At 40.4% G+C, this 72,089-nt stretch overlaps 1 protein-coding gene and 1 non-coding gene across 2 annotated transcripts; both read left to right on the plus strand.

Annotated features, from left to right (window-relative positions):
• The first annotated feature begins 14,149 nt into the window (after nucleotides 1-14,149).
• Nucleotides 14,150-27,788, plus strand: TMX1 (thioredoxin related transmembrane protein 1). Its single transcript, XM_024734742.1, has 8 exons — nucleotides 14,150-14,386; nucleotides 17,424-17,539; nucleotides 18,877-18,922; nucleotides 20,732-20,860; nucleotides 23,059-23,104; nucleotides 23,203-23,304; nucleotides 23,420-23,486; nucleotides 26,139-27,788. The coding sequence occupies exons 1-8, from the start codon at nucleotides 14,235-14,237 to the stop codon at nucleotides 26,318-26,320; spliced, it is 840 nt and encodes a 279-aa protein (XP_024590510.1). The 5' UTR covers nucleotides 14,150-14,234; the 3' UTR covers nucleotides 26,321-27,788.
• On the plus strand, nucleotides 17,657-17,791 carry LOC112392912 (small nucleolar RNA SNORA70). The gene has a single exon (XR_003001782.1). It is a non-coding gene; the product is annotated as a small nucleolar RNA SNORA70 (small nucleolar RNA).
• Nucleotides 27,789-72,089: the final 44,301 nt, after the last annotated feature.

The raw sequence follows: 72,089 nt of genomic DNA on the forward strand, positions 1-72,089 counted from the left end.
TACACTCCCACCTTCACATCCAGGAACATGAACATTTGGAGACACTCTCTTATTCAATTAACATCTATGCAAGTTTAGGTTATCACCTCACTCCCTCCACCCCTCTGCCTTTTTTTTTCCCCCAAAGTAAAAAAATAGAAACACAAGTAAAAAGACACTAAGGAAAACTTTATCAATTAGAAGAAGGACCAGCCCTACGAATCACGTAGCCCTGTGATATTTCTAAGTGATCGCTGCCCCATTTCAGATTTATAAAACAGTCACACACTGCCACAAAGCTTAACATTAACCAGTATTGTCTCCATAATCTCTCACTTTTCCCATTATACCTTTGAGACTGTTATTCAGTGCTTTTAGGAAATAAAGAAAAATGCTTCTTTGCTATAATGGATGTCTTCTGTTACTTTGAGGCTTTAGAACATGGTATCATTTTCTGAAGATGAGCACACTGGATTGCAAAACCTAATTTTTTAATGATGTTTGATTTCATTTTACTATCTACATGTGTATATTGACACCATTATAATATTATTCTTGTCAATTACACTGTTGCAAGGAACTTAAAATTTTTTGACTAGAGAAAGATCTTCAAAATACTGGGGAAATTTTGGCTTTCATTCATAAATTGCCTTTTTTTGACATACAGGCACAATGGAAAGAAGATTTTGAGGGAACGGATTAAACATGATGATTAGGAATTGGGTTCAAATGGTCACTAAATGGGGAAAGAGATAAGAGGTTGGGCCCACATACCTGATAAGGCCTTAATAAACTCTTTATCTGATAAGGCCTTTAAGGACTAAGCTCACAGATATTAAAATGACTTCCAAAACATGATATCATACAGTGGTTAATCCTTCCAAAAACAATTAAATGTTCTCCTGGTTCTGAGAGTCTGTGAAGTTGTTAATCCCCCAGGTTCTAAAATCTGACAGACCTGCTTTGAATCTGGCTTCTGCTGCTTATCAATGTCCTGAGCATATTGTTTCTTCTCTTTTCAAGACTGATTTCTCATCTGCAAAAAGGTGATTAACAGCTTTTGCTTCCTCCGGATGCTGTGAAAATTAAACAGCATCATATCTGGACACCTCTTCATCTGGTGCCTCATACACAGTTATTGTACAATAAATACTGTGGTCTTGATATTATTATTGCTGTTATTGTTACTACGATATAGGCAATAGGCCAAAATTGCTAACTGCAGGGCCATGGGATACTAGTGCAACACGTTAACCTATGAAGTGATGCTTTTTTAAAAAAATAAATTTATTTATTTTTATTTATTTATTATTTTTGGCTGTGTTGGGTCTTCGTTGCTGTGCACGGGCTTTCTCTAGTTGTGGCGAGCAGGCGCTATTCTGCTGCGGTGCGCAGGTGTTGCGGTGCGCGGGCTTCTCATTGCAGTGGCTTCTCTTGTTGTGGAGCACAGGCTCTAGGCGCGCAGGCTCAGTAGTTGTGGCGCACGGGCTTAGGTGCTCTGCAGCACGTGGGATCTTCCCCGATCAGGGCTCTAACCCATGTCCCCTGCATTGGCAGATGGATTCTTAACCACTGCGCCACCAGGGGAGCCCTGAAGTGATGGTTTTTATGTTTTCCAAAACCTGTTTCCAGCTGAAAATATTTTCATGTTTTCTCACTGTAATCTAAAGACACGTCCTCTGCCACCTAGTGGCTCCTTATGACCAGTCAAGGAAAACATAAAAAGACACCCTCAAATCCCCCCCAAAAGCCACCATATTTAACAAAGGAATCATGCTGTAGATTTTCAAAAGAAGTTATACATGGTAGCAAAAAACTGCTTAAATTTAACATATTATTTTTTCTTCATAATATTCTATTAATCAAATTGTATTTCAATATTTAATTGCTAACAGCATCTCTGCAGAGTGACTGTGAGGGAGCCTTTATGGCTTTTAGGCCACAAGTGAGTTCCCTGGTGTCTTCATGGTAGAGGTGGTACATAAACATAAGGATTTCATCTTCTCTGCTTTTAAAATACAAATATCACACGTGCTGATTTTTTTTAGAAGTGTGGAGTGCTCAGGTGCCTTCTACTTCTATTTCTTAAACTGGAGGTAAGAACAGGTTTATTTTTTATTATTTAAACTAAATGTATCTGTTTTACACAAGAATGAAAGTTCGCTGGCAAAAGAAGCAAGAAGGGTCATCTAGACAGAGGGGACCTTGGAATAAAGGCAGGGTATGTGTGACGGCCGGCTCTGTAACCTGTAAGTAGTTCCATGTGTTTGGGTTGTAAGGTTCACGGTGAAAGTAGTGTGTAGAAAGGTAGGTGTGGCCAGATGCCCAAAGGCCTGGAATGGGATGTATCTGGACTTTCACCTGTGGGATATTAGAAGCCATCACAGATCTTTACAATGGAAATTAGATGATTGATAAGGACAAAAGCTACCAGTGAATAATTATCTCCTGTGTACCAGACCCCTTTCGTTCTAAATATTATCTCAATCCTTACAGTAACCCTTGAAACTTTCCCCCCTTCATTTTACTTAGTGGAAAACTGAGGCTCGTGGAAGTTAAGTAACTTACTTGAGGTCACACAACCAATAAGTGAGGGAGCTTGAATTGAAAGATGATCTATCTCTAAAGCATGAGTCCATGCCGGTAAACCAGAATATGCCATGCTTCCTGATAAGGTCACATTTGTTTTAGGACAGTAGTGTTCTCTTAGTTTGATTCACTTTTTGAGAATTAGGGAACACACTTTGAAGGTGGGGGCTATCTCTTTAAATGTGTTTGTCCACCACTGTGCACAGGAAGTGTTCAAATGCTTGCTGAATGACTCAACGCAATGCCAGTCTCTGACTCCAGAAAGGGTGGGTGGAAGGCATCAAAATGAAGCATTCTTAGATGTTACTACATTTTCATCCAGCTGCTCAAAAATGCACAAGGATGCACTATTTGAACAATGCTCCTAGGTTTTCTGGGCCGCTCTTTATCAATAAATAACGTGTATTGAGCATGCATTACATATATTAACTCACATGAGCCTCACAATAGCCCGAGACTGAGGCACAGAGAGCTTGTATAACTTGCCTAAGTTCTCAGATCACTAATTGGTAGAGGCAGGATTCAAGGCCAGGAATCTGACTTTAGAACCCTGACTCTTAAGCACCTTGCTATACAGTCCCCACTGGACTAGACTCAGCCAAGACTTGTTCTACTCAGTAGGATTCAGCAGGATAGTCATCTCCTAGGATGACAGTGGAGATGGACGGCCTGTGGGCAGCACAAAGGAAGCAGAGACTTCCACTGCCCGCCACTGTGCTCTGAGGCCTCCAGCCAAGGGGTAAGTGAGGCTCAAATTCATCTTGTATTCTGTAGACAGCGCCCTGTGCCCCAGCCGCTATCTCTGCCAAGTCAAGTCCCCTGCAGGAGGAAAGGTTTCCTTTTCCTAATTTATGTGAAGGCACCAGACTGCAAGCAGGCCGGCATGGGGAAGAAATGACTAACCTTCCAGGAGAATTCCAAAAGATGAAAAGTCATAAGACATGGTCCTCTGCTTCAGAGTTTGGCCTAGAAAGACCCAGGGCACTGCTCAACCATTGAAGACTCTTTTAAGAGTCAAGTCTTAAATGAACTTAAAATGACCAGTTTATAATACATTGACCTGTCCTCAGGAAAGCCTGCTCATTTGGTGGGAAAAGACCAATTTTCAGGCAGGGCCATTTGAAAAAAAAAAGCTGTTTATAGGAGACAAATCCTCCCCCTGCACTTTCCAGTTTCATTACTTGTCAGAGCATTTCAATTATAGCTACACAATTACAGCTTTGCTTTAAAGTATTATTACCTATTCTCTATAAACGACAAAAGAATTTGAGAACTGTAAAGCACCATATACTTTTGAGATATTAGGGTGTTTGGGGAAGATGGGAAGGATGTAGATGACGATGAGGTGGAAGTCAGCTAAGATTTACTGCACGCCTCATGACGCTGTGGGTCAAGCAATGTGCTGAGTAATTTGCACGCATTCTTTAATTTTCAAACAAATATTTATGAAACGTGTACTATAAGCCAGGCATACTTCTAAGCACTAAGGATAAGGTGGTGAATGAGACATAGTATTCATGGAACTCACACACTAATGAAGGAGAGCCATAAAAATCAAAATAGGCAAACCAATATATAATAAAATGTCAAGTAGTGATAAGAGCTATAAACAGAAAAACAAAGAGGGATAAAGGGATGAAAGGAATGGCCAGGGAAGGTCTCTGAGGAGGTAACGTTCAGGCAGAGACCTGAATGAAGTGGGCAAATGATCCATGAAAATATACAGGGAAAGGATGTTCCAGGTACAGGGAACAGCAAGTGTAAAGGCTCTGAGGTAGGAGGGAAATTAGTATGGTTGAACAGAAAAGAGGCCAGTGGATAGAGTGGAGTGAGGAAGGGAGACAGTGAGAAGAAACCATATCAGAGCTGGTTAGGTAGTGGTGCTGGTTGTGGTGGTGGTAGTAGTAGTAGTCGTAGTAGTAGTAGTGATAGTGGTAGCAGTAGTAGTAGTGTCTAAGTCAGTTAGTCGCTAGGTCTGGATCTGTTAGACCAGTTGAATTCTAAGTCTGATGGGAAGCAACTGGAGGGCTTTAAGTTACGAAATGACATGATCTGACAGAAAGGATTATTCTGTGTCCATTAACTCATTTAATGCTTACAGCAAACCTGTGAGATGATCTACCATTTCCATACAACAGATGAGGAAACAGAGGATTAGAAAGAGTAAGTAGGTAGTGCAATTAAAACTGGAATACTTGTCTACCTAACACCAGAACCAGGTTCTTGGCCACCAGACCTAAGCCATCATGACCACTAAAATGGAGATATTAGGTATGGTAACCAGACTCCACAATGGCCCCCAGTGATCCTTGTCTATGTGTATCACACTCTTGTATGATCCTCTACCACAATGAACAGGTCTGACCTTTAAGACCAGTAGGATATTGCAGAAGTGACTCATGGCGAGTGGCCTCTGAGACTAGGTCATAAAAGGCATCACTGCTTCTGGCTTGCTTTCTTGGAGTCATGAAGACCTCAAGCAGTCTATGGAGAGGCCTACGTGGAAAGGTGCTGGAGCATCCCACCAGTCAGCACCAACTTGCCAGCACATGACAGACAGCCACTTGAGAAGTGGATCCTCCAGTACCAGTTAAACCTTCAGATGACTGCACCATGATCAATGGTGCACCATTGATCAATAACCATTATCAATGGTTATTGAATGTTACCTCCTGCACCATTATCAATAACCTCATGAAAGACTGAGCCAGAATCACCAGGAATTTAGCCACTTCTGAATTCCTGATACACAGAAACTGTGAGAGATCATGTTTATTGTTTTTAAGTTACTGAACTTGAAGTAATTTGAGGAAGCAATAGATAACTAATATATTAGACTTTTGTAAAAACAGATACTCCTATGCTATTGGGTCCAAATATTATTTAGAATGGAAATATTAAAAAACAAAAGCAGGGACTTCCCTGGTGGTACAGTGGTTAAGAATCCGCCTGACAATGCAGGGGACACAGGTTTGAGCCCTGGTCTGGGAAGATCCCACATGCCGCGGAGCAACTAAGGCCGTGCGCCACAACTACTGAGCCTGTGCTTTAGAGGCCGCGAGCCACAACTACTGAAGCCTGTGTGCCTAGAGCTCGTGCTCCGCAACAAGAAAAGCCACTGCAATGAGAACTGCAACGAAGAGTAGCCCCTGCTCACCGCAACTAGAGAAAGTCCACGCTCAGCAACAAAGACTCAACGCAGCCAAAAATAAATAAATAAATTAATTAAAACAAACAAACAAAAAAACAAAAGCATACTGACTTGCTGCCTTTAATTTTTTTTAAATGACAGTCCTTGTCTGTTCAGGCTGCTGTAACAAAACACCACAGACTTAGTGGTTTAAATAATAGACATTTATTTCTCACAGTTCCAGAGGTTGGGAAGTCTAAGATCAAGGTGCCAGCAGTTTGGGTTCTTGGTGACGGTCCTCTTCCTGGTTTGCAGATGACTGCCTTCTTGCTGTTATCCTCACATGGCAGAGAAAAGAAGCTCTGGTCTCTCTTCCTCTTCTTATAAGGGTACTAATTCCATCAAGGGGGTTCCATCCGCATGACCTCATTTAAACCAAATTATTTCACAAAGGCCCCACCTCTTAATACCACTGCATGGAACAGGGAGGGGGTAGTGGTGCTTAGTGCTTTAACACGTGAACTTTGGGGAGACACACTCAGTCCATAACAACAATTAAGGGGTCATTTTCCCTAATTATTGAATTTCAGAGACATATTTACATATAAGTATGGTATATCTGTTCATATATAAAATTTGATATTTAACCTACTATAATTAATATAATAGGTAAAAATAAGTTAAGATGCAATGTTGCTCTGTATTAACTGCCAACTCTCATGGGCAGGGAAACTGTGAGACCCATGGTGTGCTCAGATAACCGTCTCTGTCCTGGTTCAGTTCAAGCATTTCTTGTTGTCCTGACTCTGCATCATTTATGATCTCTATGCCTTGAGCCATCTGTGTGGGAAGAGCTGCTACTTGTGTCAGAGATTTTAATGCTAAGTGAACACACTTCTCTTTCTCCTCCTAAAATTGGCCAGACTTCCGAATTTAACTCTGGTGTCTATAGCTTTAGCTTTGCTTGTGCCTTTGGGACAACTGCAATAACATATATTAAGCTAACCTTGAGCTACAAATACTTTGCAACTTGCCAAGTAATTATGTCAGTGATTAGTAACCCTTCAGATGGCCAAATCTTCATTTATTAACTCTAATTTAGGGTTTCACATGATAGTATCCCTTTGAAAAGCTACATTTTTCTCTAGCTGGGTTTAAATATTTTATGCATGAACATTATAAAATATTTAATAAGCGTCTTTAAAGTTAAATTTTAAAGCCAACCTCATACATTTAGAATGATCCTTACTTTTGCCTTGCTGTATCCAAATGGGAGAGGAGAATAATTAATCTTCCTAGTCTTGGCTTAAAGAGCTGTGAGACCATCTGAGGATGTTATCTTACTGTTAGTGTAGTTCTCGGAGAGTTTAGCTAAGTTACTCTATAATATTGCTGCCTCGGCATACGTTTTGTGTGACCCAGCAGCCTGCAGGGGCGTTGAACTAACTCTAGCCCGTCCTGTGAGTGTATGCCCTAGGTAACAGCCCCGAGGGTCACAAGTAAATGTAGGTTACTGATATGACTCCCCCAGTGGCCCTTGTGATAAACTGTCCCCCTCATCCTCTCAGGGGCTTCGCTCTGTGCACCCCTTAGATAAGACCCCTGAGAAGCTTACTAAAACCCTGCTCTTTTTGGTTTGAATTGCCCAGGAACCCCAAAGCACTCCACCCACTGACCCTAAGAGAGGCATGTGTCCCAAGTCCTGCTTCTCTCTGCCTGCACCCTGCCTCACCCTCCCTGCGTGGGCCCTCAAGGCATGCTGTATACTTCTTTCAGGACTTGTGAGTAATAAACTTCTCTATTCAATTTCCCTGGTGGTCTTTTGCCAGAAGGCAGCTATCTATCTGACACCCCAGGGCTCTAATAACAAGTGTTAATTTAACAAAATCATAGCAAGTGGCTCTACTAATATCTGACAAAATAGACTGTAAAACAAAGAATGTTGCTAGATATAAAGAGGGAAGTTTTGTAAGAGTCCATCCATCAGAAATATACAACAATTATTAAGATATATAAAACAGAGCCCCAAAATACATGAAATACAAACTATCAGAATTGAAGAGACAATAGTTGGAGACTTCTATACCCCACTTTCAATAATAGAACACTTAGGCAGAAGGTCAGCAAGGAATTAAAAGACTTGAACAACATTATACACCACCTAGACCTAATAGACATCTATAGAGCACTCTGCCCAACAACAGAAAAATGCAAATTCTTCTCAAGGGTTGGAACATTCTCTGGAATAGACCATACGCTAGGCCATAAACCAAGTGTCAATAAATTAGAAAGAACTGAAATCACAGAAAGTGTGCTCTTTGATCACAATAGAGTGAAATTAGAAATTAATAACAAAGAAATTTGGGAAATTCACAAATATATGGAAAGAAACAACACACATTATTTCTAAATAACTGACAAGGAGGATATCAAAAGAGAAGTTAGTAAATACTATGACATGAATGAAATGAGGGCCGCAACATAACAAACATAACAAAAGTTATGGGATGCAGCTGAAGAAGTGTTTAGAGGAAACTCAGCAGTTCAAAACCTACATTAAGAAAATCAATAACCTAGTCTTCTACTTTAAAATACTTTAGGGGGAGAGGGAAAGCACACTAAATCCAAATCATGCAAAAAGAAAAAAATAATGAAAGAGAATAAAAAAACAATAGAGAAACCCAACAAAACTAAAAGTCTGTTCTTTGAAAAGATCAACAAAATTGACAAGCCTTTAGCTAAACTGACCAAGAAAAAAGAGAGAAGACTCACATTGCTAAAATTAAGAATGAAAGAAGAGACATTAGGGCTTTCCTGGTGGCTCAGTGGTTGAGAGTCCACCTGCCGATGCAGTGGGCATGGGTTCGTGCCCCGGTCTGGGAAGATCCCACATGCCGTGGAGTGGCTGGGCCTGTGAGCCATGGCCGCTGAGCCTGAGCGTCCAGAGCCCGTGCTCCGCAACGGGAGAGGCCACAACAGTGAGAGGCCCGCGTACTGCAAAAAAAAAAAAAAAAAAAAAGAAACATTAATATTGACCTTACAAATATAAAAAGGATTATAAGGGAATACTATGACCACTTGTAGGCCAACAAATTAGATAACTTAGATAAAATAGACACATTCCTAGAAAGACACAAACTACCAAAACGGATTCAAGAAGAAATAGGAAATCTGAATAAATTTACAAGAGATTGGATATCCACAAAGAAAAGCCCAGCTCCAGATGACTGTACTGCAGAATTCTACCAAACATTTAAAGAAGACGACAAAAGAAATTCTTCACGAATACTTCCAATAATAGAAAAGGAGGGAACACTGCTCAACTCATTCTATGAAACTAGTATTATCCTGATTACAAAATGAGATAAAGACATCACAAGAAAACTATAGACCGGTATCTCTTATGAATACAGATATAAAAATCCTCAACAAAATACTAGCAAACTGAATCTAGCAATATACAAAAAAAACTAAACACCATAACTGTAACAGGGAATAACAGATCTGACTCCATATTGGATCTGTTTCTTTTACTTTAACCTTTGAATTGTATTGCTTTTGCTATAATACAAGTTAATCCCTAAAGGGATGTTGCCTATAGCTTAAAGTATACATAATGGCCCATTTCCAGGTACCCTGCCGCCCATGCCTGAACGTCAAGCAAAAATACCTTTGTTTAAGCTCACAGGAAACATCCTGACCAGGCTCACCTGTGAATCGCTGCAGGGAAGAAGAAATTACCGCATCTCCTCCAGAGTCTAGCTGGAACCAGGAAATATTGCAACAACTTATTGTGTATTACCTTTTTTACTTTACCTCCTCATCTCCCCCTCTTTGTTTATAAAAGAAACTAGCATCCAAACCCAGGCAAGATGGTTCTTTGGGGCACTAGTCCACCGTCTTCTTGGTCTGCTGGCTTTCCAAATAAAGTCACTATTCTGTGCCCCAACAATTCATCTATAGGTTTACTGGCCTGTCATATGGTGAGCAGTATGTAAGGTTGGTTTAACATTCAAAAGTCAATTAATAAATGATATCAATAGAATAAATGACAGAGACTACTTGATCATCTTAATAAATGCAGAAAAAGCATGTGATAAAATTAAACATTCTTTCAGGATACACAACCACCTAGGAACAGAAGGAAACTTCCTCAACCTTATAAAGGACATCTATGAAAAACCCACACTCACATCATACTAATAATAAAAGACTAAATGCTTCCCCCCTAAGAACAGCAACAAGACAAGGATATCTACTCTTGCCACTTCTATTCAACATTGGACTGGAGGTCTAGCCAGGGAAATTAGGTGAGAGAATTAAATAGAAGGCATCCAAATTGGAAACAAAGAAGTAAAACTATCTCTACTTGTAGATCACATAATCTCGTACACAAAAAATCCTCAGGAATCCACTAAAAATTATCTAGTAATTTTTAGAACTAATAAACACATTCAGCAAAGCTGCAGGATACAGATAAATACCAAATTCTACTGTAATTTTATACAGCAGAAATGAACAAAACAAAAATGATATTAAGAAAACAATTCCATTCACATTAGCATCAAAAAGAATAAATACTTAAGAATAAATTTAATAAAAGAGGTGCAAAACTTAGACTTTGAAAACTATAAAACATTGCTGAAAAAAATTAAGAAGACCCAAATAAATGACAAGACTTCCCATGTTCATGGGCTGGAAGGCTTAATTGTTAAAAGGGCAATACTCCCCAATTTGTTCTACAGATTTAACGAATTCTCTTGCAAAATCCCCACATACTTTTTAATAGAAATTGACAAGCTGATTTTAAAATTTATATGAAAAATCAAGGGTCCCGGAATAGGTAAAATAATCTTGAAAAAGAACATAGTTGGAAGACTCATACTTCCCAATTTCAAAACTAAAGTAACAAAGAGAGTGTGCTATTGGTATCAAGAGAGACACACAGATCAATGGAATAGAACTGAAAAGTCAGGGGAAAAATAACCCCTCTCGAACATCTATGGCCAACTGATTTTTGACAAGGGTGCCAAGACCATTCAATGGTGAAAGAATAGTCTTTTCAACAAATGGTGTTGGGACAACTGGCTATCCACATGCTATGGAATGAAGTTGGACCCCCTATCCCACACCATACATAAAAATTAACTCAAAATGGATCAAAGACACAAATGTATGAGATTAAACTATAAAACTCTTAGATAAAAAACATCGGTTACCCTGGATTGGGCAATAGTCAGTTTCTTAGATACTACACCACAAGCATTTCCATTTCAAGGTGTGTACCCAGGGGAAATGAGAACATTATGTTCCTGCAAAAACTTGTGAATGTTGATAGTAGCATTACTCATAAACAGCCAAAGAGCAGAACAAATGTCCATCAACTGATGAATGGATAAACAGATATATTCATAAAATGGAATGTGACTCAGCAATAAACAGAAATGAAGTACTGATACAACATGCTACAACATGTACAAACTTTGAATACATTATGCTAAATAAAAGAAGTTAGTCACAAAGGACCATGTATTAAAATATTCCATTTAAAATGGTCATGAAGAACCTAGGGGCAAGATGGGAATAAAGACACAGACCTACTAGAGAATGGTCTTGAGGATATGGGGAGGGGGAAGGGTAAGCTGTGATAAAGCGAGAGAGTAGCATGGACATATATACACTACCAAACGTAAAATAGATAGCTAGTGGGAAGCAGCCGCATAGCACAGGGAGATCAGCTCGGTGCTTTGTGACTACCTAGAGGGGTGGGATAGGGAGGGTAGGAGGGAGGGAGGGGCAAGAGGGAAGAGATATGGGAACATATGTATATGTATAACTGATTCACTTTGTTATAAAGCAGAAACTAACACACCATTGTAAAGCAATTATACTCCAATAAAGATGTTAAAAAAATAATAATAAAGTACTGATGGTCTAGTGATATTAGAAAAAAAAATAAAGGAGTGATGTGAAGACTGGTGGGGAAGTAGTGTAGGCAGAGGGAACAGCTAATGCAAATTCTCTAGTGTGAGAATGAATTTGATTTATTCAGGGACCCCCTGGAGTGTAGCAGGGTAGGGAGGAGGAGAGCCAGTACTACACGAGGTAGCAGTTAGGCAGATGTCAGATCATGTAGGACTTTTTAAGCCATCGTAATGAGTTTAAGGAGTTTGGTTTTAATGTTTAGTGCAGTGGGAACTTCTTGGAGGGTTTTAAGGAGAAATTGCTAGATCTTATTTAGAGAAGCAAGAGAGAGGACACAGGGTGATCAGTTAGGAATCTACTATTGTCGAGGCAAGAGATGATAGAAACTTGGACTAGGGTATTGGCTGTGGAGATGGAAATTAGAGAAGGTAGAGTTCATGGGACTTGCTGATGGAGTACATGAAGAGGGGATGAAAAGAGAGAACAATAATGAAGAATTAAAATGTAAATTTTTGTCTTGAGCAACCAGATGGACCTTGGGGCTCTTAACTGAGATGGAAAACCAGGAGAGGGAGAATCAAGGATTTTATTTTTTGATTCTGTTATGTTTAAGCTACCTATTAGATATCCAAGAGGTGTCCAGCCACGGGTTGAATATTGTTAAAAAAGAAATAACAGTCTTAAAATGGAGTCATTTGCCCCCCATGAGAGCAAATCCAGACTTAAAGAAGAGGCAATCTCATGATAAAACCCTTGCCAGTTCTCCTCTCCTAAAAAGGCCTAAAAAATAATTTTCTTTTCTTTTGCTAATAACTCCCTTACCTCACCCTTCTTCCTATAAAAGCCTTCCATTCTGTATAACCTCTAGGAGAGCCCTTCTAGTTGCTAGATGGGATGCTGCCTGATTCATGAATCACCAAATAAAGACAATGAGATCTTTTTTTTAAGATTTTTTTTGATGTTGCCCATTTTTAAAGTTTTTATTGAATTTGTTACAATATTGCTTCTGTTTTTTGTTTTGATATTTTGGCCACAAGCATGTGGGATCTTAGCTCCCCAACCAGGGATCGAACTTGCACCCCCTGCATTGGAAGGCGAAGTCTTAACCACTGGACCGCCATGGAAGTCCCAAGACAATCAGATCTTTAAATTTACTTGGTTGACTTTTGTTTTTTAACCACATACATGTCTGAAGTTCCCAGAAAGGTCAGGGCTGGAACGACAGTTATATTGATAGCTTTTAAAGCCAGAATTGAGGTTATCTGGAGGAGCATGTGGATATGAAGAGGAGGGGGGCCAGTACAGCATCCTGGGGAAAGCCGATGTCTGGAAGTCAAGTACGGGAGGACGGCCAAGAATTTCAGAAGGAGCAGCTAGTGAGGAGAAAAAAAAGCAAGTGAGGCACCCCACTGTGCCTTTCAAGAAGGGTGTGGTGACAGAATGCTGCTGGCAGTCAAGTAAAAATAATGTTAACACGCAGATTACTAGTGTCCTAGAAAGGGCATTTCAGCGAAGGGGTGGGGAAATCAGCCAACTGGATTGAGTTTAGGAGAGAATGTGAAGTGAGGAGGTGTAATGGCAACTATTTTCATTTGACTGATTAATACTTTCTAAAGACTGCACATTTTGATTTGTATTTACAAATGCTTGAGGGAAAAACCCCTTAAATATTCGTTACAAGCCTGCGTCTTGTTCCATTTTGAATTTCTGATTTAGCATCTCTGTAACTACTGCATTACATAAAACTGAGGCATCGCATACATCCTAAGTGCACTAAACATGTACAGCTCAATGGCTTTTTGTGTTTTTTGATTAAATTAATTTTTATTGGAGTATAGTTGCTTTACAATGTTGTGTTAGTTTCTGCTATACAGCAAAGTGAATCAGCTATAAGTATACATATATCCCCTCTTTTTTTGGATTTCCTTCCCATTTAAGTCACCACAGAGCACTGAGTAGAGTTCCCTGAGCTATACAGTGTCAATGGTTTTTTAGGTATGACCTGTGTAAGCATTGTTCAGACCAAGATACAGAATACAAAGTGAACCCATAAGGTTCTCTTGTACCCCTTTACAGTCTATAATCTCCCAGAAGTAAACCAATATTCGGACTCATAAACATCCATTAGCTTCCCAACAAAAATTTTCAAAGGAAACAAAAGAAAACTCTGACGGGCATTTAACTGGAAACTTCTTTAGTGTAAACTTACCCACTGCCTCCGTTAAGTATAAATGCCAATCATTCGGCGCCAAAATCCTGAGGCAAATTTTTAAGCCGTTCGTCTCCGAAGTCCCGCCCCCCTTTCTATACCACGCCCTCCGTTCACTCTTCCTCCAAAACGGTTTAGAGCGTAGCAGAAGACAGGACGAGAGACCCCCTTTCTGTCATGCGCACTAGGGAACAGGAGCGCTCCCTTTTTCTCTGCTCCACCAACCGACTAGGACCTGGCTTCGTCATGCGCATTGAGAGTTCTTAAGGCGCGCGCGCGCGCGCGCGCGCGAGCGCCGCCACGCTCATGCGCACGAGCCGATCAGCCCGCGCGGGCGGAAGTGCGGAGCTGCTTCGCGAAGTGAGGGCTGCCGCGCTCGTTGTGGGTGGGCGAGCGGCCGACATGGCGCCCTCCGGGAGTCTCAGAATCCCCGTGGCAGTGCTGCTGCTATTGCTTTGGGGGGCTCTCTGGACCCACGGGCGGCGGAGCGACGTGCGGATCATCACGGACGAGAACTGGAGAGAGTTGCTGGAAGGAGAGTGGATGATAGAATTGTGAGTGCGGGGCGGTGGTCTCGGGGCCCCCTCGGTGGGCCGGGGTCCTAGTTCCAAGTCTGGACCCCCGATTTCATCCCCGTTCGTCTCATGCAAGTCCCAAACTACCCGGGACTGCGACTCTGAGGCGCGGGGCGGGAGCCCCCGACTCCTAGCGATCCCCTAACTCCTCTTGGGATCCTCCGCAGTCGTGGTCCCACCCCCTCCTCGTTTCTGACCGGGGGATACTCTGTTAAGTTTCTTCTAAAGTGTGCACCCTAGTTCGATTGCTAGGACTGAGGTGCGCCTGTGAGGTTACTTTCAGCTTTGAATTCTCTTTCTTCATGGCTTTGGAGTTTAGGGTGGTTGGTCTGTCTAGTTCCTATACAATTATTTATTTTGGAATGAGTCTTCACAGACTTAACAGACTTATTTCACCAGACTCTACAAAGGAGGAAATTGAGTGAACCTCTCCTCTCTTTTTGTCTCATTATCCTTAAAAAGTAGTCCACTTACAGTGTTAGAATTTGAGACTCTTTTAGTTTATTTTAAATGTTATTTTATGGATTAGGCATATTTTTATTGTAAATGCCAAGTAAATTCAAGTTGCGTTATTTAGATATCTGCGTTCCCTTTATCATTTGTTGTTGTTTTTTCTTTGCCCACGTTTCATTTTTCTTTTGGGTGTGTGTTTTTGCAAAGTACTGAATGTCTTGGGTTATAACTTATGCTTCTCTAAATGGTATTGCATTAAAAAAATTAATGTATGAGTGTGATTATAAACTCTTAAAAGAGCGTCAGTTCGTCACTTATTGTTCAGATAAAACCATGTGTCTGTGGTGATTCTGTTATAATAACGTCCCTTCTGCATCGGTAGATAATAAACTGTCTGCCTTTGCTTTAGTCACTAAATTGGTGGTGGTGGTGACCGTGGTGGCAGTATTATTAGTGGTACTAGTCATTATTCATTAGTAAAAAACACCATTACTGGCTGTTAACTGTACTAAACGCTTCTAAGCTCTTTACATACGTTATCATATTTAATTCTTTACAAATTCTATAAGATAGGTATTATTTCCCGCATTTTACAGATGAGAGACATATCTAAAAGCTTTAATTAATATGTCCAGGTATTGCCATAGTGGCTTTCTTATTGTCTCCAGAAACTAACACAGAGTAGACATGCAGATGTTGTTAGAATAACCCCCTTCCTTAACGGGGTTCAGGCGGGTGCTTTTCTGGGTGGTTGGGTTGCCAGTTAAGGAGGGAGGTGGAGGTGGACATCCCCAAGGAAAAACCCACAAGGTCACATCAGTAACTCCTGAGTCATAAAGTCAAACAAGGCATAGAACATCTATATGCAGGATACAATAGGGGAAATGTTTATATAGTATGCATATAATCTGTAACTCAGTGAAATGAATTTTCAGGCACCGTTGAAGATGCAGGGGAGAGGAAATATAACCAGGGACAGCATTTGGGTTTCATTGTCCTCAGTACCTTGTTTTAGATAGTGCCCATAAAATATTCACAGTTTCATAAATAATGTGTTGAGCAATTGTGATTATGAACTTTTATGCAAATTAAATCAAGTATTACTCAAGGACATTTTTATTAACTCATTTGATCAAACTATATCAATACAGCAGTCAAAAGTGAAGTATTTGGGGATTTGAATTAGAGCATCTGTATGAAATTAAGAGCATACCGTAGTATTTTTTTCCCCTAGCCTACTGAATATGAAGTTGTCTCTAAAAAGCACCGAAGAAACAAAAGAAACTTGAAAAAGGATCTAGTATTTCTAATGATAGTCAGCTCTTACTGCAAGTTAGTTATCTGCATTAAATCTGCCCTGATCAGGAGTTATGTTACAGAGATATTTTCATTGTAATTCAATTTATTGTTACGGACTTTGGCTTTTGTGTATGGTACTAGTCTTGTTCCACAATGCATATTACTTTTAGGAATTTTATTTTCATAAAATAAGTCAAGAAAATAGAATGAAGTACAGAAACTGTACTCTTGTGTTTAACAGGTACAGGCTTTATTCTTCCTGGTTCCATTAAAAAAAACTGAGGTAAATTATGAGATAATATACAATAAAATGGGAAAAATCAAATCCTAGGAAAGATTCAGGGCCTTTTAAGACTGAATACCGGAAGAGTAATTAAAATACTAATATGCTTGGCCACAGATTTATAAACCCGAGATTGACCAAGGTCTGGGCAGAGAATTTCATTTGGCCTGCCTAGTGTTTGTGTCTGGGTTAAGTTTTGAGGTAGCATTTTTACATAAAAATGCAGATTTTCAGCTCCTTTTAAATTGGAATAGCCTGCTGCACTGGGCCAGCTGTCCTGGACCTGTCAAGCTATGTAGTGTTTCCTTCCTTAAGATGAGGCACGTGTTTCCTGTTCACCACAGCCGTGGGTGCTTCCTCTTTTTTTACTAGCACCTTGGCACTTGTGACTCCTGCACATACCATTGTTAAAACTGATGAACTCCAAATTTGGCTTTGAGCTTTCTGCCCACCTTATAATAAGAGAAATCCAAAGGTTTTTTTTTTTTCTTTTTTTTTTTGCTGTACGCGGGCCTCTCGCTGTTGTGGCCTCTCCCGTTGCAGAGCACAGGCTCTGGACGCGCAGGCTCAGAGGGCATGGCTCACGAGCCTAGCCGCTCTGCGGCATGTGGGATATTCCCAGACTGGGGCACGAACCCGTGTCCCTTGGACCCATGTCCCCTGCATCGGCAGGCGGACTCTCAGCCACTGCGCCACCAGGGAAGCCCCCAAAGGTTTTTAAAGAGCTGTCTTGCACTTGAAAAAGGCCTTGTGTATTAAAAACTTATTCTCAGAATTACTTTTCTGTGATTAGCATTATCAATTCATAGTTCTTGATTTCCAGAGTGTTTGACTCACACTTAAAACCTTTTCATCTTCACAAAATTAACCACTTTGTTATCTTGTTTTTAGTATAAAATATTCTTCACAAGTTACACATTTTAGAATTTTTATCCCAATATGATATTAGAGTGTTTAACTTTTTAAAAAACTATTTCTTAGTTATGCTCCATGGTGTCCTGCTTGTCAGAATCTTCAACCAGAATGGGAAAGTTTTGCCGAATGGGGAGAAGATCTTGAGGTTAATGTTGCAAAAGTAGATGTCACAGAGCAGCCAGGTACTGTAAGTCTTTGGTTAATTTTGTTTCGTTGCAGATTGGGATGATCTGTTGGTCTGTTTTCCACATTGCATGATCTTAACTCTACCTTTCACTAGTTTTTAAAAACAGAACTGTCTTCAGCTGGTTAGGCTGACTTACCCACCTCCCTGATGGGGGCTCAGTGTGAAGTGCCACAAAAAGTAGATTCCCTGGTTGGGTATGGCAGCTTACTTCTTTTCTGTATTGCTCTAAGGGACCTTGGAGACATCTCCCTCCCTCCACTCTTCCCTCACATAACGGCCTGTGATCGTTTTTCCTTTGCATCTCAGGCCCCAGACTAGTATGTAAGACGTCTGTGAGAAGCCCTAGAACATTGTGGCTCAGGTGGACTTTGGTTAACCCAGCATTTGCATCTGTACCAAGCTTCAGAATAAGGAGCATGTGGTTGAGGTTCTTTGTAGAGTCAAGGTCACATTCCCTGTGTGAGTCCTCTAAATCTCTGCAATTGGGTTTCAAATTTAATCCTTTAACTGTGATTTGAGAACATTGGCTGTTAATTACAAAGCCCTCGGGGTTGTGGCCTCCTGACTTGGCTTCCTGGAGAAGTGTCAGGCCCTGCCCTTACAGATGCTTCTTACCTGTTCTTGGTCACAGTAAACCTGGATTCTTGATTCTGCCCCATCCCAAATGGTAATAATCGCTAATATTTGGTGAGCACTTACTGTTACAGGTACTGCTCCAAGTGTTTTGCATTTATTATGTAGTCCTTATACAGCGTTGTGGGATAAATAGTATCCCCGTTTTACAGATCATAAAACTGAGTCATAGATTGGTTCTTAGTTATTTTAGTGTTTAACACATGGTTGATAATGTTAGCTGATGCTGTTATTGCCCACCTTTTGGAAGATTCATAATATTTTCCATTTTTAACAATACCTTAGAAACTCTGTGTTTGCTTTTTGATTATCAAATGCAGTTTCATTTGATTTTAGACCTAAGACCGCAGTTATATTGTGCTGTCCCATGACTCAGCTAGTAATCTTATAGTAGTATAATTGACCAAATGTTTATACATATATATTCACAAATGTCTTCAATGTTCAGATTTTACATACTTTTAAATGGAGATAATGTATAGTAGGGTTTTTTTTCAGTTGCTTTAAGTACGTAATTGGAATTTCTTTCATTGTTTATATTACAGAGCTCAACTATTTTTAGGTATAATTTCATATTCTTTGCCTATTAGTATTCAAGTAATTCAGAGTCAGCTTTTAAGTGGTAAGTGATTGGCCCATATAAAACCTGCTGTGTGTTCTTTCTTGTATTTATTTCTAATCTTTCTTTATCATTTGTAGGACTAAGCGGACGATTTATCATAAGTGCTCTTCCTACTGTTTATCAGTAAGTATTTGAAGATTCTGTAGTTATGAAAGATGCATCATAGTGTAATCAGAATAGTAGACCTCTAGCCTAGATCATGTTTAAAGAGCATTATATTCAATAAGTTTACTAGAAGGCTTACTTTGCTTAGTGCTATTCTAGGTGCCTTTAGATAGATGAATGATGCATGAAACAATCTGTGATCCCAAAGATTTGTAATTGTTTTAGAAGATGATGTGCACGAGAAATGGTGTGATACCATTCAGCTAGTAAGTGATTATGAGCGCAGAGTTGTGGTAAGTACTGTAGGGAATTTGGTAAGGGAAAAAAATCGCTGCTTTGGACTGGTTCCTGGAGAATATGGGGTTTAAACTCAACTTTGGAGGTAGCATTTTCAAGAGTGCAGAGTAAGCATTCCATCCTGAGAACAGTCTCATAAGCAGTTATAATTAGGAGCATGGTATGTTCAAACATTAGCTATTAGAAAGTGCTGTTGCTCAGCCTTGGGGACAGTGGTAGGTGAAATGGTTGTTAAGTCAGAATAAACAAGATTATGTAGTGTTCAGTGTCAGGTTTTTTCATTTGTCTTTATCTTCTGAACTGGCCATAAGAAATCTTAAATCTCTTTATCTGCCCTGAACCTTAATGTTCATCTAGCTGGTGGGTTGAATGCCAGGAGGCACTTCTCTCCTTCACTTAAAAGTTACACAAACAAGAAGTTGGCAGTTCTGTGTGTATCTTGATTTTCCTTGTCTTTTTTTCATGTTTGTATCTGTTTCCCTGTACCTTTCTATTTGCCACGACTCCCTTTGTATATGTTTAAATGTCTCTTCTCTGTCTCTGTAAGTGCTTCTCTCCGTTTTTACTCAGTCCTTTTCTCCACATGCCCCTTAACTGGCTAGTCAGTCTCCCTCTTGTCTCAACACCCCCTGAAATTTTCTGGAATTTCCTGCCTTTTTCTTTTAGTAACGTTGTTTATCATGCCCATTCCCCTAATTTCTGCCTGCTGAAATCCTACCTATCCTTCAAAAACAGCTCAAATGTCATTTTCTCCGCAAAACTTTGGGTTTTTGAGTAGGGGCTTCCTTGTTGTCTTTGGCTCTGGGTGGATAAAGGATCCTCTAATCTTACTGTAGGTAGTGGGGAGCTATGGAAAGTTTTTGCGCTTAAGTGATAAAAATTGAAGTGTTGATTGAGTAGAGTTAGACTGGCAGTACTGTTTAAGGTAGTTTAGAAATGGTGAAGATGTGGGAACAAGGAGAGCACTTACGATCCTATGACAGAGCTCCATGCATTAGGAATGGGAAGGAGGAGGTGGGTGTCAGAAAGAATGCAAAGCCGAATAGTCACTGCATCAGATGCCTCCAGCGACTTAAAGCATGATGGCTGTGAAAGTTCTTTAACAATAGCTAATAAATAATAAACGTCAGACGCGATTCTAACTGCTTTTTCATGAAGTCATCTCTTTAATGTGTGTATTGTGGCTTAAAAGTAATTTTCTGAGATATATCTACGTACTGCATTTCTTTTTCTCCCCAGTTTTTTATTGAGACATAATTGACATATAATTACTTACTGTGTTTCATAGTTTTATTATTTGGAAGAGTAACAATAACAGTCTTAAGACTTACGATTGTTTAAAAGTGTAACCTCAATGTTTAATTAAATTTGGGGCTAAGATGTCAAGGGTCGGTAATTAGTGTAATTTGCTACTTCTGCATTGCTGATGATTTTGAAGATTAGGATTGATTGTAAAATGAGGTTATAGAAATAGCAAAACAAAGTTTATTTATTTGGTGCTGATTAATATTTACTTGTGATCTTCTTTAGTTGTAAAAATGGTGAATTTAGGCGTTATCAGGGCCCAAGGACTAAGAAGGACTTCATAAACTTTATAAGTGAAAAAGAGTGGAAGAGTATTGAACCTGTTTCATCATGGGTTGGTCCAGGTTCTGTTCTGTAAGTATGAGGGGTTTTCCTCTTATTTATTTCAGGATTAATTGGGACATATATTTCATGTAAATAAAGGATACTTACTTAGTTTTAATTCTAGGACTCTTAAGATATGTTCAGATTTACTATGTGTTATTTTCAGTTTGACTTTATCTTCTAAGTCCAGTGGATACTGTGATCCTTGTTAATGTAGAAGGAGGCAGTCTATAGAACTAAGCTGAAAGTCTTTTTAGGAATATTTTAGTTCTGTAAATATGGTCATTTGTATCATCAAAAACTAATAAATTCCCCTAAGAGTGTGAGCGATATAATAGGTAAAACTGTCATTTGAGGGGTTTTTTGTTTGTTTTTGTTTTTTAAAATATTTATTTATTTATTTGGCCGTGCCAGGTCTTAGTTGCGGCATGTGGCGTCTTTAGTTGAGGCATATGGGCTCTTAGTTGCGGCACACGGGATCTAGTTCCCTGACCAGGGATCAAATCCAGGCCCCCTGCATTGGGAGTGTGGAGTTTTAACCACTGGACTACCAGGGAAGTCCCTATCATTTGAGCTTAGCATTTGGATGAGAAGCCTCAACCATAGACCTACTCATGCTACCTTTAGATTTAAGTTCTTGATTTAATGTGATTGAATTATTCCACCTGTCTGATAGCTTTTTGTACGAATAGTATGGATGAACAATGAGCCTAATGACATGACTAACCACTGAGCTTTATATGTAGGTAGAGGGTACATTTCTCCATAGCAGCTTGCTATGGAGCAGTAGGATTGGGCATAACTGGCACATTTTCTGAATCTTTCTTGGGGAGCAAGGCCTCACGGGTCATTTGAGAGACCTCTGGGAATACTGAGTTTTGCTGAGGCCACCATGGACTCATCCTGGTGTGGCTAAGCTGTCTCTTCCTGTCCTCTTACCACACTTGCCTTTGGAGGATGGAGAGTGTAAGCGATAATGCTCTGGATCTGGGAGTGGGGGCATGATCATCCCTAAGCAGTATTTTGAAAAAGAAAGTTCATCTTTAGGACCTTTTCCTTACACCTCTGAATTGAACTGTCAGAATTCCCCCACTGAGCCACCATGCCCAACCCAAATAAGGCACCTGCTCTTTCTGATAGAATCTAATTAGCACAGACTACAGTGAGACAACACAGTGATTCATGTTTCAGTTCCTTGTTCCTATTCCTATTTTGTGTTTTAAAGAACAGAAGCAACATGGTTAATGTACCTGTCTGTGTTGGACTGAAAATGTAACTGATTTTTGTTTGAAATCTCATGTCATAAATGATTCTTCCCCTCTCTGGTCGAGGAAGTGGGGGTCGCTTGTAAGTCTCCGCTGACTCCTCCGGACAGCAGTCCATACCTTTTTTATTGGTAGACTGAGTAAGAGGTTCAGCTTGGCAGGTTCATCCACCCAGCGATCCGTGATTGGATTAGGCCATTCTGCATGCGGGACCTCTGGCTTGTGTGTGAATTAGTTTATGTGTTAGCGGCCCCACTTCTGCTAGAGAGAACCCACAAAGCTAAGTTTTGGAGCAGGCCTGTTTTCTAACTGCCCATCAAAGCTACTTGGGTTTAATTATGTGAAAATTGTTATTTTTACTTTTACCGTTTTACTTATATGGTAACAGCATTTATTTCTTGTGTAATTATTTTGTACATCATTAAACTATATCAAACTAATGCTGTTGTAAGTTTAATTTTAATACAAAAGGAGGGTAATTCTTAGGTGGGAAGGATCAACTCAGCAAGTGCTCCCAGTCTTCCTTCAGGCTCCCTTCTCTACTTCTTCTTTGGAAGATTTTAAGGGTGAATAAGAGTTGCCATTTGCTTACAGTGTGCCTAACTTCAAACCAGTTTGTTCCATAGAGCTTGCAACCTGTACTCAAAGTATATTGGACAGATCATCAGGTGAAAGGTTATAGTCAAAACAATAGGAGAAAAGGAAAAAAAAATGATCAAGTGTTGTGTTTATGAGGATATCACATAGTGGCAAAAATTCAGAAACTGTTAATTTCCGTTAACAAGCCTTCTTATTATGGGCTTGAAATCACTGATGTATCACTAATCTTGAGTAACATCAGCAATAAAATCTGTTGTGTTGGGGAAGTTATAGAGTAAAAAATAGAAGATATAGGTAACACACATGTATTCTACTTCAAAGCTGTGTATCTGATTCAGTTTTTCACTTGTCTCTTTATTTTAGGATGAGTAGTATGTCAGCACTCTTTCAGCTGTCTATGTGGATCAGGGTATGGGCTAAAATTTTATTTCTATTTTAAACATTTTGACACTGTCACTTTTTAAGAAATGACCATGTTTTTAGTTTATTTTTTTCTTTTGATTTTAGACTTACCATAACTATTTTATTGAAGACCTTGGATTACCGGTTTGGGGATCATATACAGTGTTTGCTTTAGCAACTCTGCTTTCGGGACTATTATTAGGACTTGTAAGCACTTCATTTTTGGAGTACTGGGAAGAAAAATATTTTAGAATTTCATAATTCAATATAGTTTCACTAGCTTTATATTGTACATTCATACTTCTTATGTTTATTTTTGCAGTGCATGATATTTGTGGCAGATTGCCTTTGTCCTTCAAAAAGGCGCAGACCACAGCCATACCCTTCCAGTAAGTATATTTTTAAATTTTTATTTTTATTCACTATAATCCCATTGATTTCTGTAATAAACACAATCACACATAAAACAGGTTGCCTTTCTAGCTTAGGTTTCTAAATATGGAGTGGTGGGGGAAGAGGGATGTATATTTCATGTAAGAATGACAGCCCATTGGATTTAGAAACATAGGTTTTTTTTTGGTTTTTATAGTGTGGAGAATTTTAACACTGCATATAACTTATAGATATTTGATAACCATTGACCTGATGTCAATTTGTTTGAAAATTCCATGATATTCATGGATCCATTTGAATATACTTGGGTCAAAAAAAGTTGAATATATTCCACTCTTGAAGTCTTTTCATTGGTATAGTGACCGCATTTGAAGCTTTTTCTTTGTATGCTGGTCAAGTCTAAGTTTTTCTGTTAGGTTATTGGGAGAAGCAAATCCTGTAGCTGCTTGAGGATTCTCATTGCCATTGTATTTTACTACACGATGGGTTTATAAAATTAGAATATTCACTGCTGTTTATCTTAATAGGATTACCTACCAATCATTTATTTTTAATCTTGAAAATCATACTGTTATGAAGGCCCTCTTATTTGCTGTTTGAGCTTTCACTTTCTGTTGTCCCATTTGCTTTTCAGCAGCTCTTTAAGTAGACTGCATAAGTGATACTCTTCCCATTTTGTGGTTGAGGAAACTAAAGCTGAGAGAGATGAACTGTGTTTCCAAGTTCACACAGAAATGACAGAGCTGAGAGTAGAACCTAAACCAGACTTTTGGCCTGACATTTCTGTTGTATTTCGTGACTTAGGACTTAAACTGAGGTCAAAACTCCTGAAATGAAATCAGTGGAGATTGCATTTACAGTATTCCTTGTCTGTCGAACAACTGATAAGGTTTTTTAAAAAATTTCTTAGATAGTTGCATTGATGCTAAGAAGAACACAGGTAGGGGAGGGCATAATTTTATCCACCAAGGGTCACTGACCTGTAGGAAAAAATATAATAAGCACAGATTACTTAAAAGACAATTAAGTCAGTGAATGTACATTTTATATTTATTTTGCTTCAAAAACCTTAAACCTAATAACAGATTTGTCTCAAGTAATCTGTGACACAACTGATACTAATCCATACTTTAATGTGATATTACCCCTTCTACAGCAGGCTACAGGATTTTTTTGAGTTGTTTTCCATTATGTGTGTTTGGCTTAGATTTTGAGTTGCTAGGAAAAGATCCAACTGAGTCTAACTTTAAGCAAAATCAGAATTTATTGGTTCACATAGTCAGGAAGCCTGAGGGCAGAGTTGATTGGATCCTGGGGCTCAAATGTTTTTATGTTTCTGAATTGCTCAGTTCTCTGTAACTTTGCTTGCTCCATTTTGGGGTCTTTTTAGTCCTGAGAATAGAATGACTATAGAAAGCTATAGCTCATAATCCCAGAGTAAGAAGGAAATATACTTCTCCCTGTACTCACCTATCTTTTGGAAAAATTCTGGTGTATTCCACATGTATAGAGGGCTCACTTTTTGGAACAGTCACTGTAAACCAGGGTTTCTCAACCTTGACACTATTGGTCTTTTGGGCTGGATAATTCTTAATCGTGATGAACTGTCTTTTGTACATTATTGAATGTTCAGCAGCATCCCCCTGGTTGCCAGTAGCACCACCCCTCTCTGTTGTAGCAACCAAAAATATCTTCAGACATAGCCAAGTGTTCCCTAGGAGGCAGAATCACCCCTGGTGGAGAACCACTGCTCTAAACTGTCGTTTGTGTCCACCACAGCCACCTGGGATGTAGCATAGCGAAGGGGTAACCCAACAGGAAAAGGGATGCTAGACAGACCAAACAACAGATTGTCCTCTTTACGGTAATTCCTTCCCGTAATTTCTTCTACCTTGCATCCCCGTGTTCTTCCCACTCCATTCCAGGTTGCCTAGGATTAGGGACGGTCTCGGATCACTGAACAGAGAAAAGCTCATTGGCCAAATTCTGTGTTCTGGATCTCAGTAACATGGTGTCTTCTAAGTTTAAGTTAACTAGCAACAGTCCCTATTAACAAAGGGGGAGGGTATATGTGTGTGTGTGTATATTAAAAAATTAATTGAGCTGTATACTTAAGATATGTATCTTATGTTGTTTATAATTACACCTTAATAAAATTACATATGTGGAGAAGTGGAAGCATCTTTATGAAATCACTTGAAAAAAACATGGCTAGGAAAATAGCCTTCAACTTAAGTGTCTGATTCCTATTCTTCTGGGAGCTGAAACAAGGGTGGTATTGAAGTTTGTCTTAGTATACTTCTTAGCTAGAAGATTTAATAGCAACTTAATATAAGATAGTTATATTTAATGCAGTCTGTTTTCTTACAACAATATGCACAGCATTAATTCTGGTTCATTAATTTCAGTTCAGTTTATGAATAGGTGGATAATAAGAATGAATTTGGTAAGTAAAGTGGATCTTCCAAACCAGGTATTTTCATAGTATCACTTGTTCTTGAAGATAGCTTTTTCCTTTTGGAAATCCAAACATGATTGATAAATAAATGCCAAAGCAATTTATGGGCATATGAATTGTGTCTTGATTGTACTTCTTAACACAACTCTAATACATCAACAAAAGAACATTTCTGGTTTTTATCTTTAAGAAAAATTATTACTAGAATCTTCTCAACCTCTGAAAAAAGTGGAGGAAGAACAAGAGGCTGATGAAGAAGATGTTTCAGAAGAGGAACCTGAAAGCAAAGAAGGAATAAACACAGACTTTGCACAAAATGCCATAAGACAACGTTCTGTGGCTCCTTCATTGGCCACAGATAAATCTAGTTAATTTGTACAAGTATATTCATATGATTTTGACAAAAACAGAAGATTGATTATTTCTTTTGGTTTGAAGTGAACTGTGACTTGCTTGTACATTGCAGGGTTCAGTCTAGATTGTCATTAGGTTGAACAGTCTACCTTCAGAAAATAAAAGTAGCATTATTTGAAAAATCAGGATTTGAGAACAGTATGTGGTTCAAACAGTTGTTTAATTTTTGAAAAATCTGGTGCCAAGCAATAAGATTTCTGTATGTTTGTTTCATAATAACCTTTTCAAGTCTGAGTTGAAAAATTACATTTCCCAAGTATTGCATTATTGAGGTATTTAAGGAGATTACTTTCGAGAAAAAGATTTCTCATTTGATATAATTTTTCTCAGTTTCACTGTGTGAAAAAAAGAACATATTTCCCATAAATGGGAACTTTGCCCATTGTCTCAAGAGATGTGTATATGTGAGGTCCTTTTAGAGGTAAATTCCAAAATTTAGTCATAGCTTTAGAGTATGCAACTAATAAAAAGCTACCTTACTTTAGTTACAGTTTTCTACATATGATAATACAGGATATGTTTAGGAAGATTTTATAAGCCCATGGTGTTGTCTTGATTCCTATAAAAGGTTGGTTGCCTTTTTGTTCTCCTCTGTTCAGTGTATGATTTGTATTTTTCTTACCATGAGTTACATTTTTCATTTTCCAAATTGGATAATTTCCTGGAAATGTTTTTCATGTTTTAATAAATTGTTTCAAACTGAAGTTTACTGAGGAATCCTTAAAAGTGAAGAGACATCTACTGATAATTTAAAATCTTGGCTACTTGTTTCAGATTTTACATCATTCTTGTTGAACCTCTACTTGAACTTTTTTTGGATGTGAGGGTGAACATTCCTGATTTTTATTTGATTTCGTGGAAAAGCCTTGGTATTTTACATTTTGAAAATTCGCAGAAGCTTAATTTGATATAAAGTTAGCATTCTACTCAGGAAAAAGCATCTTGTAGTGTATGTTTTCAATGTATATTTGTCCTCATACAGAAAGTTCTTAATTGATTTTACAAAGTCAATGTATGCCTGATGTCTTAAACTCATAAAAGGCTTATGTTTTTGAAAAGACAGACTCCGTATTCTACTGTACTTTCTGTTGTGTGGTATTTCACAGGTGGGTATCAGCAAGGTGGGACATTTAATATATTTTTACTCCTTGAAGAGTTTAAGAGTTTTCACCTTACAGCAAAAGAGGGGGTGGGCGGACGTGTGTGGCAGCAGTAGAAAACTGTGTTAGCTACAAGAAGGGGAAAAAGCATAAATATTTAGAATGGATCACCTCTCCATTATGGTAATAGACAATTTCTGTAATGTCCCCTTTCATCTAGGTTCTGCTGCTGTGTGAATCCTTTAGACTTACAATATCATAATGTACAACAGTTTTCTTTAAAGGCCTCGCCTTTAGAATATTAAATATTCTACCATTGAAGAGTTTGGATGTGTGATTTTGTGATGCTTTAGAAAAATAATCTAAGCACAAAATAAACTTTTCTAAGCACTTCACTGAAGCTGAAGGCAAGTGTGATTTCTAGTTGCATATTTAACGATGCTTAATTAATTTGCATTTTACAGTGTTCAAGTGAATATTTGTGTCACTGTGTATATACTTGATATGTGTAATCAAAAGGCTAGAGTCATACACATCTGTTTCTGTCACTTGAGATGATAGAGAAATGCTGTTCGTTAATTAAGCATTCTATTTTTCTAGTCTTGTAGTATACATGACAATATAGTTTTAAGTTTTTAAGTGATTAAAAACAATATATACAGAAGATTACAAGTAGGCTGAACATGTAGAGACTTGATATTTCAGAAAAGAGATGATCTTGTGTGTCTTCAGGATTGTCACTGTAGACATCTGAATAAGCAATTTTCTGTCACACCAGAGGCTTACAGAAACTATATTGGGATCATTTTACCTTTAACAGACCCCTTTTGTTTCTGCATTGGTTTAAAGGGGCTCCACATGGCAGCTTAGCAACAGATCGTCTAGGAGGGAATAAGGTGCAATATCAGCATCCTGGAGAACGCTGCTCCCCACGATGCCTCAGTCATTCAGCTCCAGCACTAAAGTATTGAAATCTGATCACTCCACTAGAAAATGCAGTATTCTACCACGTATTGCCTAAATTCTTAAATGAGCAAGACTGACAGTAGTTTTAATGAAGGTTCCATGGGGAACATTTTTCATTCATTGAGTATTGAAGCTGTGCTCTTTTCCTGTAATAATTCATTTAGTCTGACTACAGTATGTGATATCTGAGCATTACATGTGAACAGGCTCAGAGAGCTAGGGCAGAAATAGGTACAATTAGAAACCACAAGATTTCAAATCATGCTTTTTTTTTTCAGCACGAGTACTGCAGATTTAGCAATTTATATATGAAATTACAATATAAATTTTAAAATTTCACTCTTATCAGGTATTGCAACAAATATATTCAGAAATACCAGAATTCAGTACTTGCAGTCTTGTGTTTTGGGTACCGCATAAAGAATCGAGGTTATTACCATAAATGATGCTTTTGAAAGCAGTTTTCTCTCTAGTCAGTTGTATTCTTATTGAGCCCGATGCATAAAAAGGCATAGTACTGGACTTGTGATTAGATAAACATTTTTGAATGAACATTTAAACTCATTTTAAAGTTACCTAGGATATTCTGATTCATTGCATAATTTAAGTTAGAATTCTTTTGATAATTTTTTTTCCCAAGCTTTACTGACGTATGATTGACAAATTACTTTTGATGTGGGTGTTTTATTAATCATAATTGTTTTAGGTTGGAATTTAAATGAGTGGTCATACTGAGTATAATTGTGTAATTCTAAAAGTAAATTTTAAATTGAATATCCTACTTGCAGATTTAGATATGTTGGTATTTCATATCCAGCAACTTTTGCACCTGTTTTAGAGCCATTGAAATTAGAAAAACATAAGTTTAAATTGGAACTTTGATACTCTATAAGTAGTAAGATTCAGTTACATACTTGAACTAAACATCTAAAATGTTCCTTCTCCTTTAATGATTTTTTAATTTTGATTCATTCATTACAAATGGTGATAATATCAGTACTGTATTGTGGCCATTAATGAAATCAGCTGTCCTTCCTTTTTACCCATTTGGCTATGTGTGACACTACTTATAAGCCTGTTTTCATTGTAGTATCACAACTCAGACTGGTTGTATCCTGAAAATGAAAATATAAGAAGTCAGTTGAGCAAATAGAGGTTTGATTTATCTGAAACTTATTTTAAATCTAAGCATAATTGAGAGAGTCATGTTTTAAATTCCTTGAAAATGTCTTGATACTTCACTTGGAAGAATAACAAGTAATTAAGTGTTTTTTTAAACTTCCTAAGCTTCAGTGCTTTACTAAAGCATGTAGTAGAAAGAAGGTTGCTAGTGGGTTAGAATGTATCAACTCAAGTAAGTACTTAGGAAGTTTCAACATATTGCTACCAAGGCATTCCTAAGAAACCTTCTCTAAACTTTAGTCTTTCTGTTTCCACAGAATCAAGTGTATACTTGGTTGGAAATTGTAAATGCTCTTAACCCTATCTTTCCAGCCCCAACCCAACTAGTGTTCCTGAAACTACTTTAACAAATGAACTGTTGTTCTCTGAGCCTGCCTCGTTCCATCTGTTGCTTCAAGAGTCCGCTCAAATCCTGTGAGTCCTTTCTGGCCCACAGTCATTTATTTCAGAAAGAAACTATTTTGTGGGTTTTTACCATTCTTTGGCAGTTAAATCATATACTATCTTGTAATATTTCTTCTCTTGCATTTATTATACCAATTAACGGACATGGAGCAACCACAATACATCTCTAGGCCTCGGTTTGTGAGTAAAGTGATTTCTGAGGTTCTCCACCTTCAACAAGATAAACATTGCTCTCATCTGTTGTCTCGAAAAGCTGACTGTCAACTCTTTGGGGCCTGGAACTTATTGTTAGTTTGATATGAAGTGTAGTGTTGGGGGGAGACTTCTGGGCAGAGGTCAAGGGACCTGGCTTCAAATCTTGTCTCCACCCCTGACCAGGAATGCAACTGCCGCCTCTCTGAATACTGATTTTCATATTTATGAAATGAGGGAAAGTTGAGTAGTCTAGTGTTCAGATAAATGACTTTGGGGAAATCCTTGAACATTAAAGTTATTTGTAACTTTAGCTTCCTGGGCAAGTTTCCTAGAATATTAATGCCTTGTGAAGGAAGACAGTGAAACAGTAAAGCTATTAATGTTGACAGTAAGCTGTGTGAGTGTCACTAGGAACTCACTTGGGGCCTCAATCTACTGAGATGGGGGAGCAGGAAAAGAAAAACTCTTCTGCCTTTACTCTCATGGCAAGCACTGGTGTCATCCTTCACACCAGAACCCAGATTTTAAGTTCTGCATTTCTTTGCAGCCCTGTGCTTCAGGGGAAGCTTGACTCCATCCTCGCTTACTAGGGGCAAGTTTAAATCCTATTTTATGTGGGTTTTGTGTTTAGTATGCAAAACCTTACATGTCATTTTGACAGTAACTTGAGTCTTCTCCTGAGAACGGGAGCAATGTAAATTTGAAGGTGGTAAGGAAGAATTATTTTGCCATTTTGTCCCCTTTGAGGAGTAAGTAAAGGCTGAGGTATGTTTATGTCTTCTGAAATATGTGGGGGTTTTTTTTTTAGTTTATTTTTTGTTTATTGTCAAGATTAAATGAGATAATGTATGTGAAAATGCCAGTTATAACTTAGCATGTGCAAACAGCTCAATATGGAATGTTTCTTTTTCTAATGTTTATGAAAGGGGATTTCAGTTGAATAGCCCTACTGCTTAATAGACTATGTAACTTGCATTGTAATTTGAGCTATTTTTGAAGGTTTTTTTTGCAGACCTGCAAAGAGTATGATTACTTTTTTTTTTTTAAATTAAGAGAAAAAACAAAAACAAAAAAACAAAAACGGCCGTATAGAACCCTAGGACAAATGGTGGAAGCTAAGCTATACAGACAAAATCTCACACAGAAGCATACACACACACTCACAAAAAGAGGAAAAGGGGAAAAAATCATAAATCTTGCTCTCAAAGTCCACCTCCTCAATTTGGGATGATTCGTTGTCTATTCATGTATTCCACAGATGCAGGGTACATCAAGTTGATTGTGGAGCTTTAATCCGCTGCTTCTGAGGCTGCTGGGAGAGATTTCCCTTTCTCTTCTTTGTTGTCACAGCTCCCAGGGGCTCAGGTTTGGAATTGGCCTCGCCTCTGCGTTTAGGTCGCTGGAGGGCGTCTGCTCTTCGTTCAGACAGGATGGGGTTAAAGGAGCCGCTGATTCGCGGGCTCTGGCTCACTCAGGGAGGGGGGGCGGGAAGGGAGGGGCTTGGAGTGCGGGGCGGGCCTGCGGCAGCCGAGGCCAGCATGACGTTACACCAGCCTGAGGCGCGCCGTGCGTTCTCCCGGGCGAGTTGTCCCTGGATCCCGGGACCCTGGCAGTGGCGGGCAGCACAGGCTCCCCGGAAGGGGGGTGTGAATAGTGACCTGTGGTCGCACACAGGCTTCTTGGTGACGGCAGCAGCAGCCTTAGCGTCTCAGGCCCGTCTCTGGGGTCCGCGCTTTTATCCGCGCCTCGCGCCCATCTGTGGAGCGCCTTTAAGCAGCGCTCTTAATCCCCTCTCCTCGCGCACCAGGAAACAAAGAGGTAAGAAAAAGTCTGTTGCCTCTTCGGCAGGTCCAGACTTTTCCCCGGACTCCCTCCTGGCTAGCCGTGGCGCACTAACCCCCTGCAGGCTGTGCTCAGGCCGACAACCCCAGTCCTCTCCCAGCACTCCGACCGAAGCCCGAGCCTCAACTCCCAGCCCCGCCCGCCCTGGCGGGTGAGCAGACAAGCCTCTCAGGCTGGTGAGTGCCGGTCGGCCCTGATCTTCTGTGGGGGAATCTCTCCGCTTTGCCCTCCGCACCCCTGTTGCTGTGCTCTCCTCCGCGGCTCCGAATCTTTCCCCCTCCGCCACCCGCAGTCTCCGCCCGCGAAGGTGCTTCCTTTCCTCCTTCACAGCTTCCTCCCACTGGTGCAGGTCCCGTCCCTATTCTTTTGTCTCTGATTTTTCGTTTTTCTTTTGCCCTACCCAGGTACGTGGGGGTGGTTTCTTGCCTTTGGGGAGGTCTGAAGTCTTCTGCCAGCGTTCAGTAGGTGTTCTGTAGGAGTCGTTCCACGTGTAGATGTATTTCTGGTGTATCTGTGGGGAGGAAGGTGATCTCTGCGTCTTACTCTTCCGCCATCTTCCCGGAAGCCCTGATTACTTTTTTTGATATGATTTTTTTTCTTTTTTTTTTTTTGCGGTACGCGGGCCTTTCACAATTGTGGCCTCTCCCATTGCGGAGCACAGGCTCTGGACGCGCAGGCTCAGCGGCCATGGCTCACATGCCCAGCCGCTCCGCGGCATGTAGGGTCCTCCTGGACCAGGGCACGAACCCGCGTCCCCTGCATCGGCAGGCGGACTCTAAACCACTGCGCCACCAGGGAAGCCCTTGATATGATATTTGAGCTCCTTGTCAATGGATGCTTTGACACATCATTGCTGGAGAAGCCAAACGACTCGGTAACTTGCAATTAGATACAGAATGTAAAAATTCTTTTGTTATGTTCGGTGTTTATGTATGCGTTCAGATTGTGCAATGGCCGCAACCTTTAATCTGAGGATACACAAATTGTACAAAACGATGTTACTTATTCTCCCCCTTGCATATGAGCTTACAGAGAAATTATAGTACAGAAGGACAGGACAATGTGGTGGGATGGTTTTTTCATTAAATTAAAGGACCATCTTTTATTCTGATATATTCTTCTACTTCTTAATGTTTTAAAAATTAAAAATGCTAAATTAAAAAAACCCCAAAGTTTACAGTTGACAATCTCTTGCGAGTGTCCTAAATTTGGAGAATTTTACTGAGACACAAAATTTTGAACTCTGAGAACAACTCATCTAGTCTGAGATGAGTAAACTGAAGTTTCTTCACTAGACAGCTCATAAAAGGCAGTAGAAAGTGAGGATTCAGGTGGCCTTACATTAACTCATTTCTTTCTACTTCACAAAGTTTTCTCTGAGTGGGGTTAGTGGAAGCCATGCCATGTTATACCACTGCAAACTTAAATGCACTGTTTGTGTTGTTAAATGGAACCCAAGTCTTTTATCAAAAAGGGCTGTTGGCTTATAGATCTATCAGGTGACTATTACTGTACCATTTAGGCCTGTAGTCTCATTTCTCTATGTGTCTGTGTTGGAAAGACAGAATCAGCAAGGTGAATATCTTTCAAATTTAGTTGCATTAATAACATTTCTGCCTCTTCAAACAGGGAGATGAGATTGAATCTGATGCTCGGTACTAAGGAACAGAAAGACCAGTTAGGTACACTGAGGTTCTGTAGCCTTTTTTTTTTTTTTTTTTTTTTACGTGAAGCATCATTATAAAACTTATAGTAAGAAGAGAAGTGCCCAAGTTAAGTTCATGTGGATCACATTCATGTCTTAGCACTATGACAGCTTACTGTTTGCTGAATGTATTCATTCTGCAATGTTTACCACTGACCTTGAGGCAGACCACCAAAGAAAGCTCCAATGGTGCCAGTTATCAGACTTTGTGCAATACAAATTTTATTACAATATTTTCTATACTCTGTCTCATGATCCCCATTGATTTACATTATCTCTAATGTGAGGTATTGTTAAAAACACTTTACTTGTGTGTATTGCTTTAGAGTTTACCAAGGGCTTTCACAAGCTTTATTTCATTTGGCTCTCATAGAAACCTTGATTTGGGGGTAGGTATTATTATTATTATTTTTACAGATAAGAAAATTGAAACTCTGAGAGGCCAAGAGACCCGCTTGAGATTACACAACTAGTAAGTGCTGCAATTAAGACTTGAACCTAGGATTGCTGAGTTTAGTATAGAGTTAAATGTTTCTCAGATTATCTTCTGTAGAACATTAGTCCCACAAGATGTTTCATGAAGAAGATCTTCATGGTGAAGTGAGTTTGGGAAAGCCTGTGTATGTTGTTCCTTCTGGATGCTCATAATACATCAGTCCCTGTACCAACAAGACCTTTGTTCAACCTGATATTTCCCAGATTTATCTGAATATAGAAGCCCTTTTAAAACTAACACACTCTAAACACCCCAAGGCATTAGTATTCCTTAAAATACACTTTTGGGGGAATATTAGTGTAGTAACTTTTCCTATACCGTACTACCCTAATCTTGTATGGAACTTTTTGTATGGTACCTTATAATTTAAGCTTTCTGCTCTTGTCGAATGCTAGCTTCCTGAAAATACACCAAAATCATCCTATTGATAAACTAAAGCTGAGTTTATTGCTTATTTTATATGGTAAGGACAGTCACTACATTGACAGTCTTAGTAGTGTCTTGGACAGAGGCAGGTTATTGAGTTCTTTTGGGATCTGGTTTAAGATGATTGTTTGATTTGAGGGCTTGTTTATGATGGGACATATTAAGGACTAGGGTTTTAAAGCAAATTTTGAAAAGTAAACAGTGATTCAATGCCATCTGTTATTCTGAGAAGGGAGTATAAACTTGGCTGAGGGTCAATTGAATAGTCTAGCGTTCAGATAAATGACATTGAAGAAGTTCTTGAACAATGAAGCTATTTGCAACTTCAGCTTCCTGGGCAAGTTTCCTAGAATATAAATGCCATGTGAATGAAGACAGTCGAATAATAAAGTTGTTAATAGTAAGCTGTGTGGGTGCAGATGGGTTCAGTTATCAGTATGGCCCCCTTATTGCCATTCTTTGGCCTAAGCTGAAGGATTCACAACTGGGGATGTGGTCTCACGATCTTGACTGCAGAGCTTCACTGCTCTTTGTAGCATCATTATCATGTATCCGGTTTCCTAGATGGTTGTTTCAACATCCATAAGTGTTAGATTTTTCTGTTCTTTTACTGGATCATTTTTTTAATCATGTGGTGGGATGACAGTTGCATGGTGGCTATAAAACTTGTAGTCACCCATCTGAGCCCCTGTATAACAAATAGCAAGGGAAGGGTTATGACCAGAGTTTATAGAGTTCTAATGCATGAGCCAAGAGTGCCCAAATTAAACTGGATGAACAGATTTCATTTCCAGTGTAATGAGCCTGCAGTACCAAATATGGGATTATTAGCCAAATTATCCAATTTTGTAATTCCTTTGTTAGTTTACCAGATCTCTTTAGTAGTAATAAAGATGTCATAGAAGTTTGGAAGGATATAAGCTCACCATTTCCCCCTACCTGCCTAAAACAGCACGTGATCCCCCTCAAGACACCAATACTATATCTAATGGGCTCTTATTCCATTTAATTTCCTGAACCTCTTGGATGAGGAGTTCCTTGGTGAAACTTTATAGCCTTGGTGGCTTTGTCTAGCTCCCCTTTGTCTGCATTTCTCTGAATCATAGCGTGTCAGACTATCCTGAGGGCAGGTATCCCTCTATCAAGGTAACTACCCCCTGTCCATTTTGCAGGTAGTAGATGGTGGGCTTTTGTGTTTAAGATATAAGGGACTTCCCTGGCAGTCCAGTGGTGAAGAGTCCGTGCTTCCACTGCCGGGGGCACAGGTTCGATCCCTGGTCAGGGAACTAAGATCCTGCATGCCGCGAGGGGCAGTCAAAAAAAAAAAAAAAAAAGATGTAATTGTGTTACATATTCAATTTTGTGTTACAAATCTGGTCATTGGTGCCACTCAGTCATCTATTTTTGGTCAAAATACCCCTATGGGTTGTCAAATAGTTTTTTATGATTTGGGGGCCAGGTGATGAAGTGTCAAGACCATTAATTAGGCAGATCTAAAGTGAAAGAAATAGTGTGTTTTACCTCTAAAACTGGATAAAGTGAGACAGCTTCCAAATATGCACCATCTATTCCCTAGTTCTCTCCCAAGCTCTGTATCTGTGAAAGCTAGCTCCCACAGAAGGTCCCAAGTATTAGTTTTGGTGGAAAGAAGAGTATTTGTTTTTCACCTAGATGATCATCATCTAGATCTATGATGACAGGGGATTTTAGATTTCTGGCTATACTTGTGTTTGCCATCCAAAAAGTCACCTAATAAAACAGTTGTCAGTTACCCAGAAAATCATCTGATATCATTATAAGGAAGTAGAACCAAGGAAAGCTGGATGCTCCTCCCAAAGGAAAATGTGTACAATTCCAGCAGTTAGTTCGATTGCATGCTTTAACCAGTTCATGAGTAAATTGTCTGTCCCTGAAGACTAAATCTTTGGTTTTAGGTTGTGCAAGGTTTAGGAGGATTTTGAGGAAAGGCTGCTCATACCTGTTGATGACAAGGCTGGGTGTATTGCATGAGTCCCTTGCAATATTTAGTCATGTCTACTTGCTAGTAGTGTGTGGAGTCTAGGATCCGATGAAATATTCCTAGATGTCTGGACAGGCCTGTTACTTAATCATAAGCCAAGAGCTGATGAAGCCCAGAGGAGTCATTAAAGCCAACGAGAAGATCTTAGACCATAGAACTTTGAGAGACTGAGAGCTTTGCTAAACTGAGTTTCAGAATTCCATTTGCTCTTTCTACTTTTCCTAGAGATTGGAGGCAATATGGATACAGGCATACCCCATTTTATGGTGCTTTGTTTTATTGCTCTTTGCAAATACTATATTTTTTACAAATTGAAGATTTGTGGCAGCCCTGTGTCGAGCAGGTAAATCGGCACCATTTTTCCAACAACATTTGCTCACTTTGTGTCTGAGTCACATTTTGGTAATTCTTGCAATGTTTCAAAGTTTTTCATTATTATATTTGTTATGGTGATCAGTGATCTTTGATATTACCATTGTAATTATTTTGGGGTGCCACAAACTGTGCCCCGATAAGATTGCAACCTCAATTGATAAATTGTGTGTGTTCTGACTGCTCCACTGACCAGCTGTTCACCCCCATCTCCTTCTCCTTGGGCCTCCCTATCTCCTTAGAAACAGCAATATTGAAATTAGGCCAATTAATAACCCTGCAATGACTTCTAAGTGTTTCAGTGAGAGAAAGAGTTGCATGTCTCTCACTTCAAATCAGAAGCTAGAAATGAGTAAGCTTAGTGAGGAAGACATGTCAAAAGCCGAGACAGGCTGAAAGCTAAGCCTCTTGTGTCAGTTAGCCAAGTTGTGAAGGAAAAGGAAAAGTTCTTAAAGGAAATTAAAAGTGCTACATGAATGTTAAGAAAGCAAAACAGCCTTATTTGCTGATATGGAGAAAGTTTGAGTGGTCTGGATTGAAAATCAAAACAGCCACAACATTCCCTTAAGCCAAAGCCTAATCCAGAGCAAGGCCCTAACTCTATTCCATTCTGTGAAGGCTGAAATAGATGAGAAAGCCACAGAAGAAAGTTTGAAGCTGACAGAGGTTGGTCCATAAGATTTAAGGAAAGAAGCCGTCTCCATAACATAAAAGTTCAAGGAGAAGCAGCAAGTGCTAATGTAGAAGCTGCAGCAAGTTTATCCAGAAGATCTAGCTAAGACCATTAATACAGATGGCTACACTAAACAACAGATTTTCAATGTAGACTAAACAGGCTTATATTAGAAGATGCCATCTAGGATTTTCATAGCTAGAGAGGAAAAGTCATGCCTGGTTTCAAAGCTTCAAAGGACAGGCTGATTCTTGTTAGGGGCTAATGCAACTGCGGACTTTAGGTTGAAGCCAGTGCTCATTTGCCATTCCAAAAACCCGAGGCCCCTTAAGAATTATGCTAAGTTGACTCTGCTTGTACTCTGTAAGTGCAACAACAAAGCCTGGATGACAGCACATCTGTTTACAACATGGCTTACTGAATATTTTAAGCCTACTGTTGAGAACGACTATTAGGAAAAAAATTCCTTTCAAAATATCACTGCTTATTGACAATGCATCTGGTCACCCAGGAGCTCTGATGGAATTATACAATGAGATTTATGTTGTTTTCATGCCTGGTAACATCCATTCTGTAGCCCATGGATCAAAGAGTCATTTCGACTTTCAAGTCTCACTATTTAAGAAATACATTTCTTAAGGCTAAAGCTACCATGGATAGTAATTTCTCTCATGGATCTGGACAAAGTCAATTGAAAATCTTCTGGAAAGAATTCATCATTCTAGATGCCATTTAAGTGCATATGTGATTCACAGGAAGAGGTCAAAATATCAACCCTCATGGATGAATTTGAGGGGTTCAAGACTTCAGTGGAGGAAGTAACTGCAGATGTGGTGGAAATTGCAAGAGGACTAGAATTAGAAGTGGAGCCTGAAGGTGTGACTGAATTGCTGCAATCTCATGATAAAACTTGAATGGATAAGGAGTTGCTTATGGTTGAGCAAAGAAAGTGGTTCCCTGAGAGGAAGTTACTTCTCTTGAAGATGCTGTGAAGATTGTTGAAATGACAACAAAGGATTTAGAATATTACATGAACTTATTGATAAAGCAGTGGCAGGGTTTGAGAGGATTAACTCCAATTTTGAAAAAAGTTCTGTGGGTAAAATGGTTATATCAACAGCTTTACATGCTCTAGAGAACTCATTCATGAAAGGAAGAGTCAGTCGATGTGGCAAACTTCATCTCTGTCTTATTTTAAGAAAAAGCACAGCCACCCCAGTCTTCAGTAACCACCACCCTGATCAGTCAGCAGCCGTCTACATGGAGGCCAGACCCTTCACCACCAGAAAGATTATGATTCACTGAAGGCTCAGATGATGGTTAGCATTTTTTAGCAATAAAATATATTTTTAAAAATAAATCTGTTTATTTATTTATTGGCTGCGTTGGGTCTTCGTCGCTGCGCGCGGACTTTCCTTAGTTGCAGAGAGCAGGGGCTACTCTTCATTGCGGTGCGCAGGCTTGTCATTGTGGTGGCTTCTCTTGTGGAGTGTGGGCTCTAGAGCACAGGCTCAGTAGTTGTGGCACACGGGCTTAGTTGCTCTGCAGCACGTGGGATCTTCCCAGACCAGGGCTCGAACCATGTCCCCTGCATTGGCAGGTGGACTCTTAACCACTGCACCACTAGGGAAGTCCCCAATATTTTAAAATTAAGGAATGTCCACGGTTTTTCTTTAGATATAATACTATTGCATATTTACTAGACTAAAATATAATGTAAATATAACTTTTGTATGCACTGGGAAACTGAAAATTTTGTGTGACTCGCTTTATTGCAATATTCGTTATTGCAGTGGTCTGGAACTGAACCTGATGTATCTCCAAGGTTTGCCTATACAGACTTTCTGATTAAGTGGTAGGGCTTTACCTACCACTTATTAAAGCTCTTTAATAACAGTTCCAGAAAAATTGCTGCCCCTGACACTAGAGAGCTAGATTTGAATTCCCCAGGTTGGGGCATGAAATATGGTAGTTTCTCTCCTACTGTAGAGCCAGAGCTTTCTGGCAAGGAAAGACCAGTCTATCCTGAGAATAAGCAGATAATGACCAGGGCATATTTAAAACCCATAGCAGTGTGTACTTGTATGAAATCCATTTGGACATGTTCAAAGAGGACCTGAATGGGGAGCTTTTGTCCATGTTCAACTTTACAGCTTCTCCAGGGTAATGCTGGTGACATGAAACATGCACCAGCAAATTTAGCAAACTTTCCCTGCTGTGATGAGTAATTTTGTGTCAACCTGACTGAGCTAAGGGTTGCCCAGATCCTGGTAAACATTATTTTTGGGTGCATCTGTGAGGGTATTTCTGGAAGAGATTAGCATTTGAATCAGTAGACTGAATAAAGAAGATCCACCCTTACCAATGTGGATGGACAACATCAAATAAGTTGAGGGCCCACATAGAACAGAAAGGCTGAGAAAGGGTAGATTCACTCTCCTCTTAACCTTGGACACCAGAGCTTCTGGTTTTTGGGGCTTTGGACTCGGACTGAATTTTATCACTGGCTTTCCTGTTTGGCCAGCCTGCAGACAGCAGATTGCCGGCCTCTGTGGCCTTCATAACTATGTGAGCCAATTTCTGTAATAAATCTCTTCATATATATATGTGTGTGTATACACACACACACACACACACACACACACACACATATATTCTTTCTTTATGTGTATGCTTGATGTTGTCACAGAGGTCCCTTAAACTGTATTCTTTTTTTTTTTTTGTGGTACGCGGGCCTCTCACTGTTGTGGCCTCTCCCGTTGCGGAGCACAGGCTCTGGACGCGCAGGCTCAGCAGCCATGGCTCACGGGCCCAGCTGCTCCGTGGCATGTGGGATCTTCCCGGACCGGGGCACGAACCCGTGTCCCCTGCATCGGCAGGTGGGCTCTCAACCACTGCGCCACCAGGGAAGCCCACCTGTACTCATTTTTAAAATTTGGTTTTCTTTTTGCTATTCTGACTAGGTGATTTCCATTATTCTCTCTTCCAGATTGCTTATGCATTCTGTATCACCTAATCTGCTGTTTATTCTCGCTAGTGTATTTTTCGTTTCAGTTATTGTGTTCTTTAGCTCTGTCTGGTTCTTTTTATATTTTCTAGTTCTTTGTTAAAATTCTCACTGTGTTCATCTATTCTTTCCTCAAGTTCAGTTATCATTCTTATTATGATTGCTTTGAACTCTCTATTAGGGAAATTATGTCTATTTCATTAGCATTTTCTTCCTTGTTCTTTTGCTTAAAACATGTTCCTCTGCCTTCTCATTTTGCCTAACTTTCTCTGTCTCTATAAAATTCGGTAGAACAGTTACATATCCCAGTCTTGATAGCGTGTCCTTGTGTGGGAGCCTCCCTGTGTGGTTGGAATGTGCCCAGCAGCTTTGGTGGGAGAGCTGGATCTGAAGTGAACATGGGCTGCATCTCCCCCCAGGGTGTGCTGGCAACCACAGTCTTCGTGAGGGGGTAGGGCTAGAGCCAGAGCCAGGTGCAAGCTGGGGTTTCTCCTAGGCTCGATGGCCATCACCACCCAATGAGGGAAGGGGGGTGGATCAGAGCCTGAGGGTCTGGAGCCGGAGCCCTGAGGGAGTTGGGTTTCTCCCAGGTGTGATAGCAGTTTCTGCCTTGGTTAGGGGCGTGACTGGTGCCTGAGGGCTTGGGGGTATAGTTCTCTGCTGGTTTCACATTTTCCCCCAGTGTGTGTGCCTTGGTTAGAGGCTGGATTGGGACTGTAGAGGTTGGTACTACACTGCTGAGCTGGTTTCACTCCCTCCCAAGTGTGTGCACTGATGCACATGCTGGCAATGGCTGCCTCTGGTCAGGAGGGTCCCAGCCAGCTTCATTTCATTCAAGTGTACACACTCCTTAGCAGCCTCCACCTTAGTGGGAAGCAGCACTGGAGCAAGAAGGGCTGGAACAGGAGCTTGGTGTGGCCTGGAGGATACACCAGGGCAGTCCTGGGAAGCAGGCCAGAGCCCCAGGCAGTTTTTAGTCTGTTGCATCCAGTGTGACTATGAGTAAGCAAGTCTGTGCACGTGTTCTTCAAAAGTGGAGTCTTGGTTTCTTACAGCCCTCCAGTAAGCCCCAGTCATTTTCAAACTAAATAAGGGGGCTTGTCTTCCTGGTGTTGGACTCCACGGCTGGGGTACCTAATATGTGGCTTGAATCTCTCACCCCCCAGGGAGGATCCCTGAGCCTGTGAGCCCTCTTCTTCTGTGTCTCCTACTAGGAGTGTAGGTCCCAACCTGACCACTTCTCCCTTCCTACCAGATGCCATGTGGATCTTTCTTTACAGCCTTGGTTGTAGAAACTGTAGCTAGTCCCCAGGTTGATTTCAGCAAGAGTCACTCTATATGTAGTTGTAGTTTGGAGGTGTTCATGAGGGGAGGTGAGCCCAGCGTCCTCCTACTCTGCCTTCTTGATCTCTCTCCTATAACCATACGTCTTCTATTGATTGTTTCCCTGGAGAACCCTAATACATGAACCAATGTTGATTCAGTACAGTGGCCAATTTTTCCTTACTGTGGTGAGTAATTTCATGTAAACTTTACAACATTCCATGCTGAGAATGCCAGAAGTGATCTTTATATGATTTGCATCTAGATTTCTCCCAGCACCTCTTTTTGACTCTGGATCTAATTGCTGGCATTCTGTAATACCCTTTTTGAGTCTCTTTAAAAATTTGGTCTTTTGGGATTTCATGGATGCTAGGATCTTAGCAAGAGATGCCTGTCTCACACACTGATTAGCCAGGATATTTTATTGAGGGTTAGCCCTTTTGGGGGTGAGTTCTGACCTTTTTAATAACTGGCACCTTAGGAAGTATTAGAACACTTAAAAAAATTCTTTATTTTGCTAACTGATCTTAATTGGATTTCCTGCTGAAACTAAGAACTCTTATTGTATCCAAAGCATTCTAAAATCATGGTCTACCCCCAAAGCATATCTGCTATCAGTTTATATATCAATGCTCTTATCTTTAAGTAACCAGCAAGCCTTGGTGAGTGTAATGAGTTCTGCCGTCTAGGCAAATTTTGCCTCTTCCAAGGGGTCATATTCTAGAGGTGAAGTGAGACCTGTTATGGTGTATCTCTCCTAATATTTTTCTATGTAGGTCTTAAGATATGATCCATCAACAGAGAAGTTTAAGTCTGGATTTTCTAATGAATTAATTTGGAGTATAGGTCGCACACACATAGAGGTTAAACAGTCGGGGGTTTCTCGTTCTCCAGGTAATAGAAGAGTAGCAGCATTTAAAATATTGTAACAATGAACGAAATATGTGGAAGAGAAAATAATATGATTTCGATTTCATAGGGGGTAAGCCCACTTGCTCAGAAATGTGTATTTTCAGCAAGCAACAAAGATTGTACAGCATAAGATGCATCAAGTTTAAAGGGGACCCTAAAACAAAATCTGCAGAAGCCTTCACTAAGTTAGATGCTGTAGCTATTGCCCTTACCAGGGCAGTAGGTTTTGCCACTAGGTCAAGAAGAAGATTGTAGTAAGCCTTTGGCCCCCAGTGATGCCCATGAAATTAAGTCAGAACATTAAAAGCTTGTACAGGTTACTCCCATACAAATAGGCAGAGAGATTTATAGTAACTAGGAATACCTAGAGTGAGACATTGTTGAAGAGCTCAACTTTGCTGTTGTAGCACAAAGGCAGCTTTGGACACTCTGTAAATCAACGAATGGAACTATGTTCCAATAACATAATATTTACAAAACAGTTGGTGATATATGGATCTTTTCTTTGATTGAAGAATATAGCCCCTTAATATTTATTGTGGTTACTGATATATTTGGAGTTTTTTCTACCATCTTATTTTGTGCTTTGTGCCTTGATTTTTATATACATATGTTCTCCTTTCTTTTGGATTGCCAGAGATTTAACAATTTTTTAAAGAAATTCGTCTTTTTCCTTCATTGAAAATGATGCTATTTTAATTTTTTTGTGGTTCTAACAAGCATGTTTAACTTAACAAATTCAAAATGTAATCACTACTTTTGCCCATCCCTCAATATATATGCTATAATTTAAAATTTTACTTCTCCATATTGAACCCCACAATTTAGATAGTACTATTTTGTTGCTGTCTTATACAATGTTAATTTCTATTTTCCCATATAGTTTCCATTTATTTTGCTCACCATTGGGTTTTGTGTCATGTACCATGATTTTGGGCCCATTTTACTTCTTCCTGGAGTAGGTCTTCTGAATTTTAGAAGCCAGTTATTAGAATAATTTTTTTAAGGTGATGTCTTTTTTCCTCTGACTGCATATATGATCTGCCTTTTGTTGTTCTGTTGTGTCTAGGTGTGTATCTCTTTATTTAAGATTTTTAGGATTTATCTGAATTCTTGAATCTGAGGATTTGTGCATTTTATCATTTTTGGAAAATTTTCAGCTGTTATGTCTTTAAATATTGACTCATTCCTATATTATCTATTAGCTCCTTCTGACAGTCTTATTAGAGCTATGTTAAACATCCCTCTGTTCTCAATATCTATCAAATTCCCTTTTAAATTTTTTATCTCTTTATTATTCTTTCTTCCATTCTGAATAATTTTTTCAGAACTATCTCCAATAGTAATTCTTCCCTTATTCATGTCTAATCTTCTATTTCATCTCTTCATTGAGTTTCTAAATTCAATTATTACATATTTTAAATTCCTAGACACTCTACTTATGAGATCTGCTTGTTATTTTAAATACTATCTTTTAAATATATTCAATATAATTATTTTCAGTCATTGTGAGTCTGATGTAGTTGTTTGTATTCTGTTGAGTGTCAGTCGTGTATGCTAATTTGTTTCCTTCTGTGCCTAAGAATTTTTGATCTTAAGGTCATATTTACTTTATCTGTAAATCCTTGGAGGCCTGGCTTTAAGGTGTTTTCCTCTAGGATTTTCATTTATTTCTGCGAGTCACTTGTGGTGTCTTAAAGTAAATTCTCACCATGGAGTTTTTCACACGTGAGGGTAGTACAGATTTTGTCTTTGTGTGCAGGGCCACCTTGTGGATAGAGACTCCCGGAGAAGACTTTTCCTTTCTCCCAGAGCTAAGGTAAAATAGGCACATTTTCTTACGATGTCTGTGTTTATCTTATGTCTGAAGGAGTTACGGGCACATTTCACCTCATCTGACCTGTCATCCTAGGCTTCTTCTCCGGTGCCCCTGTTTTTATAAAGACCAAAAAGCTGGAAATCGAATCTACCAATGGTGGGCAGAAGCTTCAGTGGTAGCTGTTGGGTCTTGCACTTAGCTGTCTCACTGGATTCAAGTTTTTGCTTCATGTTTGGCCTGTGGAGAGTTTCTCCTTAAATGCCCAGCCATATATTTAAAGAGACTTAAAAAAACATTTATCTAGACCTTTTAGGTGTCTGTCTTAGGAGTTTTTCTCGAGTTATCTACTTCACTAAATTGCCTAAGACAGAAGTATTCTCTCATTCTTTTTTGTATTGTGGATTTACACTTTAAAAAAAATCTCCTTGCCATCACTTTAGCACTGTTTTGAGAAAATTAAAGATTAACAAAAATGTTTCATTGTGGAAGATCATTTGACTACTACATTTGGGACCTTATTTATGCTGAAGCATAGGGGTGACTTCACAAACACAGAATTGAGTTTAAATTTATAGGTGAGTCCTGAAATTAAGTGTGATGCTTTTGTTCCTCCCTTTTATCGTCAAATATTGTTATTAAATCAGTTGGGTTTGACAGATGAATGTATGTATCTAAGGGTATGTTCCTGCATCATTTCACTCAGTTAGGCTGTGCTAACTGATAGTTTCAAATGATAAATTCTACTCATTTTAGTGAAACTTCAAAATGATACAAATTAGATATCACAAAGTTATAAATATGACTTTTACTTCTGGATATACTTTCCATTATGTTAGTTCTTTATTAAATTTATAAAGGCCAGAGAATGACGTTTCATGAGGCAGAAGAGAAATTGTAGAGAAAATACTTGAGAGTTATTGTGTTAAGATCTTATTTAGATAAAAATCTGTGTTTTGTAGCAGAGGACAAAATAGTTAATTAACTTGGTAAAGATACATTTTCTTTTTCCTTGAAGAAGGCTCATTTGTAGTTAGCTTTGTGCCTGAGGTTGGATTGACTAAGGAACAAATTGTCAATCATTATTGTAAAATGCAAATCTCATTTATTTGGATAGAAATTAATAGAGCAGTGGGTTCTGAACTTGTGATCTGGGCTTCAGAAGGTTTGAGATCCCCTGAAATTATGTAGTTTTGCACAAATATTTATATTCGTGCATTTTCTTTGGGCCAACCAACCCTCTCCTTGACCCTCACATCCCCTTGGTACATTTGTGCAGTGCAAGCTGTGTAACTGTGTGGGGTGGTTAGATTTCCTAAAAGCTTGCATCCCATAGTTTGAGAAATGGAAAAAGATGAATGAAAGCAACATGATTTGATATACTGAGGAAAACTTGTTTCATGGGGATGGGATTTAGAAACTTAAAATTCATCCTCATCAGGTGTGTTAAATATGGAGCTAACAAGAGTGAACTCTCAGAGTCAAAGGTTATCATTTATTTTTAAAATTAAGGTATAGTTAATTTACAGTGTTGTGTTAGTTTCAAGTCTACAGCAAACTTCCCTGTGTTATACAGTGTGGGTCCTTGTTGTTTACCTATTTTATATATAATAATGTATATATAAAATAGGTAAAGTCCTAATTTTTTTATTAGGATGTATAACTAATGTATAATACACATGATTTTTAATTCGTTTGTGTGTGTATGTTTACCGCACCTGGGAGAAGCCATTCATGCCAGGAGAAGTAGCTCTCTTGCAAATCTCCCAAAACCTTTCTGGATTTCTTGACCAGGTTTAAAATACACTATATTTAGTAGCTGACTATTTTCCAGCTGAAATTTTAGACTGGCAAGGAACATGGGTACTGGCTAACCAGAGTCTTAGTTCACAATTCCTATTTTTTCTTCTTAAAGGAAGTAGCTAATACATCTTTTAAAGAGAACAAACTAATGTATTACCATTAATAAAGGAAACACAAGGAGAAAAGAGCAACAAAAGTTTTGTATGCCAAACATAAAATAATATGATTGTGGTTATCATAAATTTATACGTAGCTGTTTTGTTAAAAATTGTTTCAAGTATCGATAGCCCTGAATTTATTTTTTATTAAAAAGCTGAATGTAAATTTTGCTAAGTTATATTTCTTTTAGTCTCCTCTGCCTTTTTTGTTCCTTGTATAAATAAACCAAATATTTCCTATCTGGTATTTCACAAAAGAAATCTCTCCCTTAAAAAAATATGTAGGCGCTTCCCTGGTGGCGCAGTGGTTAAGAATTCACCTGCCAATGCAGGGGACACGGGTTCCATCCCTGGTCTGGGAAGATCCCACATGCCGCAGAGCAACTAAGCCCGTGCGCCACAACTACTGAAGCCTGTGTGCCACAACTACTGAAGCCCGGGCAGCTAGAGCCTGTGCTCCACAACTAGAGAAGCCACTGCAATGAGAAGCCTGCGCACCGCAATGAAGAGTAGCCCTTGCTCGCTGCAACTAGAGAAAGCCTGCGTGCAGCAATGAAGACCCAATGCAGCCAAAAAAAAAAAAAAAAAAAAGTAGGTCTTGCATTTCATGTAAACAAGCCAGAAATACATCTTTTTCCTTCCCAGGTCAAAATGTTCTCATTTTTCATCTTTGCTGGCTAATAATGGACTTCTTTAAGAGCTCATGTACATAAGAAGTTGTTGAGCAGTGCTGATGAAGTCTTTTGACAGTCTTGTTTTCCATGTGGCAAGAAGAAAACCCATCTTGAGCTGGTTCCTCCATTGTCTCTCCATGGATGAGTAGTGCCCTCTGCTTATTCTGTTACTCTCTCAAAGAGTTATTACTCCTTCAGGGATTACTTCACAATCTACCTCCATCTGGAACAGGTTGTTCACTGCATAGAATTCTCATTTGCGGACATCTTTATGGCTATTTTATGTACTTGGTAATATACTCCCACTGATTGATATCTATTTGATATTTGTGTCTGCAACTTACACTTAAAGGCAAGCCTATATCTTTTTCTTAGCTTGTGTCTCTGCCATCCCTTCCTTCACACTCCCTTCCCAACCTGCTCTCCCTGCCCCCAAAGCAGAGCCTAGGACAAAGACTGGTGAGCAAGTAATTTGTTTGGATGTGGTCCCATTGAGCAAGGGTAAGGAATCAGGGGAATTGAACAGGGAGGGAGGGAAAACTAATACAGTGATACATTACTAAGTTGTCCGTTCCTATGGGTGACTGGTGCTCAGTATTGATGGGATATTCTTTTAAATGTGTCTCAGAACTGTTTGCCTGGGGAACAAAAGGAGAGAGCATTTATCCATTGGTTTCTGCCTCCTGGTGGCTAAGGCTGGCCATGCAAGTGTAAACTCCAAAAGGTGGGACCAAAGGATGTACATCGGTGCCTAAGAGGTGTCCATTAAAATTTCACGAAACTAATACGCCCCAGCTCAGTTCTGAGCACACGGTATGTGTCTAGTGACTACTTGGTTATATTTCTAAAACTATGGAAATAGCACACATAGCTCATTATTATTCTTATTTCCCCAAATCTGCTAAATGGCAAATAGGCTTTATTTTATTTTATGATGTTTTATGCAAAGTATGGTTCTGCTGATGTTTTCTCTAGTGTCCAACATTCTTCCTACAGAATTTACACACCAATAACTGCAGAGGGATTTAAGCTCAGTAATTATAAAAAGGTATTACACATTTAAAACCCTCAGAAATATGTCACATTGACATGTTTTCACTTCACAGAAACACTTCTTAATCCTTTAAAAAGCTTTCTAATTTGAAATAAGTGTAGACTTACAGAAAAGACGTGCAAAAATAATACAGAGAGTTCCCATATGCCCTTCATCAGCTTTCTCCCACGTGTATACTTATTCAACAGAAAAATCAGGAAATTAACATTGACACTCTACTATCAACCAATCTATAAACCTTATTCACATTCAACAGTGTTCCCACTAATGTTGAAGAAATCCTTCTTCTTGTCCCAGATTTAATCCAGGATCACGTATTGCATTTAGTTGTCATGTCTCTGTTATCTCTCTAATATTCTTTGTCTTTCATGACCTTGACACTTTTGGGGAGTACTGATCAGTTATTTTGTAGAATATCCCTTGTTTGGGTTTGTCTGATGATTTTGGGGAGTACTGATCAGTTATTTTGTAGAATATCCCTTGTTTGGGTTTGTCTGATGATTTTGGGGAGTACTGATCAGTTATTTTGTAGAATATCCCTTGTTTGGGTTTGTCTGATGATTTCTCATGATTAGATTGAGATGATGCATTTTTGGGTAAGAATACTGGAGAAGTTATGCTGTGCCCTTCTCAGTGCATCCCATCAGGGGTACGTGATGTCACCATGTCTTATTACTGGTGATGTTCACTTTGATCAGTTGATTAGGATGCTGTATGCCAGGTTTCTGTGCTGTAAGGTGACTATTTTTTCCCTTTGTAATCATTAAGTGTCTTGTAGGGAGATACTTTGAGACTATGAAAAAATCCTGTTTCTCATAACACTTTTGCCTGCTAATTTTACCATGCATGGATAGTTCTTCTATGCAACAGTTATTAGGTATGGTGTTTGCCTAACCCTGATTTTCTATTTCCATCTTTCCTTCCACATTCATTAATTGGAATGCTGATTTATTTTATCAGTTTTGGACTCATGGGTATAACCCATCACTATCATTATATATATTGTTGCTCAGATATCAAAATGTGTGTTGTTCCTGCCTTAGCTCCTTCCACTTGGCTCCTGTGTCCTTTCAGCATGCCCCTATCAGTTTTTGAGCACTTCCTTATTTTCTGGCACCAGAAGATGCCAGGTGTATCTTCTGTTTTTCCTCTCCCAGGCTTGGAACCTACCATTTCTCCAAGGAGCTTTGGTTCCATTTATTGGAGAATGGTATTTGGAAACCAAGACCTTGGAGCGAGGTGTGCTCATTGCTTCTAGGCCCTCTCAGAGGATAGAGCTAGGAAATATATGTATGTATATTAACCCATGCACACACACACGTTTAAATATATTTTTATAGCTGTCCATCTGTACAAATATTAAAAACTGAATTCACATTGACACCTCCAATTCCAGTCCAGTACTATAGGATGCATTCCAGCCCCTCACCCCCTCTTCCTTATTTGTAATGTCTTTCTTGGATAATGAGAAACCTGGCTCCCATAATCCATAATATATTTACTTGTTTGTTCACAACCAGTATTCACAAATTTACTAAGTAGAGTACAATATTTGTGCACATTTCTTTTTGTCTTTGCTTCTTTTTGTAGTAGATCGTCAAAATACTGCGTCTAAGGATAGCTCTTCCTTTTCCCACCTCTTTCATATGGGTACATTATTCATCTGTAATCCATTTAAGTTCATTTGTTACTGTTTATTCCATTTTGGGTTCTCCCCACCTCCTAGTTTATTGTAATTGTTTATTTATTTTTTGGGTATGTGAAACATTACATTGTTTTAAGTATCAGAGTTATTTAAAACAAAGTACACTCAGAATATTTCCACTCCCTCCCATCACTACCGTGCTTCTCTTTCCCCATTTTTTTCTGCCCTGTTCCCACTCACTGTAGGTAACCAATCTCATTAATTTAGGGTTTACCCTTTTGGCATTTCATTTGTACAAATGAATATTTGTACAATCATTTGTATACAAATGAATATATATAGAATATTATATATGTGAATATTCAATATATATATTCATATCCCCTTCTGCCTTATATGAAAGGTAGCATACTATAAATACTCTTTTATTTTGCTTTTTAAATTTAATGTGTCCTGGAAAAAAAATCATTCGATATAATTTCACAGAGATCTTTATTCTTTCTTACAGCTGCTTAATACTCCATTGTGTGGATGTATCATAGTTTATCCATAGGAGAATTTAGCCACTCTTCAATGTATGTCACTGAGATAAGTTGCTTCTAATATTTTGCAGTTACACTATTGCAGTGAATAACCTTGTAAATATTCATTTTGTATTGTTGGAGATTTATCTTCAGAGTAGATTCCTAAAAGTGGAATTGCTGGGGCAAAAGTTAAATATATCTGTAGTTTCTGTTAAGTATTGTCCAATTTCCTTCTACAAGAGTTATACCAATCTTCATTCCCACCAGCAACAAGCCTTGTCAACAGAATGTATTACCATACTTTATAATTTTTACCAGTCTGATAGATAAAAAATGGTATTTCAGTGTTGTTTTAATTTAATTTCTCTAACTTTTTTTCATATATTTAAGAGCTGTTTTATATTTTTTGGGTGAATTGTCCTTTTTTCCTTGATTTTTAAGAGTTCTTTACATATTAGGGGTATGTCGCAAATATTTTCTCCCATCTTGTCAGTTGTCTTTCACCTGTGCTTATGCTTTGTATTTATTTTTATGTGGTCAGATTATCTATCTTTTATTTTATTGTCTCTATATTTTAGGTCTTTGTCTCTACACTGAGACTGAAGAGGAATTTACTCATTTTTTCCTAGTACTTGTATAGTTTTATGTTTTGCACTTAGATATCTGATAGATTTAGAGTTTATAATTTTGTATGGCATGAAATACAGAGCTAACTTTACCGTTTTTTTTTTTCTTTCTAAATGGCTACCCATTTTTCCTGACACCATTAATTAAAAAGCCCATCCTTGCCACAGTGCATTGAGATGTCACATTTATCGTATAATAAATTGCATGGAATCACCTTTAAATGTTCATTTTTGTTCTTTTTGTCCTTTGTCATGGTGTGGCTTGTCTTATGCTGTCTATTCATTGCCTGTGGCCACAAATAGTATTCCAGATTGGTGTTTGTACTTCTGAAAGTATAGTTAATTATTGCAACAATCATTATGAAAGCTAGAGAAATGTACCCTCTGGCTTTGTATTTATAAAACACTGTTACCCAAATTGAACCCAAAGCTATGAGACATTGCTCCTTCTGTCCAAATGTTATCAGTATCTGTTATATTGTAAAATCATTAGGCTGAAATGAAGCTTTCTCAAATTACTCTCAGTGCTACTCTGGAGCCACTGTCTTGAATCTTGAAGAATGGCCTAATGAGCACTGGCTTCATTAAAGATCGTTGTCTTTGGCTCCTTGACTTGTTTTCTTAATTCAGCTGCTGGTTCTAGGTAGACAAACTGTAATACTGCAATTACTGCCAGAGTACAGTCATTAGAATTACAAGGTCATTTAACTTTTGGGTGCACCTGCATCTGGAGTCCAGAGTTGCCTGGCAACAATGATATCCTTGTTCAAATACAGAAAACCTGGAGCAAAGTCCAGACGTTGTTCTTCCAGAATGACTTTAACACTGATGTGAAGAATAATGCCATCCTACAGATTCCTCCTGTTTTCAAAATAAACAATGAGCAGTTTGGAGAAATATATTAGTGAAGGCTGATACAAAATTATATCTTTTCCCCATCTTCTAAGGCCCATCTTATGTATTTGATTGGTACTTTAGGTCTGGCTTTGCTTACAAAGCACCCCAAATTCTAGGGCTTCAAATTTCCGAGTATGTGGAAAGTGCCAGAAAGCCAGTGGAATTTTAATTTCTTGCATTTCTTTGTTTTGTCCTTTTATTTTTTTCTTTTTGCGGCACGCGGGCCTCTCACTGTTGCAGCCTCTCCCATTGCGGAGCACAGGCTCCGACGCGCAGGCTCAGCGGCCATGGCTCACGGGCCTAGCCGCTCCGGGGCATGTGGGATCCTCCCGGACTGGGGCACGAACCCGTGTCCCCTGCATCGGCAGGCGGACTCTCAACCACTGCGCCACCAGGGAAGCCCTGTCCTTTTATTTTAATACTGACTTATTTTAAAGTGAAGAAGAAAGGTGCAGTGAAAAATGAAGCCACAGTTTCTAGTAATACAATGATTTTTTTTTACAGACATGTTATTCATGACCTTGACCTCCAGAGGGAGCAAGAGGGTTATAGTTAAGTAGTAATAATTCCTGGAAAAGAGCTCTTCTGTCTCCTTTTCTCTCTCCTCCCCTCCTCTCCCTCCCCTCTCTTCCTCTCTTCTCTTCTGTCTTTCTCTTCCACACTATATTTTGAAGAATCATGTCCTCTTCACCATTTTCTATTTTCCTGGTTCCTTTTTTGACATCCTAGGTTTCCCTAAACCCTTGTTAAGCGTATCTGTCTTCTAGTTGTCAGACTTCCATTCCCTGATGGTGGAGGAGATAGATCTCTTACTGTTTCAGAAGAGTGATTCTGTGGGAATCCAGATGGAAATGTGTTTCAGCAGGTGGGGCTATTTCTTTGGAAATAGTATTAGTCCTTTCACCCCCATCCTTCCACTCTGCCTCTTCTTATTTAGTTAGAAGGGCCTATGCATTCTTTCCCCCTCGCTCCTATCCAACGGATCCTCCCAGACTGGGGCACGAACCCATGTCCCCCACATCGGCAGGCGGACTCTCAACCACTGCGCCACCAGGGAAGCCCCATAGGTCCTTTTGAATAGAGAGTTCAGCCTCTGGGTGGCTTCTGCATGAAAAGTTGTCCACCACCAGCTCCTTTTTGAGAAAAAAGTCCGGAAGGAGCGCTTCGTTTCTTGTTCATCTCCTGCTTGCATAGGGCATCTGCTCCGTGATGATAGGCCCCAAATAAGTATTTGTTTCTTTCTCTGGGATATGAATCTGTACAAAATGGATGACCTAGTTCCAGTGTATACATGCTCTCTCTCCTCTGTGGTTATCGCTAAAATCAAATGGGTTTGTGGTGCCTGCATCTGCACCTTAAATGTTACGCTGCATCTGAGAGCTTGCCTTGGGGTAGGTTTGGACTGGGTCAGGATTTCTGCTTGTCCTGACATGGCATGGCCTATAGAAGCTTCCAGCCCTGGTATAGTCGTGCCTGGACCGAACCTTTCTTTATCCGAGTGTTGAGCTTTAGGTGCCATCTGTATGTTGCTGACACCCAAATTTTTATCATCATCTCTGACCTCCCTTCTGAGTGGCCTGTTCCACATTATCACTTGGATGTCTAATTGGAATTTCAAATTTACTGGGTGCAAAACAGCATCCTTGACTTATCCCACCCCAAACCTGTTTCTTCCACAGCATTCTCCATTCCAGAGAAATTGACCACCATCTGTCTGTTACTCACGTAGGAGTCATTCTGGATTTCCCATTTTCTTCACTCCTACCATCTAATCCATCAACCAATTCTATTAGTTCTCCTGCTGAAATATTTTCTATACCTGCCTACTTTTCTCTCCCTTTCCTGCTCTCTACTCCACTTCCACCAGGTAGCAAGCTGTACTTATCTCTCAGCTAGACCATTCAGATAGTGTGCTTCCTAACAATGTAAGGTGTGATGATGGCGATAGTTTTGAAAAATTTAATGTGCTTTTCTCTTTTTCCTGATGATACCTGCTCAGAGAGGAGATAAAAGAATGCAAACTGAAAGAAAGAGTTAAGATTTGGCTTCTGACATTTAAAAGTCGGGTTCTACGGAAAGGCAATGGGCTTGAAAGCTAGGCTTTGCAGGGAGAGAAAGGATTTTATAAATGTTTCTAGTTCCCACTTACATAGCAGGGGTCAAGACTGCAAGATGAGATTATAAATTTCTCCCATAACATACAGAATGTTTACACTCTTCACTGTTAATGCTGAGTGATAAGGCTGGAGTTCAGAAGATGGGGCTATGATGATGAAGCTTACACTTCTACCCCCAAAAAAAATTTTGGAGAAGGAGGACGGAAGGGAGACAGACAGAGGAAGCAGTTGGTCATTTAGGGATTCTGATCTTCCCTCAAGGCTGTAGCCCAGAGAGAGGACGTCTGTTCAATAGCTGGAGGATACAGAGGACAGAGGGGCTCCTTCCTGGCTTCCAGTCTGGGACCCTGGGAAGAGTCACCTGGAGGGTCCGGGAGGGGCCTCCTTGACCAACCTGGAGAGTGACCACATGAAAATAAATCCAGAGATGTGGACAGGGAAGTGAGGGTGTAACTGGTTTCCCCAGTCCTTCCTCTGTTCTCCCAAGGCATGAATGCAGAGTTGAGAGTCAGCAGGGCCAACATGCGGACCTTGAGTCACTCAGAGGGGCCTGTAATGCCAGTGAGAGCTGAGGTGACATGAGTCAGTCAGACACCGAGCTGAGAGGGAGGTCAGACCAAAATGTACAGTGGCTGCAGCCTCAGCCATAGGCCCTAATGACCCCATTGCAGGTCATTGACAAGGGGGGACAAGGGACATTGCTGGGGAGCCAGAGGACCTTACATGCTTTTGAGGACTCTTGCCCCCAAATCCACAAGGTCATGGATTCTGGAGGGATTCTGTCCCACCATGCACGGTCCTGAGGACAGGGGTGGTGCCTGAATCTAGAGACTAAGTGTGTCCAACCAAAGAAGCTGAGTTCTATCTAAAATGAAGTTTATTTATTGTTTTTTTCCTTTTTTAAAAAATTGAAGTGTAGTTGATTTACAATGTCGTGCCAGTCTCTGTTGTACAGCAAAGTGACTCAGTTATACACATGTAGACATTCTTTTTTAATATTCTTTTCCATTATGGTTTATCCCAGGAGATTGGATGTAGTTCCCTGTGCTATACAGTAGGACCTTGTTGTTTATCCATTCTAAATGTAATCGTTTGCATCCAAACTCCCAGTCCATCCCTCTCCCTCCCCTAAAAAGGGACTTCAAATGATTGTGTTGGTCTAAAGGTTATCCCCTGGCTCCTTTTGCTTTCCTGTCATGGGTAGGAACTGGTGAGCAAGACGAGATCAGCTCAAGACCAAGTGGAAGTCCAATTTCTGTGCACATTTGCATTCTGGGGTTAGTTGGTTGCAGCCCTGCTATGCTGGTTGCTTCCTGTTCCTCTCCTCCCCCCACCATACACACACTGCTCCTGCAGTTCCTACCCCACACAGCAGGTAGAGCAGGCCTTCCAAGTGTGAGAATCGGATCCTAGCTCCCATCCAGACCATCCCAAGGCCTCCTGTTGGGCACAGAATGAAGTACCAGCACCTCAGCATGGCATACAAGGCCCCGCATGATCTGGCCTGGCTTCCTCCCTGCCCTCCTCCTCTACCTTGACCACTACGCTCCAGCCCCATGGCCCTTCTGTTCCTTGAACAAGCTATGCTCTTTCCCGTCTCAAACCTTTTCCCTTGCTGTTTGTGCTGATGCCTTCCACTTACCCTTCCACACCCCATTTCCACGCTTTCCAACCGTGTTCTGTGCCCCAGCAGGCTGACTGTGTGAATTGCATCAATGGACATTCTCACCTTCTGGTTTCCTATTGGAATTAGCCAATAGGAAGTACTAGCGGAATATCAGAGAGAGAGAGGAAGGAGATTTTTTTTTAGGGTATTTATTCCCCCTGCTCCTTCCTGGCTCGGTCCCTGGGGATTGGCCAAGGGCCATGACTCCTACGGGACCTTCTCCATCTTTTGGCAACCCCTCCTCCCTTTGCCCCTGCAGGCCTCGAGTACTCCTATTCCCCCCCCCAACTTTTTTTTTTTTTTTTTTGCGGTACACGGGCCTCTCACTGCTGTGGCCTCTCCCGTTGCGGAGCACAGGCTCCGGACACACAGGCTCAGCAGCCATGGCTCACGGGCCCAGCCGCTCCGCGGCATGTGGGATCTTCCCGGTCGAACCCGTGTCCCCTGCATCGGCAGGCCGGACTCTCAACCACTGTGCCACCAGGGAAGCCCCTCCCCCCACTTTTGGTAGCCCTGGGGTATTCCCTCTCTCTTGCTAGTTTCGTTAACGTTCATTGTCTTCACTTTTGTACAGAGTCACTTTTGGGTGTCTTCTGCTTCCTGTCAGACCCCCGGCTGTCGCACTGTTCCTTCTGCAGGCTCCCCTCCGGGCTTTCTGCATGCTGGTTTCTTCCTTCCCTTAAATCTCAGCTCAGATCTCACCACCTCAGGGAGGCCTTCCCCGACTACCCACTATCTCATTGTCCACCCCTGCATCCTGCCTCCTGCCTTTCACTCTTTATCACAACATATTTTTAATTTCTTGCATGACAGTGACTATAATCTGATGCTATCTTTTGTTTTGTTGTCTCATATTTGTCTCTTCTAACTAGTTTGTAAGCCAGGAACAGAAGGAACCTTGTCTGTTTCATGCCCCACTGTGTCCCCAGTGCCTAGAACAGAGCTTGTATGAAGTAGGCAGACAATAAACATTTTTTGAAGAAATGAATGAAAAGCTGATTTTTCTGATTCCTGAAAAGCCTGGATCTCAGGATGGCATGTATGTCAGGGTGTCATAAGCAGGTCAGGAAGTTGTCTCATTTCCTTAAAATTTTATTGCATAAGGTGCCAATGGTGCTTCTCAGGTATTACTTGTTAACTAGCTCAACCACCAATAGAAGAAGTAGAAAGGAAGATACATAATAATTACATTTCAAATTTAGCCCTTTTAATGGAAACATGGAAGGGGATCCCTACCATCCTATCTCTCTGTCTCCTTTACCCTAGTTCAGATGTATCTAGTCTCAGCTGGGTAAGGAAGCTGCCTTGTAGTTCTTTCAAATCTTGAGGCCATGGAGTTGGGGGTAGTGCTAAATGAATATCAAAAACTTCTTTCATGCCAGAAAATGGAGAGTGTGCTCTGAGAGGGCTATGTTGGAATGTTCAGGCTGCATAAAAATACCAAGACAAGTGCCAGGCGGTGTAGTTCTTACCATTAGCTGATGGTGCCGAGTCACCGTGGAACTTACACAGCTCTCTGGGCTGCATCCCAGGCCCACTGAGTCATACATTCCAAGAGATGTGTTCAGGAATCTGTACTTTTTAAGTTCTGTAGATGATTGTGGGACATGGCCGGGGTAAAAGCCACTTGACTGGCGTAAGAGGATGGGTTCTACTTGGTTCCATAAATTCAAGGAGCTAATTGTGTGGGTTTTTTTCTAGCTTCTAAGTTTTTTTTTTTTTATTGGAGTATAGTTTATTTATAATGTTGTGTTAGTTTCAGGTGTACAGCAAAGTGAATCAGTTATACATATACATATATCCATTCTTTGTTAGATCCTTTTCCCATATAGGCCATTACAGAGTACTGAATAGAGTTCCCTGTGCTATACAGTAGATCCTTATTAGTTATCTATTTTATATATAGTAGTGTGTATATGTCAATCCCAATCTCCCAATTTATCCCTCCCCGCCCCCATAACCATAAGTTTGTTTTTACATCTGACTCTATTTCTGTTTTGTAAATAAGTTCATTTGTACCATATTTTTTAGATCCCACATATAAGTGATATATGATATTTGTCTTTCTCTGACTTACTTCACTCAGTATGATAATCTCTAGGTCCACCCATGTTGCTGCAAATGGCATTATTTCGTTCTTTTTATGGCTGAGTAATATTCCATTGTATATATGTACCACATCTTCTTTATCCATTCCTCTGTTGGTGGACATTTAGGTTGCTTCCATGTCCTGGCTATTATAAATAGTGCTGCGAAGAACATTGAGGTGCATGTATCAAAACTACAATTAGGTATCACCTCACACCGGTCAGAATGTCCGTCGTCAAAAAATCTACAAACAATAAATGCTTGAGATGGTGTGGGGAAAAGGGAACCCTCCTACACTGTTGGTGGGCATGTAAATTGGTAGAGCCACCATGGAGAACAGTATGGCGGTTCCTTAAAAAAACTAAAATTAGAGCTACCATATGATCCAGCTAATTGTGTTTTAAATTTCCTGAACAATTAGCACAAGGCTGATGGGCCAAACACATTTTGTGTTTGAGTCAATAGATGTTTCCTTTCATGTCTTTGGAATTATTTCTCATAGCAATTGGGGTCTTGAGAACTTGGTGTTTGAAGGCTAATGTTATTTTTAGTTTATAAAGTAAGCAACTGAAAATTGGAGAGGTTAGCAAACTTATTTGATCACAGTGGCATTGAGACCATGTTCCTTCTACCTGTAAGCCTCATTATAACTCAATAGTCCATTGCATAAAACTATTTTAAAATGAGACACCCATCAGGACCCTATAGAGTCTTCTTTGTTTCCTCTTGACCCTTCCACTATGCCTATACATATTTCCTTAAAAGGCAGCCTCATCAATGAGTTTGGCATTGCTGGGTGGGCCCTGTCTTCAGATGTCCTCTTCAGTGCTGTCTTTTCTGTTTGTTGCTTATAAAGTAGCAGGCATCTGTGAACCAAACTGCTGTGTTCACTGGTCCATGTCAGCTTCTGGTCCTTATGTGTGCATTCATGTTGTACAAATTTATAGTAATATCACATCTAGAATTCTATGATATATATCTTCTACTTATATCATGAATATTTAAAAAAATCAACTTTATTCAGGTATAATTTACACATAATAAACTGTACCCATTTAAGTATAGGTAGTTGAGTTTTGACATTACGCACCTTGTAACCACTACCACAATCAAGATACCAGATATTTCCTTTACGCCTAAAAAATTCCCTCATACCCTACTACGGTCAATCTCTCCCTCCACTTTTGGCCACAGGCAACCGCTGATCTGCTTTCTGTCACAATAGATTAGTTTTCATTTTCTAGAGTTTCACACAAATGTTATAATACATAGGTATGATTTTGTGTCTCCTTTCTTTTACTGAGCGTAATGTTTTTAGATGTAATTTTTTTTCATTTTGCCCTAGTTTTTTTTCACCTAATTAAAATTTATTTTTCACCTAACATCTCTAGTACCACCACCAAAACCCCTGCTCACTTAAACCAGATAACTTAAGCTTGGCATCTGTATTTTCTATCCCTTCTGTCAATATTCATACAGCCATATAGACATACAGGGGAGCCTACGTAGTTCAGTCTGTAAAGGTCATCCTCCATGGACACAGAAAAGAACAGCAAAGGGTAGAGAATGGATTTGGAGGGGCAAAGGGAGACTAATCAGCAGAGGTAGGTAGGTATTCTCACTTCACAGATGAGGAAACTGGGAAACTCAGAAGGAGCCTACAAATGGTCAATGACAGAGGCCCTCCTGACTCCAAGTCCCACATCTCATTTCCTTCCAAGAGTGTTTTTTTGCTCAATAAAATTATGAAGGTCCCAAGGGCAAGGATATTTAGCACCAGGAGAAAAGATAATGTTAATGATGATTATGGTGATGACTATGATGATGTTAGTCATGGTGGAGACGATGTTGAAGATGGCAGTTATGATGATGATGGTGGTAGTAGTGGTGATGATGATATGATGATGATGGTAGTGGTGATGGTGGTGATGATGAAGGTGATGGTGGTGGTGGTGGTGATGATGATATGATGATGATAATGGTGATGGTGATGGTGGTGTTGTTAATGGTGATGAGGAAGGTGATGGTGGTGGTGGTGATGATGGTGATAATGATAATGGTGATGATGATGATGGTAGTGGTGATGGTGGTGATGATGAAGGTGATGGTGATGGTGGTGATAAGGGTGGTGAGGAAGGTGATGGTGGGTGTGGTCATGATAGGAAGGTGATGGTGGTGGTGGTGGTGATGATGATGATAGTGGTGATGGTGATGGTGGTGTTGTTAATGGTGATGAGGAAGGTGATGGTGGTGGTGGTGATGATGGTGATAATGATAATGGTGATGATGATGATGGTAGTGGTGATGGTGGTGATGATGAAGGTGATGGTGATGGTGGTGATAAGGGTGGTGAGGAAGGTGATGGTGGGTGTGGTCATGATGATGGTGATAATGATAATGGTGATGATGATTATGATGGTAGTGGTGATGGTGGTGATGATGGTGGTGATGGTGGTGATGAAGTCGATTGAGGTGGTGATGGTGATAATGATAATGGTGATGATGATGATGGTGGTAGTGGTGATGGCGGTGATGAGAAAAGTGATGGTGATGGTGGTGGTGATGATGCTGATAGTGATAATGGTAATGGTGGTACTCTAAACACTGAGATCCAGGGAGAACTAAAGAGAATAGAAAACAACCCAACCTTTCCACAGTGCTTTCACCTATTTTTTTCTCATTTCATCTTATAACAATCCTGTGAGATGTGTATTATTGTCATTCCAATTTTAGATGGGGAACCTGAAGCCAAACTGATTTCTCAACCACTGTCAAGAGAAGCAGGTATTAAGCATTTAGTCCACTCTTTACATTCAGGTGTTTGTGAAAATCAATAAGCAAGTGTTTTAGTGGCATATATTAGGCATTCAACAGATTTAAAAAATACTGCCAATTTTTCCTGCTTAAACCAAATTTCCTTCATGCCGAGTTATTAAGCCTGTTAGAAGGAATGAGTTGATCTATTTAAACTAGGAGAGATTCCTATTTTGTTGCTGTTGTTGTTATTGTTGTCCTTAGGTGGGGAGATGAAGATGCAGATAAATGTATATGGTAAGTTCCGTTTTCATTAAACGACCATTAAACATACTGCCCTCCGACTTCCAGTTTGGTCTGGACAAGCTGCAGCAGTTTCAGGAAATCAGCAGGTGGGAGGAGCGAGACGTCAGGGGGTTATCCCCCAACCCCTGCCCATCCCCTCCTTGATTAGCCCTGGTTTGGGCAGCTGGCCACAGTTCCCACTGGGCAGCCCCTCTTCCACAGCCATGAGCCTGACAAGGTCCCTACGTGTCATGATCCTTCATCTGAACCCTTAGGCTTCAGGGTGGTAACTGCCACCGGCTGTTTCCAGTTGCTGCTTGTTTTATCATTGCCTTAACCCTGCCCGCACCTTTTGTGAAACCACACCATTATTAACCTAATAATGCTCAGCCCCTAACCACCCTGTGACCTGCTTCCCCCCACCCCCCAGTTCTGCACATGCGCGGTGCGACAGGGATCCTGCAGGGGCCGAGAGACGTGGTCTTCCCTTGGCTTGTTCTTCCTGTTCCAGTCGTCTCACAAAGGCAAGTTCCCCAGGCACCGGGGTCCAGCCTCCTTTTTTCTGACACTCCCAGGAGCGTCCTCATTGTGCCCGCTCTCAGGTGCTGCGTTATAACTACTCCGAGCTCTTTCCCTTGGTTCCCTGGCCCCAGGAGTGCTAGCTGCTATTTTCCAGTTACTTTCCTGTGTTATCTCAGTGAACCGTTTCACGTATTCAGATCTCCAACCTGTTTTTCGTTTTATTGTGGTAAAAATAACATAACATAAAATTTATCGTCTTAAACATTTTTTTTTTTTTGCGGCACGCGGGCCTGTCACTGCTGTGGCCTCTCCCGTTGCGGAGCACAGGCTCCGGACGCGCAGGCTCAGCGGCCATGGCTCACTGGCCCAGCCGCTCTGCGGCATGTGGGACCCTCCCGGACCGGGGCACGAACCCGTGTCCCCTGCATCGGCAGGCAGACTCCCAACCACTAAGCCACCTGGGAAGTCCTCGTTTTAAACATTTTTAAGTGTCCAGTTCAGTTGCACTAAGTGTATTCACATTGTTGGGAAACAGATTTACAGACCGTCTTGATCTTTTATTTATTTATTTATTGGAGTAAAATGGCTTTACACTGTTATATTAGTTTCCACTGTACAATGAAATGAATCAGCTATATGTATACCTATAGCACCTCCCTCTTGGACCTCCCTCCCACCCTCCCATCCCACCCATCTAGGTCGTCACAGAGGACCCAGCCGAGCTCCCTGTGCTATACAGCAGGTTCCCACTTGCTATCTGTTTTACACATGGTAATGTATTTATGTCTAACCTTGATCTTTTAAAACTGAAACTCTATCCATTAAACAATAACTCTCCTTCCCTGCTCCCCAAGCCTGCAACTACCATTCTGCCTTCTGTCTGTATGAATCATGTAAAGAACTCTGATTCTTTTAAACATTCTCTTTATCAAAATAATTGGCATGGTTTCTGTTTTCCTGATTGGACTCTGATGTATCTCTGTAAATAGTTCCTTCTTTAAATAATTTTCAATTAAACTCCTTAAATGTGCCCCCTGACTCCTGCTGAGATCCCGACTGATACATTATCTTGGGAGAATAACAATTGTTAAAATAACAGTAAAGATGAAAGCCCTTTTTAAACCAAAAAACACTGTATATTATTACCATTAGTACTAATATTAGTAGTGGTAGTATTTCAAAAGAGGCCTCCCCTGCAGTGTCCCTTGAAGCACCAGCATCCAGAGAAGAAGGATGACAAACATTAGAAAATGTGGCTTCAGAGTTTCGACAGATCCTTTGTGGCTCTAGGCCTGAAGGTCACAATGAAAAACCAAGACAGGAACTCTGTCCCCTTTTGTGAGAGAGGGTGTGGGGAACATAATAGAAGTCTCATATTTATATTCACAAGTTAATGTGGGGAGGAAGCCAAAGTGTCTGTGTCCTTAAGTGATACTGAGGCTCTGGCTCCAATCAAGACAAGGCTCTGATCCCAGATGTCCGTCCCCAGCGATTCAGTGACACTTCAACATCCTGACTTAAAATGAACCATCTGGTTGCTTTTCCAGAGTAGTAAATGACTGGAAAATCCCCAAACACCAGGCAACTCACAAATGCCAGTAAGTCCTTGCAGCCATAGCCCTGGCCAGAGATTTCCCTGCAGGGCAGGGTCTCCTAACCTCTTTAAGAGGAGCCCTCCTTTCTGCATGGGTCATCTGGTAAAATGAGGCTTCAGTGTCTCCCAGGGTCTGGAAAGGGACGAGGAGGCCGGGGTATTGTGGGCAAGTCCAGCGAGGAGAGCCTTGGCTTCCCTGACTAGGGCACCCTGGCTGGCTGTGTATTCTGGTGGATACAGTCATCCCCTGTCAGGAAAGAAGGCCTCAAAACACCAAGTCTGAGGGTGAAGAGTAAGATGTTTCTGCAGCAGCTGTTGATCAAGAAAACCTGGGCAAAAAGGGCAGGCTCTTGCTTTCTTCTGGAACTATTTGACTGGCTTACTCTCTTTGTACTCGGATGGGGTAACTGTGAGGAAAAGCTCATTTGTGTGAGGTTTGTGGCTGGATGTTATGGGACACACACATGAACTACTCCTCCAATGTCCAGGAGCTGTATAAGCCCCAAGAAGTTATTTGTAAAATCGTGTGTGTGTGCATGGGGATCTGGAACAATTTTCTGGGGCCTGTAAATGTCATCTGATTCACAAAAGGGTCAGTGTCACCTCCCTGCCTCTTTCCCCATCCCCAAGTTGAGAACAGCCCTAGATATTGAATCACTGGAGGGCAGGACCATGACTTTCATCCCTGAATCTCCAACAGCATCCTTCCTGGTATGAGTTGTGCATAGTCTTTTCTTTTGTTTTTGTTTTTTAAAATAAAATATAGGTTTTGTTTGCCTCTGGAAATCTCAGTATTTTGTTTTTCTCTTTTTCCTGTAGTTGTTGGCTATATATAAAATTGGAAAATGTTATTTTTAGGAAAAATCTTATAGGCTATTGCAAGCACACTTTTTTGTTTATTCTTTTTTTTAATTTTTACTTATTTTTTTAATTGAAGTATAGTTGTGTTAGTTTCAGGTGCAGAACAAAGTAATTCCATTTTTTTTCAGATATGTTTCCCAATTTGTGCATAGTCTTTTAATGAGTATTTACTAAATTGAGCATAGATTAACAGACTTCAACTTATAAGGAATCCACAATACATCCTTTGCATCCTGAGGTGGGCTTGTGATGGGGTATCCTTTCCAGGATCTCAGTAACAGTTTCTTCTGTTTGTGGACTGGCTCTTCCCACAGGAGTCAGCATCAGAGAAGATAAACACTAATGTAGGAGGTTGAGCGCTAGTACTTGTTTCCTCACCAACACTCCATGCTCCCCCTGACCCCCCACTTCATCATCTCAAAAATCATGGTCTCTTCCTGTCTCTACTACTCAATGAAATTTTTATGGGGAATCATGATACAAATGAGAGGAAGGAATTTTATTATAAACTCGATGTCAAGGTACTAGCATTAACAGATGTCATAGGAGTCGGGTAGTTACTTATACTTCCAGGTTATTAGAGAGGAAAAAAAGAGACAAGTTGAGGGAAGAAAAAGAGATGTAGTGAGATACTGTCTTTAAGATCACTGTAAAGTAATGTGACATAGTGTAGGGGAGTAGGGAAGAAAGATAGCTTTGAGGCCCTCGCTATAAGATAGAGCAATGGAAATGAGTCAGAACAGTGAAATGAATCAGAATAGTGAAAAGACTATATTATTTTTTTAACCATTATCTTCTTCTTGGTTGGAATTATTTTCCTCCTAATTTTAGTTATGACTTCTGGTCTAAGTGAGACGTTAAGAGGATGGGATGGGGTAGGGAGAGGGCACCATATTTCATTATTATAGAAGGCACATTTCCCACCTTCCAGCATCTCTGGGGATCAGTTGATGGTGTCGGCTGAGCTCAGTGGAGATGCAGTTGTAAATGGTGCTCCAACTTGGACATAGTTGCTCATATTGCCATCAGCTCAGTCGAATTAAGTGCACTCTTCTTACTGCAGGTGTTGAGTTGCCTTTTAAAAGGCTCTCAGAAAGATTACACTATGACTTGGCATTGAAATGAAAAATTATCACGTGTGCAAAAAGGTGTAGAAGCAGAGCAACAGGGCTTTGATATTGGTGAAGCAGATATACGTGGTTGGAGGAATGAACACAAGTTCATAGTTTTTGCAATGCAACAACTGAGTGCTTTCTGGAAGCAAAGAGAGGAAGAACCGTCCCTGAAGTAGAAGAAGCTCTTACTGAGATCCACGATAGGGTTGCCATCACAAGCCCAGTTGAGTGACCGGAGAAAATGCCAACACTTCTTGAATTAAAAAAGTCAAAGCAAGGAGAGGCTTGCATAACTGTGGAGTCTATTGTTAAGGCATTGTGTCCTAGTTGAATGGACAGTGTTTTTTCCTTCAGGGTACGTAAGGAAAGGTGTGTCTTAGAATCAATGGAAAATGTTATAAATGCAGGCTTATGACGTTCAGGGAGCCACTATCATTTTACAGAAAAGGAAGACAGACCCCAATGCCTTCTCTGCTGGTGGGCTCACTCTTAGGAGATTGGGCACAGAGTTGGCAGACAGTTGGCCAGGGCTGTGAGAGTAGGAACATGAGTATGCAACCCAAATGACTAACAAACAGGAGATAGAACAATCTCAAGTATAGAGGGGGAAAGAACCAGTCCTCCTCTTAGACACATGAACTTGAGATAGACAAAGGATTAAAAAAAAAAAAAAAACATAGTTTTTTATTTAAAGAAAATCTTTGCCGTTCTGGGGTACTTCTTATAAAATAGTGAAAATTAAACGTAAATTGTTGAACAGTATAGTACTTTCATACCCCACCACAAATATAAAATATTTTAAAGTCAATTCACCTAGTAAATATTTAATTGTCTTGAAGATTATACTTTTAAATTTGCCAAGCGTGATTATTTATAAGCAGGTTAAATTTCATATAGTCAATTATTAATGTCCCTAAAATAACAAAATCACTTCAGTTTAATAAAAGGGCCAGAAAATTAATGATTGCATATATCTACATTTCTGCCAAATTTCTGTTAACAAACAGAACAGGAATAAAAAGAATACAGAAAACTTTTCTCCTTATCCATCCCAACCCATCCCCACCTTGACTATCCTCACATGTGGATGAAAAAGCCTAGACATTTCAGGTTCTTAATCCTCCATCATGTTTATGATAGTTCTTAATCTGGGGCTCAAGGATTATAGGATGGGCTCCAGTTAGCCTGTGCACCTCTGAAATTATGTGAAGAATCCTGGGTATTATGTGCGTTTTGTTGGTGTGGAGGAGAGGGGTACCGGTTGTCATCAGTTTCTCAAAAGTGTCCATTTTTTAAAGAACAAAAGAGTCCGTGAACCCCTGGTCAGCATTGTGGGTCAGTTGTGACCTGGCCCTGGGCCCCTCCTGACTATGGGCACTTTGGTGGGAGTTTTGCCTCAGCAGGAGCCTGGGCGAGACCCAGCAGCATCTGAGGGTGACTCCTTAGGCAAAAGATACCTGGGAGATGGGCTTTGTGATTCTGTCTTGATTTGGGGATTTGGCTGCCCAGATGTCCCTGCTCTTCCTCAAAATAAACAAAGACAAACTACTGCATTCCTGTGCCATCCAGGTTTAATCTGGCACTTTGAACTGTGTTTTTAAGTGACATAAACCAGGTCCTAATCCTTTCGTTTTCCTCTCCCTCTGGCAGGTCAGAGATACCCCGACTGTGATAAGGGTAAGCTTATGGGGGTGCTGAAGGGGCAGAGCTCCAGGCCACTTGCCAGGGGTGGTGACTTTTATGCTCTAATTTGAAAATGTAAAAAGGCTAGTTTGGATGGATTCTCATTAAGTTCCATGGAATTCCTCTGTCTCCCAGGCCTGGCCTGGATTAAACTGATGCTCAGCCTCTGAAAATCCTAGGTTAAGGGGGGACTTGAGAGCTAAGACTGTCCCACACTTAACATCAGGATTTGTTGGAGAGCTTGTTAAAACCACAGATTTCTTGGATTACCCCCAGAGATTCTGATTTAGTAGGTCTAGGGTGGTGTCCTGGAATTGTTATGTTTGTTTGTTTTTTAAATAAATATCTCCAAGGGATTTTGAGAAAGGGGCCCTAAAGAGTTTTATTTTTCCAAATGTTGAGAGCTGGGATGAAGATAAGGACCTCTGGGCCCTCATACATTCTGTCCTTCTTGAGTTGATTTTGTTGGGTCTTTTGGGTCAGCACTTCTCCCCACCAAGAGAAGGTACCCCTGGAAGGGGACTGAGTGTGGCGTGAGACATCGAGGCTAAATCCATAACCAAGATTTGTCTGTCAGGGGCTGCACTTTTCCCAGCCCTGGATCCCACCAAGACTGTGCATTGAAGACCGAAGAAGAGAATGTCCCAGGCAGCAGTTTCTGTAGCCTTCTACCTGGGAGGAGGCAGGGGATATCGTGGAAAAACTCCCATCCCAGAGTACTAAGTCATTCATTCATCTGTTCATTCATTCACTCAACAAACACTTGACTGCTTACCACATGTGCTAAGCACTGTGTCAGGTGGTGGGATTCAAGGGTGAACAAGACACAGTCTGTGCCTCAGTGGAGTGCTTACTCTAATAGAGTGAAAGACACTAAAAAACGGTTCTGAAGTTTCTATAGGGAAAGGGACAGGGGCTTCAATATGATTTTAAGAGAGAAAGGGAGTGGCATAGAGATTTATGCTGAAGGCGATCTTGTGTTGCAAAATGACTGGTCTCCTCTCATGTTATCCGTTTATTTGGGGTAGATGGTAAGGAAAAGCTGATGGGGACTGTCAAGTGGCCCTCTCCCCCAACATAACACTGAGCCACCCCTTGGTGCCAACATCAGAGAGTAAATAAGACGTTATCTGATTTATTTAATCAATCATTCAATCAGTCAATTGGTTAATGACAGTTGCAAGTGCTAAGAAGTATGCAGCATTCTGGGAGTTCTTAAAAGAATGCTTAGTCTGGGATAGGGCTTGAGGGAGAGATTTCTTAAACAGGTAACTTTTAACCTGAGACCAGAAATAAGAGGTAAGAAATGGAATGGAATGGGTGGTGGGTTGGGGCCCGGCCAGAAGGGCTGAAGCTGACGAAACGTGAGGGAAAATATCACAATGAGGTTAGAGGGAAACAGGGTAAGATGCTGCAGGGGCTTATGGAGTTTTTCCTTTCTACCTGTTGGTATGTGATCTTGAGAAAGTTTCCTAATTACTCATCTGTAAAACGGGGGACAGACCCAACCCGACAAGGCTTCAGTAAGGATGAAAACCTGCTTTGTAAAAATGTAGCTTTACAAAAACAAAACGATTATGAGGGTTCGGTATCTGAGAACTCAATTTACTCACTTGAACGTGATAGACTGATTGGGCAGGAGCCCAGGTGGGCGCCTCCTTCACTCCAAAAGCCTTTCTGTGTTGGGGCAGGAGGCAAGTGTGTCCTGTCCCCTCAACCCTGGCCCTGACGGTCATGCCTGTTCAGAATCTTCCGTGGGCTCAACCAGAGGTGGCATTTCCTCCAATAGGCTGTCTAGCTTCTGGAAGTTGTCCTTATTTCTGGGTGTGCTGTCGCTTCCATTTACTCTTGTGATTTCTCTGACTTAATAAATTCTAGCTCATTCATTTTGTTGATTTTTTTAAAAGTAAGTTTGGGTAAAAAACAAGGACCTGCTGTATAGCACAGGGAACTATATTCAATATCTTATAATAAACTATAATGGAAAAGAATCTGAAAAAAGAATGTACATATATATTCTATATATTCAGACATATATATATCTGAATCACTTTGCTGTACACCTGGAACTAACACAACATTGTAAATTAACTATACTTTAATAAAAAAATGGTTAAAAAAAGTAAGTTTGGGAACAGAACCCTGCGGTTAGACAAGCATGCATTTTTTATAACTCAGTAAATCCATATTAATGGAATCTTTGGACACTGAGGAATCAACATGACATTGGTGGTGGTGTCACGGAACAGGAACCTAGAATTTATTTAAATTGTATATATCAAGTACCACATGGTACACAAATGGTCAGTGGAAATTTTTTGATGAAATGGGGATCTGTCTGCTCATCACTCTCTCCTCTCTTCATTGTCTGTCTTTTTAAAGGTTGGGTAAATACACACATGCAGAATTTCTAGATTGAACCTGATTATCTACCCTGAAGATCTTGTCAACTTTAAGAGAGTTTATATAACACCTCTCTTCTCATGAACAGGTGCATCCTCACATAAGTGCTTCTCCTTCTTGATTCCATATGTGTTTATTAAAATTTAGCCAGGAAGGAGATTTCTCTGCTTTAATGATGAAAGAAGCATAGGAAAAAAATCTTTGGGCTAAGCGTCAGGGGCCCTGAGTCCTAATGTTGCCTTAGCCATTTGCTAGCTGTGTGACACTGCATGGGATGGATTTGACAGCAAGTAGCAGAAAACTCTAAATGTGGCACCTTACACAAAGAGAGACTTTTTTTTTTTTAACATAACAAGAAGGCTAAAAGGAGGAAGTTACTGGATTGATTCAGCCGCCAGCTGAATGATGTCTTCCAGATACCCTGTGTCTTTCCCTTCCACAGTCCTTAGCATTTGGGCCTTTTACCCTCATGCTTGTGGCTTTATTGTCACAAGATGCCCACCCCAGCTCCAGACTACGCAGAATAAACAGGGAAGGATGATACATCCATAACTGGCTAACATTCCCAAGAAAGCAGATTTCCAAGAAACCCTCCCATTAGATGCCACTGGTTGGAACTGTCAGATAGCTACTCACAGCTGCAAGGGAGACTGGGAAAATATTTAGATGTTTCACCTCGTAAAGTGGAAAGTAGCAAGGGATGAGGGGGCTGGAAATGCCTATAGGATTAGTCAAGGGGCAGCATCTGCCCTGGTGTCCTTGGACAATTTATATTATTTTGGAATCAGTTTCCTCAGCTATAAAATGAGGTGGTTTAACCAGGATCTAGATGGCCTCTGGAGCTCCTTGTAGTTCAAAAGTAGGAATTCTCAAACTTTAATGTGCATACAAATCACCTGGAGATCTTGTTAAAATTCAGGTGCCAGGGGTGGGGCTGCGATGGGGGTAGGGTGCCTGAGAGTCTGCATTTCTAACAGGCTCTCTCTCAGGTGATGGTGATGCTGCTGGACCACACTTTGATTTGCAGGGTTCTATGAGTCCTTAGATATCTATCTCTCTGCTTTCCTCAGTAGACAAGCCAGCTTAAGGCAAAGACCATACAAATTCCTTAAGTTGCCTAGAATGACTTTGAATTCTCAGAACTGTGTATGCACATTCCTCCAGTTTTTTCGGCATTTCTAGGCACAGAAGAAGTATAAGAGCTAGAGTCTCAGTCTTAAGGGCAGTGTAACTAGTTCGAATAGAGACTAGGACAGAGGAAAGAACTTTTCTAATTGAACTCTCACAACCCTGTGAGGCCAGCCTCATCGCTCTCATCTCACACATGAGGAATCCGAGAATCAGAGACTCAGGGTAAATCACTTTCTTAAGGCTGTGTACCCAGGTCTCTGACTGCGAGGTCCATGTTTTCCATTTCACCATGCAGATTGCTGCAGAGGCCCATGTGTGAGAGACAACAAGGGCAAATACAAGAGAGCCCCCAGCTTAGTGATGATTAGCTCCAGTCTCCATTTGTCCTTCCACATCCATTCTCCACCCTCTGCATTCCCTGGGAGACTGACCTCTGCCTGGCCACTGGCCTCCAGTTGGGACTGGCCAGTGGAATCACCCCCAAGAGACTGGAGTGTGGGAGAGATGGAGGTTGAGACATTTGTTCATCCCCTTTCCCCATGCTTTGGCAGTTGCTCTTTCTCAACTTTAAAGCCACGACTGGGGTGCCCACTTCTATGCCTCTCACTGGTTCACAGTAAGTACTCTCCTCCCCGTGCCCTCAGGCCTGGGGGAGAACTGCTTCCCCTCTTGATGGTGCTTGAGTGCCTCACTGTCCGTTTGTGTTTCCCTTCACCCTGCACACCTCCCTGTAAACAGTCCCTTGATTGCCTTTGTGAGGTGCTGCCTGTTTTCTGATGACACTGTGATTCACTGACTCATTTCTCCAAAATTTCCAGGTAGTGGTAGATATGGTCAAATACTACAGATGGTAGCAGGAGATTTGGGAGGCTGCAAAAGGCAGACCTTGGGGAGAAGGTAGGGCTTCACCTGGGTTCTGACAGGTGGGGAGGATTTGCAGAGACAATGGAGACAGAATATTTGAGAAGAGCATCAGGCAAAGGCAAGGATTAAAGGGGCACAGGATCTGCCTGCGTTGGAGGATCAATAGTAAAAAAATAGAGCTGCCTGGGGTGAAACCAGATAAGGGTGGGTTATAGCAATAATGCCAAGCTATGTGTCACTGTGTTCAAAGTGCTTTACTTGAACTCAGTCATCTTCAGTGGCCCTGGGGTTAGCCTTGTTTTTAGAGGGGAGGAGGAAATGAGGCACAGAGAGGTTAAGAACTAGTCCCAGGTCACCCAGCTCCAGGATTTGACCCTTGGTGGTCTGGCTGCCAGCCTGCCCTTGGAAGCACCATGCTGCTGGGGCACAGATACCACTGAGTGTGTTGCAGCAGGGATGAAATCTGAAGGAAGCAGTGTCTAGGAGAGGGGAGCAGGGTGTGCAGGGCAGAAAGTGTTTGGGGAGGGCAGAGGGATCAGCTGGGCTGTCCCCTCCCTGCTCTCGGCAGAGCCTTCAGTTTGGTGTCCTCCCTTCTCTCTTGATGTGTCCGGGAAACTGGCTGTGCGTCACGTGTCGTAGTCAATGGTTTATGATTTTCATCCTGCCTTTTTCTGGATGTGATGACAGAAGTCAGCTTCTCCTTTTCATGTGCCCCAGGTCAAAATTCCTGTTCCTTTACCTCGGTGGGGTGGCAGGGAAATGGGAAGGGCCTGGAGGAAGAGGATGCCCCAGTCCTGGCAGAGCCCATGTGTCTGCTTTGTGG

This window comes from Neophocaena asiaeorientalis, unplaced genomic scaffold (assembly GCF_003031525.2).
Source record: "Neophocaena asiaeorientalis asiaeorientalis breed wild unplaced genomic scaffold, Neophocaena_asiaeorientalis_V1.1 scaffold547, whole genome shotgun sequence".
In the NCBI taxonomy this organism is placed as follows: domain Eukaryota; kingdom Metazoa; phylum Chordata; class Mammalia; order Artiodactyla; family Phocoenidae; genus Neophocaena; species Neophocaena asiaeorientalis.

Bases quoted from the DNA above. Each gene is read 5' to 3' on its own strand.
- TMX1 (XM_024734742.1), top strand. From the start codon at position 14,235: ATGGCGCCCTCCGGGAGTCTCAGAATCCCCGTGGCAGTGCTGCTGCTA. The intron at 23,105-23,202 runs GTATGGGCTAAA...TTTTGATTTTAG, and splicing joins AGCTGTCTATGTGGATCAGG to ACTTACCATAACTATTTTAT. The intron at 23,305-23,419 runs GTAAGCACTTCA...TTATTTTTGCAG, and splicing joins CGGGACTATTATTAGGACTT to TGCATGATATTTGTGGCAGA.